Genomic DNA, 71,780 nt, shown 5'->3' on the forward strand with positions numbered 1-71,780 from the left:
TGACCCGTCTCACAGATAAGATTCGCGAGACCGTCTTACAAGAGACATACTCTTTATTATTATTATTTTGAGTTCATACGAGCAAGACTGGAAGAGGCTGAAAAATGCTTGTAGATAAACAAAGAGTGGGTCTCATGTGAGACCGTCTCACGGATCTTAATCTATGAGACGAGTCAACCCTATCCATATTCACTATAAAAAGTAATACTATTAGCATAAAAGTAATACTTTTTCATGGATGACCCAAATAAGAGATCTGTCTCACAAACACGACCAGACCGTCTTACACAAATTTTTGCCACAAATAAATTGGACGGATCATTCAAATTTTAGTAGTTGAATTGAATTTGAGCATTTTTTGTTCAATTTCGGCTTTTACTTCCTAATATTTTAAAATATAAATAAAAATAAAATGTTCTTACGCTCAAATTGTACTTTTTGATTATTTTTAATTTTATGGGAAAATCAATTCCAGCTGCACACAGAATCGAACACTTTGCAAAAGTCATCGCCTCCAACATCACCAGCCTCCGCCGCCCCACCCAATCGGCATTCAACTCCAAAATTCCCCGACCCATATCCTCCTCGAACTCAGGGCCGAAGTCTCGACACAGGCTGAAGCTTAACAATCGAGACATGGAGGTGGCGGAAAACTCGGAACGGCAGCGGCGGGTACCGCTGGTGGAGGTGGTGAACGACTGCGTCAGCCGGTGGTTTCAGGATACGCTTAAAGAGGCCAAAGCTGGTGACACTGCCATGCAGGTGCTCGTTGGCCAGATGTATTATAGCGGATATGGTGTAGCCAGAGATGCCCAGAAGGTTTATTTGGTTCTTTCTTTTCTTTATCATGTTTTTTGTGCTGTTCTAAGAGTTTCTGCTTTGTTTGTGGTTGTTATTTGCTCAAAGTCCTAATCTTTGTGGTATTTTTTTGGATAATTTGTGGGGGAAATGTGTAGATCAAATTGATTAATTATAAGTGTGTGTAGCTTTTGTTTAGTGGATTCCATGATTGGAGATTTTGGTGGAGTTCAGTTCAGTAATTGAAATATGCAGTATTTTTCTTTATGCTTATGCTGTGTCCTAAAATTGTGCACACAGAACCCATTTATAGTAGTGGAAAAGAGCAAGAAGGTATGTCAATAAAACATAAGAAGAATCCAATTCCCTTTATTTTGACAGGGAAAGGCCACTTGTAATGATATCTTAGCAGAATGGAAATCAATTCTCATATATTGTACGACATTTTGAGAAACTGGAAACTGATCCTTTGGCCACAAAACAAAAAAAAGCGGATCGGATGCAAGATTCGTGTAATGAAGTTCTTGAAATTCTGTCGTAAATAATGGAATCATCAAAGACCATGACTTTTCAAGCTGGAGAACTAATTTTACATAGTTGGATTATTAGACATGCTTTTAGCTTGTATTTTATCATGGTTTGTATTGTAGGGAAGAGCTTGGATTGGCAGGGCCGCAAAGAGTCGGTCTTCTGTGTGGAAAGTTGGCGATAAGCATCCAGGTTCTGGATATACATGTTCTTTATTTATCCAAATGTTCATGGTTTCATCTGTTTGTTTCGCCCTTCTTTATTTTCTTGATTCCATATTTTTGCATTTGCTTTAGGTTACAATGCCAGTGATTCAGATTCTGATGATGCAAAGGAAGATGCCAAATAGGCCTGGATGCAGTTTATATTGATAACAGAAACTTTGACAATGTGAGCTGAATTATCTTCTCGTGTTCTGCTTATTTAAGCACGTTCATTGAAAAACTTTGCTCGATATTTACTTAAACTGTATGCGATTTTTGTTTCAGAATATTTCCCACTGTATGGTTATGAATCCTAGCATTCTGGTTTAATTTATATGGGATAACAGATTTATCTAGAGTAATAAAAGCATCAGCTATATTCTTACAGCGTCCCATATAAAAGAAGATTAGATAAGTTCTTATTTTGATCTATGAATTTTATGATCATTGATGCACCAGAAGACGGGTTATAATTATATTTTCAAGAATGTGATATTCAATTGTGTTGCTACTTGCACCGGTGATAAGAAATATAAAAAGGACTGTGATAGACTGATAGTTTAATGTGGTGTAAAGTTGGCGGGCTATCCCAATATAGGAAAGGTTGTATTTAGAAACAAACTAGAAATCACTAATTAATTTAATTTGGCCTCCAACTGGTTCTACGTAATTTTCCTGAGTGGCGGTTCATTGTGAACTGAATGTAACTGAACTTACCATAAATTTAAAGTTGACGTCTATCAAAGCAGCTTGTATAGGTTCTTGAATTACAATTTTTTTTGGTAATACTTGATGTTGTCTCTTTGTCATTGACCTTCGCTACTTGTATGAAGTACAACTAGATGCTTGCCACATATTCTATTTCGGTCAGTATAATAGATGTGGTTTAGATATGTATTAAACGAACCCCCGATTTTGTAATTAGATAGGCTATGATTGCACTACATTATGTGGACTGTGTCCTTGATTGTGCCATATTTTGTTGTGTCCACAAACACGTCATTCGGGTTATGGTGTGACAAAGATGTTCGATATCAACTAGCAAGCTGGTTATCGCTTATCCCTGGTCTTTTTAAGCTCTCATGTATCATGACTCATGAGATAAATGGCTTATTCTTTTGGTATTTCTTTTTTCTTTCTTTGTTTTTCTCTCCTTGGGTTCCTTTTATTTGAGGTTTATAGGTCATCCGACCACGACATTTCCACATTGTCTAGAGACCTAGCCACCCATTTGTACCACATCCACGTGTCACAAGAGTAATTCCGTTTTTACACTCGAAAAATTGCACACCATTTCTTACTTTAGAATAACTAAGGTTTTCTTCTCTCTGCAGTGTATTCATGCGCTGCCTCGATCGTGGCTACCAGGATTCTGCAACAGCCTATGCTTTGCTAGGCATATGGTTTTCACGTAGCAATATTTTTTTCTTGAGTAAATAACATTCTTCCTGATTTTTCGTTAAATCGAAAACGGTGTTGTGTGTACTGGTAATGTTACACCAGTCTTTTTGCATTGTTATTTCTTTGGTCTGATGATGTGTGCTTGATCATATACCAAAATATTCCAAGACTACGTATGAAAATCTTGATATCTTGACTACGTTCCTTTATCTTGGTTCAACCATTAATGCTGAAAGATTGTAAAGTAGTCGTACCATTACTTGCTTTAGTATTGTGTATGTATTTTAAAAAAAAGTTATTCTTGATTCTTATTTCTCTTCATTCTCTTTTTTTCCCTGTCACTTTTGTTTTGAATCATGATTGTAAATCGAAGTTTGTACTAATGAATTATTAGTTTATGAAGTCGATGTGAATGCTATTTCTTAAAAATAGAAACTATACGAATAAAAAGTTTAATTTATATTTTAGATTTGTTACATAATAATGTGTTCGTTTTCTCATATTTTATTATTTATATTTAGATATGATAACATGAATTTTTATCGTTTGATTTTAAATAATTGATTCGTCTGTTCTTTTGTGATGATTTATAATTTATTCATTGAAATTTTTATTATTTTGTGTCATAATTATCTAACACTTTTGATGTAAAGCTTAAACTATCAGTTATTTGATTTAGAGTGATGCATAACCTAAAACTTAAGGTAATATAGATCCAGTTTTGAGTTTGTGGTGTTTGTCATTTGTCTTGTGAAAGAATTAATAATATGAAATAACATATTTTTTGATTGAAATATACACACATGTTGGGGACATGAAATAAATGAGAGTTGTGTTAGAGTAATATTAGATTAATTTTTTTTATGATCGTAAATTGTCTGTATGTGTTCAAAAGAGAAAGTTGAAAATTTATTTAAGCAAGAGTTTAGTTCGTTTACAAGAAAAATATATGTATAAATATAAAGATAATCTTAGATAACCAAACAAGAAATATCACAAGTTTCATTTCAAATTAGATAAGTTAGTTACTAAGAAGAATGATGTGATGAGATTGATGAATTTATTCTAACAAAGAAACATGCAAAAATAAAAAAAATAAGAAAAAGATATTGAATGATTCAAAAATCAAATAAAGAAAAGATTGAAGAAATTAAATCACGATTGTTTGAAATGTTAAATAAATTCTGAAATAATTCATATCAAATTATATGATAAATAAATTTTACACAAAACTTCTGTGAGATCGTCTCACGGGTTAATTTTATTAGATTTGATCTCCGACCGACCCGACCCGACTCAACTGATGAAAAAAACCACTTTATGTAGACCGTTTCACAAGAAACTTACTTCTAAGTTTTATTTTATAACGATTAATAAATTAAAATTTTCAAAAAATAATTAATCAGATTGAAAATTTTGTGTTCGCAAAATGTTACATTCGGGATTACTAGTTGTTCATTGAGATTGGATTTTGAAACACAATTAGTATTTGGAAGGGTTTACAAAATTTCATTTGAACTACTTGAAATCTTTCCCAAATTGGAATATAAAAGGAATTTGTAGATGGGAATAATAAATGAATTTTTTTTGAAAACATTTAACCGACCATACAAAACAGAAATAGATTTTCAGAATCTTGGAATTTTTAAGCCCATATCAAATCCAAATCAAATTTTATTTCATTTCCAAACACAATATTTTCAGTATCTCTCTCCACTCCATTTGATTTTTGGCAAAATTTGTGTGAGGGGAGGGGGTCTCACCAATCGTATTTTGTGAGACGGATATATTATTTGGGTCATCCATGAAAAAATATTATTTTTTATGCTAAAAGTTACTTTTCATTGTGAATATCGGTAGGGTTGACCAGTCTCACAAATTTGTGAGACCGTCTCAGACCTACTCTTGATTTTTCTATCAAGTGGACAACCATACGTACCACCACATGGAACATGTTCAAAATTTGATACCCACAACTAAGGGTGTCAAAATACGACACGACCCGTCAACCCCACACGACCCAACAAGAAAAAAATCAGGTTCGGGTTGGGGTTGGGTTTGGGTTGGATGGATTCGGGTTAGTGCTATGTTAGGTGGGTTTCGGGTTGGGTCGCGGGTTGACCCGCAAACTTTTTTTTTTTTTTTTTTTTTGAAAATATTACCTATATTTTTATATATTGTATGTTTGAACAAAATTTATTGTATATTTATATGATAAATTTTCATCATTTAATATTTATTTTACATATTTTAATTTTTTTAACAATTTTTTATTTGATTTAGTAAATATACTTTTAATTTTCTACGATTAAACTTTCAAATTTAAATCGGAAAATTTGTTATTATGTGTCTAAATTAAAATGTTATTATTATTTTTTATTTTTTTGAATTTTTTTTTAAAAATAAATAAAATTCGGGTTAGGCGGGTTAGACGGGTTGAGTCGGGTTATACGGTTGAGTCGGGTTATACGGGTTTGTGTTCGGGTTGGGGGTTATCGGGTTGCTTCGGGTTCGGGTTGAAAAAAAAAAATCGCAGGTTGATTCGAAATCCGACACAACTCACCCGATTGACACCCCTACCCACGACCATGATGTAGGATTTTTCTTTCAAGTGGACAACCATACGTACTACCACATGGAACATCTTCAAAATATAATACCCAAAACAATGATGTAGGAACCTTTTGACTTATCAAAGCCAACAAAAATGACCACTAATACCAGTCTCCCTCTCCAAGAGCGCACACACACACACACACCCCAAACCATGTCATCCCCTTCAAAAAATACTCTGAAAATAGGCATTGTTGGGTTTGGACCCTTTGCACAATTCTTGGCAAAGACCATGATCAAACAAGGCCATAGCATCACTGCTACTTCAAGATCGGACTACTCAAATCTCTGCACTCAAATGGGAATCTCGTTTTTCAGGTATTTCATACATACATACATACACACACACACACACACACACGCGAGCGCAGAAGACGTGCTAATGGATATGTCAATGTATGAACAGGAATATGAACGATTTTCTTGAATCAGACAATGATGTTATACTGTTCTGCACATCAATACTATCCCTATCACAAGTCATCAGCACAATCCCATTCAATTTCTTGAAAAAACCAGCACTCTTCGCGGATGTGCTCTCAGTGAAAGAGCATCCGAGGGACCTCATGCTACAAGTATGTACCTTTTTCGAGATTATTGGACTCGTGTTTTATGATTATGGATTGCTTTAGTGTGTTATATGTATGGATGGAAACTAACTCTTTTTCCGGGAAGGTATTGCCTCATGAGTCGGATGTGTTGTGCACGCATCCCATGTTTGGTCCTGACAGTGGGAAACATGGATGGAATGGCCTTCCTTTCATGTATGATAAAGTTCGAATCAGGAACGAAGATATATGCTCCAGTTTCCTGCAGATTTTTGCAAGCGAGGTATAACACTATGAAAAAGCAGAGCTCAGATAATTTCCAGAAGATGCACGTTTCGATTTTTTGCACAGATAACTCAGTAGCATGTGAATGTACACAGGGTTGCAAGATGATGGAAATGACTTGTGAAGAACATGATAAATCAGCTGCAAGAACTCAATTTGTCACTCACTTTATTGGCAGGTATGCATTCTAATTTACTCCAGGTTAAAACAACTGAACATATTGATTAAACAAGAAAGTAAATTCTCTATTGACAGACTTTTGGGACAGATGGAAATTGAACGAACGCCCATCGACACACTGGGATTTCAGAAGCTAGTTGAAGTGGTATTTTTAATGATCTGCGATTCATTTTTCAATCTGCATACTGTGAACTAACATTCAAAACATCTCTGTTAACTTCATGCTCAATGTGGTTCAAGGTAGTGTTGCGAAATGCCAAATCAAGAACAAAAGATTGTTAGTAAAACAAACAATGCAAATGCCATTGTGAACACGAAAGTTTATAATTCCACCCCTTCTTTACATTGCAACCAACTCTATGCCACACCAAGATATGGATATTTCCTCACTTTGTGGCAGCAATAACCGATAATTGGCACCAACTCTAAATATCTATTTGGGTATCTACATGCAGAAGGAGAGTTCAATGAGAGATAGTCTTGATCTCTTCGGTGGCCTGTTTATCCACAATAGATTCTCCAAAGAAGAGGTATGAGTCAATATCTTCTTGGAGCACATTTATTCATATGAAGTCACAATTCTGATTTGCACAAACAATGAAACAGCTGAGGAAGTTAGAACTTGCATTTGAGACAACCAAGCAGCTGCTGCGTAAGGGGAAGGATGAGAAGCAGGAACCGAGCATTCAAACCTTGCAGCTGACAGAACAAGAAGTGAACCTCTGATTAATGATCATCACAGATGATTATAAAAAATGGATGCACGAGTCCTGCGAGAAATTCCCACCTTTATGTCCTAAACACATTTGTTGCAAATGACAGCTCCATGGATTATGTGTAAGAGAACATATATTTGTATTATACTATAAATCGTAATCAATCTGATTAGAACTCCATAACTATGGATATTTCATAAGATTCAAAATCATTTGTCAAATGACAAAACCTGTGTATTTTAGGAACTAAAAAGAGTGCATCCATTCTTTCTTCTTTGGTTACATTCCTATTGTCATTACTAAAGTGAATGCCGAGACACAAAGAATCAAAGGGTAGATTCTTCACAAACATGGCATTTTACTACATCAGTCAGTCTTCACCAGAGAAAATACAGAGGTAACATAACATCATGACTTGCCTATAGCATCCAAGTTCCAACAGTATCTTCTACTATACAACGTAATTTTTCAGTTTCACGTATTGCAAGTCATTAAAGCGACTATGAGAGCATAAGAAACTCTTGGATAGATAGAAAAAGAAGGTATCTGTTGACTTCTTGTAAACAAAATCTTCACTTTGTATCCATCCAAAAAATACACCTTTGACATATTGTTGTGTGGTTTTAATTCCCAATCAATCGGGCCTTCTGTTCTTATCAAGCCTTGCCAAAATTTGAGAGAAAATAAAAGAATCATACAGAACAGCAATATCAGTCTATTGATTGTTGGTATTGTCGACGTTGGAATCTTCTACGATTTTGCATTCTATAGTAGCGGAGTCTGAAGAATCTGGTTTCTGAAATGAAACATTTTCATTTTTACGAGCCTGCAGTCCCATGTACCTTGCCAAATCAATCCATTGCTGCAGCAATTGAGAGAGAGAGATGTCAGGTGACACGTAAAATTTGCATAATACCCACTCATTAGAAATCAAGTTTGACAAGGCACAGAGCCAGGTGAATCCCTTGGACTGCCGCTTCAATACATTTTTCATGTTTAGCCTTTATAAAGACTTATCTCATCTTAATATCTTAGGCCATCAGATGAATGAGGGTGGATTAGAAAATAGACAGATGCCAGAGACAAAATAAGAATCTTTTGCAACATGTTTAATTTAAATTCATATTTAAAGAAGAAGTGTCTTTAACCTGGGTTCCCCAATAAGAATTGACTGTTCGAGCCACAAAAGATATCATATTTACAAGTAATGCCTGGTCAGAGAACTGCTCTGAAATTCGATGCTCTATTATTCCCGCAATTACCTGTATGAATAAAGAAATTAATTTTAATACATATTTAGGTCTAATGTTAAAGAGAAAAGGAAGTTTTGAACTGCACAGTTAAACATAAAACATCACTCAACTTAACAAGTTCCATTGACTCAATCTATTCGTTTTTTCCACAATCAATTAGTTCAGCATCAATCCTGACATGTTGCAAAAGAATTATTGTGAAGAGACAACAGCCTTTTCCAATCAGCTATTAAAAACGGTGATGCAATCATTGAGTCATTTCTGCTAATGACTTCTTTAGCTATATAAATTGAAAGCTGAGAAAATAACAAAGAGGTGGCTGAACATCCTTAGAAATGATAGATGATGACCTTGACAAAACCTAACTGCATAGTGCACCTCAATATGGGTAATGTGGGAGATAAACACACCTGGGACCAAATGCAATGGCCTTATGAACTGAGTACCTCAACAAAATATGGAAGGCAGCAATACAATTTGACCAATAATATTACAGGAAAGTAAATCATCCACTTGCTGGTTTCTGAGAAGGGAAAAATGTTCATTTTGGGCAGAAAAAGAATTCTGACCTGGTAACGTAGATTTGCTGATGTTCCAAGGAAGGATCCATAAACAAGTGCTGTTTTAAGTATGGGTGATCGCTTGGTCAGTTGCTTGCTAACAGGTTTTGGATTAAGAACCTTTCGAACAGCATAAAGTATATTTGAGGAAGCCACAGCACCAATGCTAGAAATGAATCCAACACCAGCCAATTTAAAACCACCAAAAAGTACTGATGCAATTCTGTGATTCAAATTCCATTCCTTTCCTGCTACATTTTTTTGAAATGCGTTATCAGGAATAGACCCCAGAAGACCTTTTATAGCTTCCACGCTGTCAGGTTGATTAATGTCATCAGCAACCGGAAGGAATGACAACGTGGGTGCTGGAAGCCACACAGTAAAAAAATCTACAACTGTTCCCCTTAACGTATCTGTAATGACATAATCAAGTTCTTCAATGAATTTCTCTTTCCGTTTTCGTATTGTGCTAGGAGGGTAGTTGTGATTGATATTGCTTCTTCTATAGCTAACCTATGAAGAAATTTTGGATCTGCCAATAATCTCTCCCTGAAACCCTGCATCAACAAACCATTGTCAACCTCTGCTACTCTCTCATGTAATTCATCATTTATTCATGCATCTGAATTGTAGAATTTTAGAGAATGAAAAGATCTAAAAAATAACCAAAAGTCAATGTACCTGGAAACGATGAGTCAATTCTGAGATGACAGGATATTGTTCCAGATCAAAAAAATTCTGTAGCACTTCTGGTGATACCAGCCCAAGATCCAGTCCATTTTGAAGGTCCTGATTTACATTACAAATGTTGCTGAATAAAATAGATTGAGACATATAACAGTAGTAAATAAATCAAAAAATCTTGCAAGATTGTAGCATGATGTGGTAACCAAACTTTTAAGTCTTTTGTTACAAACAAGCATCTTACTACTAAAATAATTGTATGCCTATATTGGGCCCATTATGACACTTCAAATCAGCGATGATGGAAGTTACTTGAGTCAGTTTCTGCCTGTTATTACTAAAACTATGCAAAAGTATATCCCCATAGGGACAACAAACAAACAGTTTTATTTCTGTCAAAATGTTTCAAACAAAAGAGAGTCACACAAGATTGGGGAAAGTGGGTAGGAAAGAAAACAGAGAAGAAAGACGAGCAAGTATCAAAGGTATTGTTACATCTATTCTGTTCTTTCTTTGCGTACTACTAAATTTGGAAGAAAAAAATTTGAATGAGCAGTAATTACTCATGTTTGCAAGAGATGATATAAGGTAGATAACATATTCCCATTGACTTACAACTTTCTATCGATTAGCCTGAGAAGACAAGTTGCAACGAATATATGCAATAAACCTATATCGAACTATCTTTGGACACATATCAAGGCTCCTTCTCAGCAGAAATATCAATACTGAGGTTTATGTGGCTACCTAGCATGCTTCTTATTAAGCAAGATGCAAAATGAAACTTCATTGAATGGTCATCGATACAACTTTAAGGTTTGAAGATATATGGGGAGAAAACAGTAAAAAGAAAACCCAAGAACATTTGAGGAAGAAGGCGAAAGCCTACCTCAAACAGGACAGTCCTAGATTATGATTAACACATCCAAAAGTTTCCAAACATGCCAAATAATGCCACCCCTTTCTAAATGAATCTGTGTGAAGAACTAACCTGAGGCAAGGCTTCTCTACTCCTGCCAGCTGCACTCATCACCCGAGCAATTTCAGCACGATCGAAGCAATTTCTATTGCAAGGTCTGGCAGCAGAATACCACAAGAAATCTGCAACAGGGAGATCACCTTCCCTCCGCATGAGTTGTCGTTCAGGGTCTAGCAATATAACAATTTGATTGTTCTTCTTCATTTTCTTGGAAATCCTTGCTGGTAGCCCAGTTCCTCTTGTTCCATACATGACATGGCTGGTACCTGTCACTACTACAAGCATGCCACTAGATCCATCGTCAGATACAGCTTGTAAGATGATCTGGGACATTGTGAAATCCTCGACAGCTCTGGCTTGTATCGAAAGAAATGACCTTGGCCCATAAGGAGCAGATTGATTGGGAAAATTTATATCAGTAGATGACCTTCTAGACATAGAAGGGAATCCTGAGATAAAGCCTGAACCAGCTGGAGGAGCGTACTTTCTACGATCAGCTTTAGAAAGGCCCTTTACACCTTCAGCTTGAACTGTTCGTACTATCTATCCAATCAAAAACATCAGAACAATATCATGCCCAATCTGATTTCTCTTCATTATCAACAGATGATGCTTAAATAAGTTGATTGATATAAATGATGGCACATACAGAATATCAACAATGATAAGCTGTGTAAACACTGCCCGGTAACTGACAGCATTTTTTAATAGAATGATAAGTAGGGTATGGGTATATCATACCAAGAGAACTAACACATAAATTTTTTTTAGCATAGACCATTCATCAATCTATTGAATTAACTTGGCTCGGGACATGACTATGTCGTTTAAGTCCAGTTATATAAAGTCAATGCTGATAAATTGATAAGCTTTTCAAATGCAATTATGCTTTCCGTGATAAGTAAACCTATATGTTCAAAAGCACTCACCTGAAGAGATGTAGAATTTAGTTATTAATTGTTTTGACTTCATTAATCAGTTAACATCCAACGCCAATCATGTCATCTTCGTTCGTTTTATATGATATTAAAGAAGAAAATCATCACATGGTCTTTATTCATACAAAAAGCCTTAGTACCTCGCGTGGCACACCACAAGCAATCAGCCGAACCCCGTTATCACGGCAGTAAGTTAATAGAAGCTCGTACTCCTGCCAAAGATGAGACGGCCAATCTGTCACGAAAGACTTCAGGGTCTCTTCATCTATCCTGGGCGAGAAATGAATCTTCAAGACAAAGCATAATAATAATTGGAAAGAGAACTGTTACAGAACTAAGTGTGGAGAGTAAGTTCTTGGCACCACTTTTGCAAAGCCACCTTCTTTTTCGAACATTGGCTAAATTGAGAACTATTCTTAGCATACCTTCTCAGTTTTAGTTGTTGTATACTAAGTACCATAAGTTTATTGTAAACAAGAAGGGTAATTTACCAAAAGAAAAAAAATTCAAAGGAAGTCATGAATCTGGAACAAAAAATGACAAATATACAGCTATCTGACCCTTCGTTTTAAATTCACCGTCTGATTTTATGATACCAAAACATTTTAAAAAACAAACTTAACAAAATGGAAACAATCAAAGTCAAATCTTTAACCCACTTTGATAATTCATGCTTTCAGAATTACCATAAAACTTTGCACATATCTCAAAATTATGAATTGAGATTGAAATATTTCAAGTGGTAGTCAAAATCCAATTACAACCACATTGAATATATTCATTTCACCATATACCAATCACTCAAGTACAACAAGTTGGCCGTAAAAATCAAACTTAGAACTATAAATCAGTTTATAAATGTATAGAAAGTAAAACCTCTTGTCCACAAACTGATCAAGCTGTTCCTGTAAGTTCAAAGGGAAAGCTTCCAAAGCCAGAGACAAACGCCGCCCAGCTTCCACACATCTCCGCCTCAGACCCTTTACAATCACAAGCTCCAATTCCTTATCGTCGGGGATCGGGACCTGCTCCGCCTCCCCTAAATACACAATCCGGGCATCCATCATCTTCTCCAACACCTTGCTCTTTTCCTTCCCCATCGCCAACGGCTCCCCAATCACCGTCGCGTCGTAAATCCTCAAACTCGCCACCTCCGCCTCAGCCGCCGCCGCCTCCGCCTCAGCTGCCGCCGCTGCCGCCTCAGCTGCCGCCTCAGCCTCAGACTGAGAACTCACCAACGTCTCATTCAGAACCGGCGGAGCCGGCGCCTCACCCTCCACTGGCAACTTATCATCTGCCCGGGCCACCGCCGAGCGGAGCACATAGGCTCCAGCAGCTAGAAAGGGAGTAATAAGCACATCACGACGTTTCAATCTAAGTTTCTCGCCAGGGTACTCCCCTCGGCAATGCACCGGAATGCTGACTCCCCGGCAGCGCGTGGTAGCATAATTCCTGGTCCCGAAACAACTATTCGGAACTACAGAACAGCCCGGAGGATTCACATTTAAACCTCGGGCTTCCATTCTCTCCCAGAACTTCTTCAACACATCGAATTCGCCATTTTTCACAGCTGCAGAATGCAGTACAAATTGGTCTAGTACAGCTGGAGTACTTTGTACAGAGTTGAATTATTTGTAGCCTTTAAATTAATTTTCGGATATTTTCGGGGCAAAGTGAGAATTTATGACGTGGTGGATATACATTTGGAAAAAGTTGTGTGGTAGTTCACGACTTTGACTTAAAGGCTGGAATTTATAAATCGTCATTCAACACTTCAGCGTTTTTAAGCCAGTGGTGTTATTTGTTTTTATTCAACGTATAGATGTGGATAACTCTTACTGGAATGAGTAGTCTCTTGTGAGATGAGATGAGATGAGATGAGATGAGTCGATTCTGTATGATTATCATAAAAAAAAAAATTTGATATAAATGATAATAATTTTTATGAGTTGGATCGAGTCAATTCGTAAGACGATATCACATGTGTTTTTGAGTACTACAATTTTGGGTTTTATAACATGTATGTGTCTAATAACATTGTATCTGTGTAATAATTTTAAAAAAGAAAGGAATTTATGGAAAACTTTGCTTCCTAAAATAAAAAAAAAAACTTGATTTTATATTAGCATTCTCATCTTTCTCAAATTTTAAATATGTTATATTTCAGACAAAATATTATCTTATAAATCATATTGTGTTATCCAGTACCATTTATCTGATTATATGAATTCAAACCAGGCAGTCTTATCCTCAAAATTCTAGTTGGATTGTCTATTCCTACAGCTAGCCATTCTACGGTCAAGCTGGATATCCTTGCTTAAAGAGTATGCTTCTTCCAAGACTCAAATTCGATTGCTTGAAGAGTTCAAGCTGCAGTTTGGATTCTAGCTGGCTTGTTTTCGCATCAAGTTAATTTGTATACCAGTCAGACAATTCAAAATATCTTTTGACCATTCAATGTACAATAGTCGATGTCTCCAGTTATTCAAGAATGTCTCCTAAAAAGACAAATATGCGCGCATTTTTTTCTGTCTCATAAATCAACATTTCAGAAGTTGTTAATTGTCATATTTAGATAAATGACAAAGTGGATTTTATTACGGCGTACTATGAAGAGAAATAGACAAAAGATAAGTTGTTTTTTATGTCGTATATCATTACAAATAATTGTTGATAAAGATCTGACTGTTAAACGAAGTTCAAGTACATAAAGGCATAGAGACTACAAAAAAACATTTATAATCTAGTTTAATTAAGATCTCGAGCATTCATATTCTTTTAAATATCATGTTGTTCACTCTAGTACACATTTACTTCTATATTTGATCACTAAGGATTAATTTGTGTTGCTCAAACCATCTATTGAACCAGATAATAGACAATTATTGTTTGTGTTTGTGTTGTAGATATATTAAGAGTTTCAGTATAGTCAGTTGGATAAGTCTTAAATAAAGTGAGTTGTTACAAATTGTTGTAAAACCAAAACTCTTTTAGTGAATTTCTTCCATAAGTAAAAGCAGGGGAGACATACAAGAATTTGAAATTCGAACTTCCTTATATCTCATATAATTTATATACATCTGCTTAATTTATGTCTGGTTATCTTGTTAAAAGATTATTTAAGTGAGTATATATTGATTCACTAGTCCAGCAACCAGGGACGGAACCACCCCAAAGGTTGGGGTGGCCTCCAGCCCAGGCTATTTTTTTGTATCAACCTAATAATACGGATTGGATTTTTATATATTAAATCTTAGCCTTATATTTTCAACTTAGTAAATTTTTCAGCCCATTTTTAGTCCATCTCTTTGAGCATATTTTACAGCGTCTCATAAGGGTTCTCTCTACACAAAAAGCTTCGTCTCCAACAAATGGATATTGAGGGGAGTGAGATTCATATGAGAGATTTGTTTATCGATTCATTCAGCACAGGATCAAAATATTTCCTAACTACGTCCCTGCCAGCAACTCTACCACATTTGAAAACTCTTTTTCAGGGGTCAAGTTATATTTAACTGGTCGAGAACATGTACTAATAGTCAACAATTGTTATTGACAACGCAAGTTTTGATTTTTTTTTTTTTTTATAGATTTTATACAAATCATTTTCTAAATGTTTTTACGATCATAACAAAATATTTTTCAATTAATTTTAAGAGCACACAAAAATATTGGGATGTACGAAATTTTGATTTACTAATATTTTTAAAATTTTGGATTAAATACAAAATATAAAAGGATTTTTGTCATTTTATATCAATTTTTTACTAAATATCTACAATTTTTAGAACATAAAAATATTAGTTTGAGCTATACTCATTAACATATACACGCATTAAATTTTAAAATTAACCCATATATATTTTTTCTATATTCTGAAAATATTTATATACAAGTTATACCAATAAATTTGATAGACAATATTTTATTTTAAACTAATAATATAGTAATATTGTTATTTAGTATAAAATATGGTTAAAAATAAAATTATAAGCCGACAATAAAAATAAGATGATATGAAATATAATATTAATATTAAAAACATAAAAGTATTAATTGACAACTTGATTAGAAAATTCGAAATAAAACATACACTAGGGGATGTAAATAAAATTAACGACAAGTGTAATGAAAAATGTTTTTAATATTTATTTTGTGTATTTTCTAAATTTAAGGATTTTGACATATTTAACTATAAACTTTTATAAAATTAACCATAACCTTTTGTAATTAAACTTTTAGATAACTTATTTTAGGAATTTGAGATTACTGTTGAATTTACCCAAAAAAAAAACAATTAATTGAAGGACAACATTGTCAATTTATGTTTTGTAAAAATGAATGATAATTTGTATTTAACAAAATCAGAGTACTATTTAAATGTAGGGTAAAAATTAAACCTGAAAATGTAATTATATGAAGTAAATTATCTAGAAATCGGATTTGTATTATCTGTTGTAGTTGAAAACACAACACTTGATATTGTGCACTTTTTATATAGATGATCAGTGATCATCTGATGGACCTCACACAGTGTTAGATAAAAAATTGTCAGACGAACGAGATTATCGGTTGATGATCTTGTGTAAAAAAAAAGTACATGATGTTGTGTTTCAACCACAGCAGAGGATCCAAATCCTTTAAAATCATGTATATTGTTTTACATTTACTTGATGTTTTTATCTTGTTTCTCTCTAGCTCTTTTTAAAGGGAAAATATTTGAATTTGTATCAATAACCCAATATGAACTTCTAATTAACAAGAGGGCCTGATATGGTAAAAAAAAAAAAAAAAAAAAAAAAAAAAAAAAAAAAAAAAAAACAAAACAAGAAGGCCTGACATAAACAAGAACAAAATGAATGTTACATAGGAAATATCATATGAAGCTGCGTGGACAAGTCGCGGATATTCGCCACACCAGGATCGTCGATAGCACGGACTACCTTAATCGCATCAGATTCCTCAACCTACCGCTGCCCACCAAAACTAACAGCCGCTCTTAGGCCTTGGCGGACTGCACACATCTCCTCAGTGTATAATGAAAATTCACCGTGCAAACAAGAAGCTATAGCAAGCATCAATACCCCATTTACATCCCTGCCAACAAGCTCCAATGAATCATGGCAAAAAGCTAGGCTGATAATAAATGAGAATGTTGTGGAAAGTCTTCGGTAAAAGTGGTAAGAGGGTTTAGGAACTTGAAAATGACTGTAGGTTCAAGTTAGTGCTAGTGTTAAATATCGTTTCTTTAAGAAGATATTTGCTCCACTCTTGGTGGTTACGAAATGTGACAATCAATATAACGACTACAAGCTTATTATAATAGAACTTCAAATCACAAGTTTCTCGATCTAGTAAGTTCTCTATTTTTTTTTTTACGGTAAGAACTTGTGATATTATTAGGATAATGATAAGTCATTCGTTACAAGATTTACTAACCAAGAAGAAAAATTTTCAATCTCTAAAACAAAAGGAGAGGAAGAAAAAATAGCAAAAAAAGGTCGTGCAATCTCATTCGCCATTATTCTCACATGAAAATTCTTTGAGCCTTTAAGACTACTATCAAGTAGTAGTCGAACTTAAGTTGCAATTGCCACTACAAGAATTTTGGCATACAACAACGCACCTACGACAACGATTTTTCACTAAAACCGTTGTCGTATACTTTTTAACAACGGTTTTAGTGAAAACCGTTGTCTTAGGCGTGTTTTTTTAAGCTAAAAACCATTGTCTTTGAGCGTTTTTTAGGATCAAAGACCGTTAGTGTGTTTTTTTGGACAATCGACAACGGTTTTAGAAAACTGTTTTCGATTAGCGTGTTTTTTGGACAAACAATAACGGTTCTTTTAAACTGTGGCTATATTTAGCGACGATATTGTTAAAACCGTCGCTAAAACAAAACCGTCGTTAATTTAAAAATTGCAACGGTTTTAGTAAAATCGTCGCTAAATTTAGCGACAGTTTTTTGCAAAACCGTCACAATTTTTAAATTAGCGACGGTTTTACTAAAATTGTCGCTAAATATTACGACATATTAATAAACAGCCGTCGCTAATAACGACGGTGTTCGTCTAACCGTCATCAATGTTAAATACATGGTTACTAGTGGGCTTGAAGTCTTTTGTGCCCGAAATTCAATTTTCATAACTATATCCCTCAAGTACCTCCGATGTCATCCATATTTTAAGGTGTATTTGAAGTAATTAAGTACTCTTATTAATGTCTTCTGTAACTCGACCGCCGACACACTACATAATATGTTATATAAACTAAATTATGGGCTATATAAAAAATTTCGACAATGTCTCTTTTGTTTATATAACTCCATGAAACACAACAAACATTATATATATAATAATCTATGTACCAACAAAACCAAATCAACATGATTATATTCAAAATTAAGATAAAATAATTGGCATGGAGATATCTGGAGACATCCTCTTCAATTATACCACTAATATCAACCCAATAGAACACATATTACTAATCATATTTACATGCACAATATCATATACAAAATATATAGATATTCGTGAATAAGTTCACCATTTTTTTAAACACCTTTTAATTAACTGTTGAGTGCAATAATTGTCTCTGCTTGGTAGAGCGATCGAACCGTGGTACTTAAGTTGCTGCGCGGTTTAAAAGATTTGAGTTGCACCATTACTACTAGCTATAGTCTTTGGTAAATCGGTTAGCACTCGGTCCTACATTAACAAAGGTAATTGACATCCTCAATAGGATAATGTTAATTGTCCCACATCGGTAGGATAAATAACCTTTGAGTGGCATATATTGGCTTGGACAATCCTCCCCCTTGAGCTAGCTTTTGGGGTTGAGTTAGGTCCAAGTTCCAATCTTAACATGGTATCAGAGCTCGGGTTTCACCATTATGTGTTGGACTGCCTATAATTAGGCCACCCGTTCTGCCCATAATTGGGTCATTTGTAAACTCCACGCTCCAGATGTTCATTCCTGAGCGTGAGAGGGGTGTGTTAATTGTCCCACATCGGTAGGATAAATAACCTTTGAGTGGCATATATTGGCTTGGACAATCCTCCCCCCTTGAGCTAGCTTTTGGGGTTGAGTTAGGTCCAAGTTCCAATCTTAATTGATAACACCATTTATTTGGCTACATAAGTTTGGCACATCTGCGGGCAACCTGACCCCTCTGCTAATGCTCATGTAGCTCCACCTCACTGCGGTGCACAACACACACCAAGAAACAAATCCCAGAGCTACCGAGTGCACACGCTACACAATTACCATCTCCGAGCCCTAATCTACGTCGTGGCCGAGCTCGCTGCCGCTGCCCACTTCGGATCCACCGATTTCAAGACTTCTGAAAATTGTAGTTTTTAACTTAACACACACAAAAGAAAGAAGAATTTTCTGCAAACAAAGAGTAGAGATATGTTTATATTATTTTTTCGGATTCTCTAAATCTTAATAACATTTGCCCAACATCATGTAAATCTGGTTATCTCAAACAATCTACCGTTGACCACCCCAATATCTTGGGACTGCTCCCTTCCGTTAGGACTGAATTTCATATTCAATCAAATTATTAAATTTGAACTCTCGTGGCTAGTTTGGATGATAAAGTATGATTAACCTTTACCAAGAGTTCAGTGGTTCAATCTCTTATCGGCCTGTCACACAAGAGTTGTCCAATGTGTTTTACATGGTTAGCATGATTTCCAGACTACTACATTGACTTTTTAGGTTTACTCAGAGCTCACCAAAAATAGCGGTGACTGGTTTTCAAAATTCTAAAATAATAATAATAATTAAATTTGAGGCTCAAAACTATCAAATAAACCAAGCCCACTAGGCTCAGGCATCCTCTTTTTTAAAATTAACATCACATATATAACATATGATAACATTAGCAAATTTAATTTTGTGAAAATCACAAAATATTCCATTAGTTGCAAAGATAAAATATTTACATATACATGAAAGCAAACATGACATTAAAAAGGGAACATGTGGAATAATATTATTCTTACTTTTAGAATTGGAGGAATGTAATTGGTCAAAAACTTGGAAATTATACAAAGGAACAATATATTAATATTCAACCAAAAAGTTATTTTAGAAAAGATATGCCAACTTATGTGAATTGCCATTGGCCGATGGAGCATTGAAGTAGAATAGGCATATACATATAATAAATGAGTCTATATATTCCAATCTTTTTGAGCTATATTCATATCTTTTATCTGAAGGATTTCTGTAATAATTTTGAACATTTGAATTTGGTTTCATCAGAAAAGAAAAGTCTTTCGTAGTGAATTCGGCATATAAACAATTGTGTTGATTGTTAATTTAGTACGTCTCCATTTTTGTTCTTTTTAATTTTATTGGAATACGCGATGTATCAAATCAAAATCGTTCATATTAATATTTCATTTGTATTGAATCATCTGAAATTCATGATTTCGAATTTATTTTCATAAATAAATAATTTAAACAAAGAAAACTCAAATTCATCTCTTACTTATTTATATTATAATTATATATACTAAACACAAATAGATTTCAAGTGACTCAATATTCAAAGGATTTGAAATCCATTGTGACTAATATAATTTGTAGCACTTTTTTTTTTGAGGAAAACTTGAAAATTTATTAAGAGAGGACAAAGTCTGGGTTTACAAGTTTTACTAACCAATAAGGAAAACTCCCATTTTTCCAAACAAAAGGATCGGGAGAAAAAATAGCAAAAGAAGCTAGAGCCTGTGCAATCGTATTGGCAGATCGCCTAACATGAAAGAGATGTCGAATGCCATTTTGCTCAAGAAGTCGTCTAATATCCTCCGCACAAGATCCAACATAACTCAGATCTTCCTCTGGACACATGACTGCTTGCACCGCCAAAAGAGAATCCGAGTTAATGTGATTAATGAGAATATTATGCTCCTGCACCACCCTTTATCCCAGCAGCAATCGCTCCAAGTTCGGCGAGGGCCACCGACTGAGGCTTAAAAATCGTCATACCAAACGCTAGTACCATCCTGCCTTCGTGATCTCTTACCACCCCGCCAATCGCAAATTGATTAGATGTTTCCTTATACGCTGCGTCCACATCAAGACAAAGCTGATTGAAAGGAGGGGCTATCCAAGAGCAAGGTGAAGGGGGTGCAGTAGGCGGACATGTGGTTTTGTTTTCAAATGTGAGCTTTGAGCATACCGGAAATCATGCAGTAAAGCCTCACTCCAATCAACATTAATTTGTAGCATTAATAAGTATGAAGACGAAATTGAGTTTCCTTTTTTAAGTTATGTAAACAATGAAAATGTATTTCAAAATTATGAATTTCAAATGATTTAATCCAAATGTACTCTGTAGGATCGAGTGCTTGCCGTTTTAACAAAATCTAGAGCTTGTAGTAATTATGTAACTCAATTTTTTTTTAAAAGTATTACAATTCAATCACTATGTTTTGATTGTTCTATCTCGTAAAGACAATTATTGCACTCCAAACAATCTAATTGAATGCAATACATCGAGAATAAATTGATTTGAGTGCTTGTTACGCAAACACTTTTTCCCTTCAAAATAATACCATGGAATTACACAAGGTGCATGAATCATATATAAAAAGTTACATAATTCAGTCTTTGACTGATTGAAAATTACTAATATCCTCCTATCAATTAATCTAAAATTTTGGGTTTTGGTAGTCTGCAACAAGATGATTTTTTTTATATTTTTTCGAGATGATGATATAGTGTCAGATATTGTTGATATGTCTAAAATCATTTTAGCACTCCGACAATTCAGATATAAAAGTGAAAAAAACAAATCATATTATTTAACTATAATTAAATTTTGATTACCTATTGATCAAAAACCAGAATAAACCAACGGGACAATTTGGTAATTTTCCCCAACTAATCATCATTTGGGATGGATGGTAGAGTAACATTTTGCTCATTCTTAAATTTCATTTAATTTCCCGAATAATATTACTCGAAACAAATAATAACAAATAATACATTGGAGTTTCTTTCAAACATTTTTCCCCATTGAACCGATCCTACACCTCCATAGCTAGAATCTTTACTTTTCATGATTATCCAACCCCGAACCAAGATTTATTTCATAAATGTATATGTGTTAAAATTAGAACTTGAACATAACTCAACCCCAAAAGCTAGCTCAAGGGGGGAAGATTGTCCAAGTCCATATATACAACTTCTAGGTATTTTATCTAACCGATGTGGGACAACTAACACACCCCCTCACGCCCAAAAATGAACATCTGGAGCGTGAAGTTTACAAACGACCCAAATATGGGCAGAACATGTGGTCCAACACATAACGGTGGAACCTGAGCTATGATACCATGTTATGATTGGAACTTGAACCTAACTCAATCCCAAAAGCTAGTTCAAGGGGGAGGATTGTTCAAACCCATATATACAACTTCCAGATATTTTATCCAACCGATGTGAGATAACTAACAATAAGCAATGAAATACAATATGTCATTGTATATCATTGAATTTCACAATTTCTAAAGAGGATCCTAGTTTATTTTGAAGTAATTTTTTTCAAATGAAATATTATCTCTTTTTGTCTATTATAAAGAAAATTTTAAGTTTTATTTTTAAATTCTATTTTTTGTAATTTTTTTAAAAATAATAAATATACTAATAGGAAAATATATAATTAGATTACGTGCGTGATAAAATTTCAAAAATCATTCTATAAAGAGTGAGTCTCATGTGAGACCGTCTCACGGATCATAATCTGTGAGACGGGTCAACCCTACCCATATTCACAATAAAAAGTAATACTCTTAGCATAAAAAGTGATACTTTTTCATGGGTGACCCATATAAGAGATCCGTCTCACAAATAATACCCGTGAGACCGTCTCACACAAGTTTTTGCCTTCTATAAATTAACTTGGATAAAATTTTGCTTCTTTAATTAGTTCAAATTTGATCTACGTGTAAATAACTTGGTGTTTCTTGCACGTTTAGTCCGATCATGTTAACTTTCTTTTCCTTTCCCATTTCCATTCTCGCATGGAAAAGGCAAAGAGAAACATAAATTTGCAAAAGATTTTAACATGAAAGTTTATGTGAGACTGTCTCACATTTCAATTTTGTGAGATCGTGAAAAATATTACTTTTGATGTCCAAATTATGATTTCAACTGCAAAAAAATCATTTTGTTCATTATGTTGTGAAGAAATATTATGTAATATATGCTGATTTGAGTGGAAAGTATTCAACCAATGAAAAATATTACTTTTCATGTTAAAAATGTGATTTTTAATTGAAAAAATATATGTTTTTGTTAGTTATGTTTTAAAAAATATTATTTAATATATACTGATTTGAGTTAAAAATATCAATTTTTATGTCAAAAATATTGGTTTTCACTACAGTCATAGACTGAGTCGACCAATTTCACAGATATAGATATATAGACCGTTTCATAGGATATTGACCTAAGATTTATTCTAGATTGCAAATATCGCCATGATAAAAATTCATGTGTTTAATTGGAATTTTAATATTTCTGGTAACCGATGAATTAACATCCAAATTAAAGTTTATTAAGACCATAAATCTAGTAAAAATCACAAAAGTTTATTTCTTCTATGAAATCCGCCTTATATATCTATTTATGTATCTATCTATATATTCTGTATTTAATTTCGATATTACATACCCAAAATTAATTGTGTTTAACAGGCAAAGGAATAGGATGCGTCTCATTCTTTGGTGACCATTGACCAACAGAAAACTATTTCTAATTAATTTTCCATTTGTAGGAAATACATGTTGTGCTGAATTTTCGTTTTCCTTCGTAAATGATATCCGTGCATACCTTTATGTTTATCTTGCTAAAAAGTTCATATTACTTATTACAAATAATAGCTAATTAAGACAATTAAGTACGTGTAAAAGATAATTAATTTGAATTTAAGACACAATTATCAAACCTATACAACTATCGATTATTCAGAAATTAAGTTGAAATGTAAGGACAATGAGTAAACACTATGGAAATATTTACTGGAAAACAATTAATCAACATTCCTAAGGAATTGTATCTTTGGTCCTATAAATTTACCTCTTCGAGATTTTAGTTATTTATATTGTCAAATTTCAATTTTAATTCGTTATTTTTGTTTTTGTTTGTAAATTTAGCCATTGTTTGATGCGACATCGGTGTTGTACTAATGCGTGAATTATCACATCAGCATTCTTGATGGAAAGAACTAAAAGTACAAAAAAATGAAAGATATGTGACTAAAACTGAAATTCGACAACACATATAGATGATTATCGGATTAAAAATACAGTTTTCACAAGACTTATTGCACATCGTAAAGCTCGTAATCCAAAATCCATCTGGTTCTTTCCTTTTTAAATTTTCTTTAATTTGTGCCAATCTTAATAGGTTCATCTTTCTTGTTTATTTTATAGTTAAAAGTATAATATCACCACTATTTCACATTATCAAAATAGATGAGCCAATTAATGATTATTATTGTAGAGGAATTTTCCATTTAAATAAAATTTCGTGGAAGGTCGATTCAATGTATTCCGAACCTTTATTCCTCCTAACCCAAAAGATCATTTCTTGCACAATTTCAATAGTTTTATGCTTTACCCTTTTGACTTTCTTTTCATCAAGAATATTACTTCTAAGTTCCAATATTTTATCTAATCCATCCCAATCTCTTTAAATAAACCATTTCTCATTCTTGAAATCCAACAAAAAAAAAGAAAATTTCCATGGCCTTTTCTTGCTTCCCGGACATATTTTCTTGGATTGAAAGCCTTCCCCCAATCCTTCAATGGCAATCCCAATCCATTTCCTTACATCTTTGTCCTTCAAATTCAATACAACCTTCTCTCAAATTATCACTCAACAACTTCAAAAACTCCTCACTATCCCTCTCCATATTTGCGGATTACAATTTTCCAATCTTGCTTTGGACCTCAAAGAACATAACCCTAAAAGCCGATTTCAAGATTTTGAGAATAACACAAGATGATGACACAATTTACACTCTTTTAACCAACTTCATCGAATCCATCCTCAAATATTCCCCTAACAAATGCCCTTCTTTCCTTAAACTCCCCAAAACACAAAACAACCACCACCTCAAAGAAGTCTTCAACTTCACATTTCTTACACTAACTTTCATCGTATGCATCTACGAAGCCCCTAACGACTTACGTTCATCATGCCTCGAGAGCCTCAAGGATCAACTAGCATGTCCCAAATCCAGAGGGGTGTCTAGGGCTTTGATGAGGATGTTGGGTTCGAACGCCGAGGAGCTATGGATGCGTTCGATGAATCTTGCTATTACGAACTGGATAGCTGAGCTTCGAGCCGCACATGTTGGATTCAAGACTCCTTCACCTTTGTTTTCTTACTCGGTTTCGATGCTAGGGCTTTGGAAAGTTCAGTTGTATTGTCCGGTAATCGCCATGGACGTCGAAAAACGCAGTGATCCCTCGCCCGATGAGCGTTTGTTGTTCTCTTTAAATTATCATCAACTTGAGGGGGTGATTCAGTTGAATTACAAGGTTCGGATTCAAGAGAAGTGGATCGAAGTCATGGTGAATACGGATAACATAAGGTAAATTTTTTTTTCCACCAAATATATCGCGTAATATTTAAAGAAAATATATGTTGGGCAGTGAGTCTCTTCGGGCCAACCCTACCCATATTCACAATAAAAAGTAATATTTTTAGCATAAAAATTTATATTTTTTCATGGATGACCCAAATAAGTGATCCGTCTCACAAATTCGACCCGTGAGACCGTCTCATACAAGTTTTTACCAAAGAGATGTTTTCTGATAACGATGGAATAAAAAATTAAATTAAATGAAATTGCATATTGAAAAAGTAAAATTAAGAATAGTGTGAAAATGGTTTCTCTCATTTGTATGAAAGTGAAGATCATTTTCCAAAAATTAATTTAACAAAATACTCTTCCTAGTATTTCAAAAAAAAAAAAACACTCTTCCTAAAGTTTTTCTAGCCTTTAATAGCTGTCTTTAAATTTATTTTCGATTAAAAAAAATCTCAAAATATTAATTAAAATAATTACTTTGCATGCTTTTGTTTCAACTTATGTTTTCAAGAAATTGTCTAGACAGCAGCAAACGAGTTTGTTTCAACTTGTTTTCTCTTTTAATTTTTCCTCTGATCATCAGGTGCGATGTCATAAAGCTATTAACAGACACTTTAATGGCGGAACGCGGCGCCGGTACGTCGGAGAAGCACTTCCCCTCTCGAATCGCTTTGCAAATCACACCAACCACCCAATCCAACGTGATCAGCATCTCCGTGAGCAAATCCTCGGACAACCCGCAGCGCGAAATCGGCTTGGAGAAAGCCATCGAAGCCTCGTTCGAGCCCCTCAACACGAACATCGGCCTCAACTTCTCCTCCGCGGAGACCACCACGCTCACCTTAAAGCCGTGGAAGTTCGAGCAATCCGTGTGGGGGAACAGTGGGAAGCTGAACTGGTTCCTACACGACAGTGCGGACGGGAGAGAGGTTTTCTCGTCGAAGCCATCGAAGTACGCGATGATCCAGCCGAAGTCGTGGTTCAAGAACCGGTATTCGAGCGTCTACCGGCCGTTCACGAGGGAGGGAGGGGTGGTGTTCGCTGGGGATGAGTATGGGGAGAGTATGAGTTGGAAGGTGGACAAGGGGTGCATGGGGAGGAGCATGGAGTTTGAGATTAAGGGTTGGATTTGGTTGACATATTGGCCAAACAAGCATAGGAGTTTCTACTCGGAGACTAGGAGGTTGGAGTTTAGGGAAATTCTTGAACTCACTCTACTTTAGAAGTTGATGCAATCCACTTTTTTCTCCATATTTCATCTTGTTCTTCTTGATGATGTATTCTATTCATTGTAATTTTATAAATAGAGAAATAAAATAAAATCATTCTCTAAATTAGTCTATATAGATTTGTTTAAGAGTCTTTTGCAATCACCTCACATATATCTTATGCATTCGACATTTCCTTCTCTTATTATTAAATGCGATAATGTCAAAGAAGATAAGTGTTAAATAGGGATGGCAATTTTCCCCACGGGTTTGGGGCCCCGCGGGGAAAACCCGAAATGGAGATGGGGATCTCCGATTTTTTCGGGTTCGCGTTCGGAGATTTAAAAAAATCCCCGATGTAGTTTGGGACGAGTATGAGATTACTATCCCTATCCCCGGAATCTCCGAACCCGCCCCGAAAATATATTATCAATAATAAAATAATAGTATTATTAGTATTAATAATATAATAATAATATTATTTTTTAAAATATTAATAATATTATTATTATTAATATTGATATTGATATTAATATTAAAATTATCTCTAATAATAATAGATAATAATAATTTTCATCCGTCATCGTCTTACAATATTAATATTTTTGAAACGAGGATAGGGGCGGGGATGGGAAGTTAATCCCCGAAGTTTCGGGTTTAGGGATTCCCCGAACCCGAAAAAGCGGGGATTGAGACGGAGATGGGGGTGGGGATGACCTTCGGGGATGGAGATGGGGATGGCAAACCCGCCCCCGCCCCGGACCATTGCCATCCCTAGTGTTAAATACATTAAATATAGGTGAGATGAGTAGTCTAGGGCTGATATATCGTACCGTGTTGAAAATCATATACCGTACGTCGTACCGAAAATCACGGTATAATAAAATTCATACCAATACCGTACCGAATTTTGGTATACCGAAATTTCGGTACATATACCTAGCATACCGATTATACTGAAATTGTAGGGTATACCGAAATTTCAGTACGGTATCGATATATATCGTGTTATACCGAAAAAACCTTACATTTTAAAATCTTTATAAATTTATTGTTTTAAAATATTATATATTTTAAAATTTTTGAATATTTTTTTGGTATTTTGATTTTTTTGTATTCCAGTATATACCGAAATTTTCAAATGCATACCATTACCGTACCGAAAAATTCGATATTATTATTGTATCATACTGAAATCTTCGGTATACCGAAAATTCGGTAAATTCGGTCCATTTTTTTTTTCAAAAAAATTGATCAAAATTTGAAAACTAGTTTATAACCGGTAGAATGTTGACCTAATTTGCGTATAGAGAAAAACGCAATTTTAGTTTATTAAATTGATTTTTTGATTTTTAATCATTTTTTTGGCCAAAAGTTACTGACCCCAGCTATTTTTTTTTTTTTTTACATTGTTGTTTTTTCCTACCGACAATAAACGTTTATTACACGCATTTAAATAAAATTTAAACTAAAAAAGAGAAAATATGAAGCAAAATGACACTCAAGTATTTCAATATGGGAGAAAAAAAGTTCGTCGTTTTCTTTTGGTTTTTATTAGATAGATTTAATTTATATAATATATGTTACATTCTTGCTATATGAGTTATGTATGAGAGTATAAATATTAAAAAATAATATTCGATAGATTTAGTAATTTCGGACAAAAAATGACAACAAAAATGTAAGTTATTAGATAAAAATCAAATATTGATAAATTAGATGATTAAAATCTAAAATAGACCGACTTAAATGTTTAAAATTATAATTTTTCATCGACTGATGCAACAACTAGCCGTGTATTATTAGCTTCTGAAGCACTGCATGCCACAGTATGCTAATGTTATAAAGTAATAGTTATATTTTATTCTGAGGAATTAATTTATTCCAAAATTATAATAAACTATTGTTTAGATATATATTTTTATTTTTTAAAAAAGAAATTTCAACCCCTTAATTTGATCTTTTTTCCCTACAATATTGTTTTAAATATTTTATGATCAATGATATTTTAGGAAAAACATGTTAAACTCAATTACTCAACTCAAAAAAAAATTTGTATATGAACTTCTACTACAAGAAAAACGCTAAACGACAACGGATACAGTACTGTTACAACTGTTGGAATTGACAGTGTTATTGAAAGTGTGTTTTTTAATAATGAATGGTGAAAAAAATAGTATATTTAAGTAAATAATAAATTAAATTTTAGGTCTAAATTTCCAGTGGAATTTAATTTTTTATCTAAGAATTTCTTTGCATCAAGAACCAAAGGATAAAATTGCAAAAAAGTCGCATTGAAGATTATACACGAAGATGAGCAGAAAAGCGTGTTGAAGTCGGCTAAAAATAGCACAATGTGTAATTGTAGAACCGTAGGGGATCGGGTGAAGAAACTGATGAGAGTGGCGAACATTTCGAAGCAGAGACGAAGCCCATAACCAACTCATTTATCGCAGCTATAAGACGAGAGATTTCCTCTCTGTATTTCGTTCGATCTCTTTGATTTCATCTGGGTTCGATCTCCATGGAATCCGCCGCCGTTAATCACCGCTCTTTCTATTGTAAGTCACAATTGTTCTCTCTCATGTCGATTACTGAAACATGGCGTTTTGTGTATGAGCTGAAACTAAGCTTGCATTTTATGATTTGTGTTAAAGATTTGTTATTTCCTCTCCGTCGTTGGTCGTGGCTTTGTTTTCTTTAATATATACAATGTGATTTTATGCTTATTGTTATTTATATGTAAACTCAAGTGTTGGGGAATGCTGTGATTTGTGTTGAGCTACGATGGATGCAAATAAAGGAAATTACATTATGATTGGAATATTAGGAGTTAGTTATGCTAGATTTTGGATTTGCGAGCTCGGGTGAGTAGCGGCGGAGCCAAAATTAAAATTACCTGGGGCTGGCTCCGTCTCACACTATATTTAATAAAATAAATAATTAACTAAAAAATTTAAAATAAAAAATATGTAAACATCGACTTGAAACCATAAAACAAGAGTATTTAATACTTTCAAAAACATGGAGCTAAAACACTATTGAAGTTGTGCTCTTCGATTCTTCTTAGAATAAATTGTGCTCTTCGATTCTTCTTAGAATAAAACCCATTAATTATTAAATCGTGATCAATTTTTTCAATCAAATCTTGTTCGATGTAAATTATCACAGAATCTCCGAAAAACTATGCTTTCATCATGTTACGAAGAGTTGTTTTTACAAGTTTCATTGATGAAAATTCTCGTTCTGGTATTGCTGTAGAAACGGGACGAGTTAAAACAAAACGAATCAAGCTTTCAATTAAATAAACATATCAGATTCGATAAATAAGTAAACGACGTAGATAAAAATGTATAAATCACCTGTCAATCAAATCGGAGATTCTTGACAATTAATCTTCAACATAGTTCAGAAATAGTTGACAAATTCTGAAATCTTTCATGGCCAGCAGCATCAAGTTTATAGTGATCCAATTGCATTTTCAAGTGATGCAAATCTTGTTAATCGAAATCAAGATACTAGAATTTCTCAACAAGTCGATAGATATGATCAACATTAAGAAGCTTAAAGTTTTCTTTAGGTTTCAATGCACAACTAAGTTTAAGAAGTTCAAATGTCTCATCCTTAAATCTATTATTTAGCTCTTCAACTTGAAAATCTATTGTAGCTGTAAATATATTAAATCGATAGTGGTGCTCAAGAACGGCCTGTAACAGATTTTAAAAACTAAAACCAAAATTCCAGTTAAACAAATTGATTTTTTAAATTAATTCAGCTCGATAAGTTATTTGAGTTGAAATCGATATTTTGTTCATGTTAAGATTGAAACTTGGACCTAACTCAACCCCAAAAGCTAGCTCAAAGGGGGAGGATTGTCCAAGCCAATATATGCAACTCTCAGGAATGTCAAAATACCGATGTGGGAGAACTAACACACCCCCCTCACGCCCAGGTATGAACATCTGGAGCGGAAGTTTACAAATGACCTAATTATGGGCAGAACGGGTGGCCCAACTATGGACGGTCCAACACATAACGGTGGAACCCGGGCTCTGATACCATGTTAAGATTAGAACTTGGACCTAACTCAACCCCAAAAGCTAGCTCAAAGGGGGAGGATTGTCCAAGCCAATATATGCAACTCTCAGGAATGTCAACCTACCGACGTGGGACAACTAACAGTTCACCCGTAGACTGAATTGATGTATGGCTTTATCTTAATTCCAAAAAGATTTTTCAAATTTTTTACTTTTAAGAATCATTGCGGTCAAGCCAAGGTCAGTTCACATCATTTTTTAAAACCAACGGTAAAAACAAAAAATGATATTGACAAACATCAAAGAATAATATGGACATTAATAGAAAACAAAAATCTTGATACATCATTTAAGTCATTATGTACGAAATTCAAATCATTGATAAATCATATAAGATCCCATACTATGTTTCACATGAAAATTTTGCGCAATTTCTCATAATCATTACTTTATTTTTCTCAAAATCAATTCTTATAAATATACACTAGTTCATACTAAAAAAAATTAAAACTCTATAAAACTTTTAGTATTAATAGAAATTAAATAAAGATATAATAAAATATGTAGTAACTGCATAATTGTATTATCATATTAGCTAAATTTAATATATTTGCGTGTTATTGTGAATATAGTCTAAAAATATATTTGGAACTTAAAGTTAATTTTCAAAATCAACTTACATTAAGTTCTTCAACCTTTTGAGCAAAATGCGAGCGAATGTCAAATTTGATTATAGGTATTTACAGAAGATCATTTTTAAAAATTACTCATAGTTAACAAATTCTTCAAATAACCAAAAAAAAAAATTTTTTTTGTAAGATTTAGGTGGGGCTGGAGCCCACCCTAGCCCAAGGGTGGCTCCACCCCTGCGGGTGAGTGCTTGCTGTTGTGTAGCGTTTCGAAGAACTGAGTGAAAAAATCAGCAAATGTTTTGTAGACATATGAGCTACATAGATTACTTATGTCTAGCTTTTGGTTCGTAAACTTATATGCGTCTTGAACCTTGAGAACCATTTGGATTGTTAAGTTCTGGAATTATTTTACTCACTTATATATTAGAACGTGCATGAAAGGAAATGCAAGCCCAGAAACATAGAATTGATGGTTGTACTTTGGTCCATCCACTTGTCGTAGACTTAGGCACCTAAGTTCACTTTGGGCCTTTGCCCGTGACTCTGTCCATGCGAGTACTAGCTAGCAATGTACAAGTAATACAGAAACAGGCTTGGAAGAGTTTGTCTTGTAATTTTCTCAATATCTTAGTAAACCAGTGTTAGTTGAGCGTCCGTGATGTTTAACAAAGTAAACTGCCACCTGTAGTTAATGCTAATCTAACCGCTATCGTCTTCATTTGGACTTCATATTCAATTAATTTTGATGTGATCTTTGTAAACTTGTGGATTCATTTATAAAAATTTTATATGCAGCTTCCTAAATTCTCCTTGTATCTTAACATTACTTTATTAGCTTAACGTTCATAAACTTGAGTTTCTCTCAATGGAAAGGGAAGTCGAAAAGGGAAATTATGTTAAGAATGAAAGTAGATGTTATGTCCTGACCTAAGAGCATTCTGCTGATCTATTATTGTTGATCTCAAGGTTATTTTCCGGCCTTAATTTTTTGGCGTTTTTTTTTTAAATTTTTCCTGACTTTTACTTAAATAAGCATAACCTTAATCTTTGGTCGACTTGAATCAATAGCATGTAGAATGTTCTTGGATGTTTGCGGGGGCCTTGTAGTTCATTATGGTTGTTTTATGTTGATTTCTCGTTGTTTTCAGAGGTTTGGGTAAATTAGTACTAACACAGCTATTTATCCTTTTGAAGTCTACAATTCATTTCCTAGTGTCCAGTTACTTTTATCCTCATAGGCACAAATAGGAAAGATGTTTCATGCATGCTGGTACATAAATTTGTGAAAGGACAGCTTGGATCAACCAAGTGTTTTCTGTATTCAACTGTTTTTCTGATGGTATATCTCAGGTCATTTATATATTGGTCCTAGGTAAAAGGATATATGTTCCAATCATGTCTAAAGGTTCAGCTCACCTTATGTTTGAAAGCTCAAAAGTATCTGAAGCTTCATTTTGAATGCTTGTGTGTGTTTCAGATTCTGTCAGCCCGAGTTCACATTCAAAGGCCACATTCGAAAGACCTGGTATCATCACCGTGAATAATGGTGTCTTCTCAAACTTAAGTAGATTGACCGTGTCTGGTGGGAAGATATTTTCATCCACAAACAGCCGTAGACCAATACTCGTGTCTTGTGTGAAGACCTCTGAAATTGCTCTGGCAGCCAAATCTAATGGTGACTTACTGTTTATATAGTGATAATGAAGAACAAACTACATATGTATATATATAGATAGATATATATTTTGTTCTTATCACTATATGGATCCTGCAATTTAGTACTTTAAAAATGTCATGTCGCCAGGTGAACCCAATGGAGCTGTTGTACCAGAAAATCAACAGCCTGGCTTGCTAGAGAAGAAATCACACTCCAGAGCTACTTTTCCCAATGGTTTTGAGGTATAAAGCTTCATTAATGTTCATCTTCTTGTCTGGAAATGCCCCATCTTACAAGCTTTGGGCATAAATTATCTGTTTCTTTCAATTCACTATAGCATTCGTTGGAGTTTAGGATGAAGATAAAAACTGAATTTAAAAAAGTTACTTGACAAGGTCAAAGCAGGAAATATCATTTTGGATACAGACACTTGATTCTACATTTCAATATTTGAAATTTGGAGCGATAATCACGAAAGCACTTTGGGATTCAATTGAACATATTTTTGAAGATTACAGAACAGTTACTGTTGATAGTTTTGTTAGAAAGCAAAGACCATTTCAGGATCAAACTCTTAATGGTCATAACCATTGAGAATGGAGGAAATATTCTGTTCATAATTTATGGTCGTCCTGTCATTGTGTTTTGAGGAAGCACATTTTGGTGATTCTGGGGTTTGGCATACTAGTTTTAAGGAAATTATCTTCTTTTTTCCTGCTTCTTTTGACACATATATGATCTAACATTTATCAGGACCTGCTCAAAGAAGTGTGTGATGAAACACAGATTGCTGAGCTTAAAGTTAAGGTAAATTATGTTAATGTGTAAACTCTGCTGTTTTACTTGCAATAGGATTACAATGTTACTCTGTTCCATCTATAGACCACATAATTACGTAGCATTACATCTCTTTTTTCTGAACTTGAAATTAAATTACCATGTCACCGAGGTAGTAAAATCAGCAATGGAACCCCCAGAAAGTTCATTTCATCTGTGTTACAGTGCATTTTCGAATTTCAGGTTTTTGATGCATTGGGTAAAGATAAAAGTTTAAGAAACTTGTGAGACTATTCCTGGTGTGACATCGATCTATGTAGAAGAACGAGAATGTTATGTTAAGAATTTATCTGGTAGGTTAAGTAATGACTACAGTAACGGTGTATGCAAAATATACGTATGTATCGATTAGTACATATCTTCTCCTGAATGCTCAGCCAGGTGAGATTTTTTTGCAGTAAAACACAAGCAGCATTTGATTCTTGCATTTTTGTCGTGACTGCTGAAATTGAACATTGGTGCATAGCTATCAATAGCTGTAGTGTAGTTGTATTTGCTTGTCTCTAATGTATTTATACACTATTGATATTATTTTTAACCATTAATAAACATTAAGAATTGCCAATTAAAGAAAAACTAAGGAGTTTGTGGTTATAAATTGGTGTTGTGTGCCTTCGATTAATATACATAAAATTGTCATACACTAATGCCAGTACACGTCGCAATTGACGACTTCATGTGTTGGAAATTCATATTTTCATGGATTTTTTTTACCATATGATAGTTTGGGGCCTTTGAAATCCACATGAAGCGTAACATTGGTGTGCCAACAGCCCCTCCCCCTGTTTTTACCCAAGAAACTTTGCCACCTATCCCCAGTAAACCAGTCGATGTGCCAACTAGTGCTCCTCCACCCCCACCTAAATCTTCTGCTGAAAAAGTGAGCCCCTTTACGAATGTCTCTGTCGAGAAGGCAGCCAAATTGGCGGCAATAGAGGCTATTAAATCTGATGGCTATGTTATAGTATCCTCACCCACGGTATGTATAGTACAATCGCTTACATGTGGTTCCATGCACAACAACACATGCTTTCTCACCTTGTTTTAAATATTAGGTTGGTTCATTCAGAAGGGCTAGGACTTTGAAAGGAAAGAAGCAGCCACCTGCTTGTAAAGAGGTACTACCTTCTAACTGATTTTTCATTTTACTTTGAGTTTCAATAACCAGTTTTTTTCCTTACTTTATCTTTTGCTAGTGTTATTATTCATTTTGATTAGGCAGGTATAAATGATCTTGGATTTTTTTCAGTTTGGCAACTACCAACTTTAGTTATGGCAGTCACAGTATTTTTCTTCTTCCCACCCAAACACTCAATTTCTGCAAATCGGAAACAAAATGTGAAGTATTTTGGTTGCAGTTAAACATTCAATTACATATAACTTTTTACCTCTCGGCAGTAGTGATGGTGTGTCTTTTCGCATTATTGCTTGGTTTACTTTTTTCTCAAGTTGTGAGTAGAGAATGAAGCGATATCTTGCAGCTTCTAATATTCAACAAGAAATTCCAAGTTCTAAGAATGAAGTTCAAGGGTCTTGGAAGTAATAAAAAGCCTAACTGACAGCTTGCTGTTATTAACTTTGTTCCATGTAGTGCGATAGAAAGTTCAAATCTTTATGAATCGCATAGTACGTTACGTTGTGGATGGAATTCTGTATTTTGTCGTCTCTAGTGACCCTGTGCTTCAGGACCTCTACTGGTTTATGCCTTGTTGAGTGTGAACTTTAGTTGGAGGGATTACATTGTCTTTTTAATATTGTTTCTTCTTGCTTCCTATGTACATAAGGGCTTTGCCTCAACTTTTTGAAATCTCTCGTGTTATTACTAGGGCATTGCAATAGTGAAGTGCTCCATTGTAATCCTTCTAATGACATTTGCATGTATCGTATGAACTTTAATCGGATTTTGAATATAGGGTGATGTGATCAAGGAGGGACAAGTGATAGGATTTTTGGATCAGTTTGGCACGGAACTTCCTGTCAAAGTGAGCTTTATTTGCTATTTTCTAAAATGTAACCCTACTTTCATGATGATATATTAACGATTTTTCCTGTTTGTTTTTTGGTCCTCCTGGAAATATTCTTTGAGCAGTCGGATGTTGCTGGGGAAGTTTTGAAAGTTCTCTTCAATGATGGAGGTATGATGGCTTGCACAGTTTCCTTTCCCATGATTTTTAAGTTCTACGAAAATTTCATCCATTAATTTTCTCATGATTGGCAAATAAATCTGATGTAAGTTCAACCGATAGTCAAAGATTTCCTGCTTAAAATTCTGGTTCAGATGAAAGCACTCAGCTTCAAATGAGGTTGCGGAAAAATGTCATATTTTTCGGATAGAGGTTTGCATGATCATTGCAATTTGCGGAGTAAAAGAATTTGTGAATTGATGTGGTGGGATATTTTCTTTTCAAGTGGAACTAGGGTAAAATTATTTGCATATATATCATTATCTTACCAATTAATCAGCTGGACAAGTTCAGCTTTCTTATTGGGAAGATAGTGCAATTTGCAACTTGAGTTTGGTGTGCTCATTCTGATAAGCTCTACTCTCATCTCTTCAGACATAATTTACCTAGAAACCTCATTCATTCACATGATATAGCCTTCCAACTTTACAACATGAACAGAGTTTTACTCGAATTACCGTAGGATAGTACGAGTTGTATTGTTGAATGTGTATGTATATAACTTACAAATAAAAATTTTCAAATTTTACGATTATTTCGCATGTGTCATGGTTGAATATTTTGAATGTATAAATATTGTTTCAATGAATACATATTTCATTGACAATATCTTATTTTGAATGTATAAATATTTTCGAAATGAGTTTGCATTTGATTGACAATATTTTTTAACTGATCATGATTAATACATTGAATTTTTTTATCCCGTACCATTTGTAACAAGGAGACATAAGCCAAAACAAGAATTAGTATGACGGCTCATCGACGACTCTTCTTATCGTTTAATCTGTTTATGCATATGCAGAAGCTGTCGGTTATGGAGATCCCCTCATCGCTGTCTTGCCATCATTTCCTGGTATCAAGTAAGTCGCACGATGAAGTAGCTTTCATTTAGTCTTCGACGCTGATCATGATGATTCCTACAAATTTTTCTGTTATTTGTCTCATTTTCGATGAGTATTCGGCGCCAGTTGTTTCCGGTGATGTAAACTGATCCATAATTTGATTTCGAATGGGAAGTGAGGTGCATTAGACGTTTAAATTCTTGTTTAATGAGTTTCTGTAGAATTTTCATTTTTTTATAAATAATCAATCAGTGGAATAAAGATGAGAAAATCTCTTATTTGTGATAATAATTTTCATTTCATCGTGTATGGTTTTGAACAACATTTTCGATGAGTGAAATCTGCAGCCAACTAACCGTCCGCCTAAGCCCTATATACTTAATTTCTGTATTACACAGAAAATATAACAATTTTTTTATAACTCACGCGGGGAGGGTGATCGAATCCGGGGGAACCGACTAATCCGACAGGAGGTGAGATCATTGGACTACAAGCTCTTGAAATTGATATTAAACACACTCGTATATTACGAATTCATTCCGGCTCTAAATACATATTATTTCCAAATCTAGCTTTAATCTATTTTTTTTAAAAAAGATGTTAATTTGTAACCCAAAATTTAAACTTTTATAATAGATACATGTTCTTGGGTGGAAATGCGCCTTGATGCAAAAATTATCTAGTTCTTTATAATGCTTTATGTGGATTTGTCTTATATTTATAATAAAAAATTATATTTTTAAAATAATAATAATATTTTTTTTAGATGATTCAAATATAGAATAAAAATTAATGATTACTATATAAAATTCAATAAACCAAACTTCAACTTAAGTTGATTCAACCGAGTATTGAGATTAAATCAAATTTACAAGTCATGCGAGAGAATTTGAGACGGATTCTAATTATATTAATTAAAAAAATTAGACGAAATTTTTTGTTTATTTTTCATTATATATGACAAGTTATGATTATATCTTAAAATATAATCATTTATAGTATTTAATACAAATAAAAATTAATGGTAACTAATATGTATACGAAGAGAATCTAGATAGTTAATTAGACAAAAATAATAATAATAAGTTGAGTGCGATAACAATTTATAGAATAACAACGTTAGCTCTTCAAATTAAATTCTTCAAATTCTATTTTAAAATTTAATTTGAACGAGGATACTTTTTTACAATAAGATTTTTTCTTTAAAAAATTATTAAAATAATTATTTTAATAAATCATTATTTTATATTTTATCACTACCTTAAAACTCGGGAACAATATGTAGCTAGGAAAGAGAGAAAAAACCAATAGCCATTCCGAACAAAGAGGCCGCAACTTTTTACACATCTCTTCCGTCCAATGGCCTCTCCGCCGACGCTGCCAATCTCCAACCCCCAATCGGAATCTCAGCCGCCGATCGCCACCCCCGCCTTCCGGTCTTTCGTCCACCGTCTATCCTCCAACATACGCCGCGGATTCTCCCAGCGCCGCCCTTGGACGGAACTGCTAGATCGATCCTCCTTCGCCCGCCCGGACTCTCTTACAGATGCAGCATCCCGCATCCGAAAAAACTTCTCCTACTTCCGCATCAACTACATCTCCCTCCTCGCTCTATCCGTAGCATTTTCTCTCCTTTCCCACCCATTTTCCCTCCTCGTTCTGCTCTCACTCCTCGCCGCTTGGCTGTTTTTGTACGCTTTCCGCCCGTCGGATCAGCCGGTGGTGATCGCGGGGCGCACGTTCTCGGACCGCGAGACGATGGGAATTCTGGTGGTGGCTACCATTGTTGTGGTGTTCCTCACAAGCGTCGGATCGCTGCTCATATCCTCCTTGCTCGTTGGTCTCGCCGTGGTTTGCACGCACGGCGCTTTCCGGTTACCAGAGGATCTGTTTTTGGATGAGCAAGAGCCGATGAATTCTGGGTTTCTTTCGTTTCTAGGAGGCGCTGCTTCCTCCGCTGCGGCTGCCGCTGCGCCTACTGTTGCTGCGCACGTGTAGCTTGGATCTGATGAATGGCATTGTAACCCCAAAGGTACCCACATTTGTTAGGATTTTTCGAACGTGATTGAGTTATTCAATAGATTATTATATGGGATTTCGGTTAAATTCAATTGGGTTTTCTTGTATGCTACAGATTCAGTACTTAGAATGTAATATCATCATTTGTTCAAGCTTCGCAAATCCATCTTCCATGTTATGTCTATGGTAGCTCTAGGTCCTCACCTGTGCGATAATGATCTGACTTCACTGTTTTTTATTCCGTATAATGAATGATGTTGGTGCATTTTAGTTTCGATGCTTGAGTTCTTGCTATCCTGATCTGATGTCAACGGTTGACCCAGATTTTTGGTCTCGTCAAGCATAGACCCCCGATGACTCAGTGGATCTACGATAAGAGCATTACCCAACTTTAGTATCTCACTAACTGTATTTCCATATTTTTTGATAATATAAATTTCATATACCGCAAGCTAATACAAGGTAGGTGTATACCGACAGTTCGTCGGCAGATGATTTCAAATTCTGAAATACCTTACGGTTACGATTAGTCGAAAACGTGAGCTTTTTTGAATTTGATGTGTTACTATATGCGTTCTTGAACCATTTCGATTATATACTATCCAAATGAGAACTTTATGTCAAGCGGAACTCGAAAATGGATGGCTATACAGGAAGTTGCTGCTCATACTTATTAACGGGTTTCAAAATTTGTCATGCTGTATTAAATGTTCATGCTTGGTGACTATATCTGGCCTTGGCAAATCGAATTCAATGTAATTTTTGTTTAGTTAATAACATCATTCCTTCGAAAATCGAAAACGATTAGTTTGATTCAGATGTCACAAAATGAGTCTTGATATGTTCTGTTTCATTGCAAATCCAGAATTCTGTTAGTAGGTTCAAGTTCTCATGTTGTTTCTCCATTAGGAGCTTGAAGTACTATGTAGGCTAGTACATGAAAATCCCACCAAACACGGAATATTTCACCCTATCTCATGGGGTAGTCTTTATGAGAAGATCAAAGGCCCAAATTTAACCACATATATGCGGGGTCCACTAATTTTTACGCGGAATCCACCAAATTCTTTAAAGTCAACGGTCCAGATCCTGTGGGGTACTGCCCCCACAGGTATTCATTTTCACACATGGAGTTTATAGAAAAGATTATGGATCTCAAGTGTAAGAATAAATTCTGAACATTGGATATTTACAAGGCGATGCATAAGGGTATGTCGAACTCGACTGCGAACTTACCCTGTTTTCAAATTTTGTGTTCTCTGGCTTCAATGAGAGTAAGATATTCCTGAGACCGGTTGTTTTGAAAGATATGAATGGTGAATTAGATGAAAGGATGAAATTGAGTCAGAGTCCAACGAAGAGTTACAAAAATTTTGAATTTTGTGCTTTTAAGACTTTAAAAATTTTATATGTATATATTTAGTTTTAATTTTATATGTTTATGTATTGGTTTATCAACTCTTTTATATTGATATAAAAAAATATTGTTAAACATCAATAAAAACAATTTGTATGCAAAATTCAGTTTAAGCATTTTAAGCTTATAAATCATAATGCTTAAATTCTATGATTCGCCACGAGTCGTGCTTCTTAAAACTTCGTGCACAGTGGGATATTGGTATTATTATTTTGAATCATGCTAAAGATACAATTAATATATCGTTACAGCGATATTTACAACCATTATATTGCGAGATTTTACTGTTATATCGTGAGATTTTGTATTCAATATATATTGAGATTTTGACAAATTGAATTTTTGTATTGAATTTTTTGTGTTGTACAAATATCGATGTACATGTAGCATCACTTTATTATTTTTCCTTTATTTATTTCATATTGTGATGCATATGATCTAGGTAGTGCATAAAATTAATATTCATAGAAATAATTTCGGTCCATAATGGACCACAGATGAGGAATTTCCTCTTGTCGGTAGGCGTTGGATTAGGTGGCTCTGATTTCTTCCCTTTCATATTTTATCATATACTTGTCAGACACGGTCCGTCTTACAAACACGACTCTACAATAAATTTTTATAGCAATTAGTCTGAATATGTGCTTGTTTTACAAAAATGGTTAAAGCAGATTATTGTAGAAGTTAGATGTATCTCATAATTCAATTTAAATACAATTTTCTAACCAATGAGAGATAGAGTCATCACAATCACCACTCATCCAAAGTAAAATGTTTTCGTCCTGGACTAACCTTTTATCCACCAATGTCGAGAATCTAGAGGTAATTTCTCTACAGATTCAAAATGTGGCACTCGTTATGTAGCATTTTGATCTTATGATTCAATAGTTGACTTCCACACACGTGGTATTTTGTCTTGTATAATGATTATTTCTTTGTGTTTCATCCTCGTATTACTAAAATTATTAACTCAATTTGTTAGAAAAGTTCATTGACATCCTAATTTTCATGTTATCAATCCTTGAAAGGAATACACGTGGGCTACCCGGAAATTCTTTATTTTATGGTAAAAAAATTGATATAATAAATTTAAAAAAACATATTTTATCAACTAGAAAATATCATCTAATACTCACTTGGTCAAGAAATCTTGGTTATTCCTAGGGATGTCAATTTCCTCCGAACCCGTTGGAGGATCCGATACCCGACCCGAATAGTAGAGGGTATGGAGGGATTTTTAGACCCGATTAAATAATTGGGTAATCGGGTATGGGGATTTTTGGGTTTGGGTATGGAGGCGGGTTTGATATAATCCGATCCACACCCGACCCGAATACCCGTTTAAATTATATATATATATATATATATATATATATATATATATATATATATATATATATATACATACATATATAGTAATTATATTTATTTATATTAAAGATTCATCTTCTCAAATTCAAGTAAATCGATACTTTTTCTTTTCTCTTCCCTTTCGCTTTCACTTTTACGTTTCAAGGTTTTACCGCTCTTTTATTTTTCATTCAATTTTTCATCTTCTCCATTGGTAAGTTTATTCCATGTTTGACTTCAAAAATTGAAAAATATTTTATTTTTGTTGAATTGCGTACTTTTATTCAACTAATATAAACTATTTTTAATATTTTGTTATTTTTTCTATAAAGTTTATTTTGCAAATTTTTATCATTAATAATTTTTCATATTGTTCATTTAAATAATTTTTTAAATATTCATAACTTCATTGAAACAATTTAAATTTGAAAATTTTCAATTGTATATGATAATAGGGTATTTGGGTAGGGTGTGGTATCCGATAATCCGATGGGTATGGGGATGGGGATGAAATTCAATATCCGATGGGTATGGGGATGGGGATGGGTATGTGAATGAATTTAATAAATGGATATGGGGATGGATGTATGAAATCCGACCCATACCCTACCCATTGCCATCCCTAGACTTATTCCTATATTGATTTTGCTTGATGTGCAACAATATTCCAAAACCTACATATGTTTAATATATATATATATATATATATATATATATATATGTATATATATATATATATATTTTTAAAAAAAAAATCGGGGACAGATGAATGGATTGAATTCTCATTATTGCTGACGATGTGGGCTATAATTATGCAATTACTATTTTCTGAATAATTAATAAATTGGTTTTATGAACTATATAGTTGAGACTTGTTTGACTTATATTACCGACAGTATTCTTTCAAATGTCCGAGACTGCAGCCACAGGTCAACTGATGACTAGTATTTTTGTTCAATCGTTAAGAACAATATCAAGAAAAATGTGCAATCATAACAATTTATAAAAACAATGTTTATTTTCCTCTAAAATTTGATATTTTTTATATCACAGTTACTATTACTCGAGTCTTTGTTTTTTTTGTTTTTTTATATATATAAACTCTGATGTCCGGATTTCTCCCTACTAATCATATGTTCCTTTACTTGAAGTCTTGATTGCCCATTTTTTCAATATACAGTCAACTAAACACTCTCGGGGCACTTTTATAAAATGAAAAAACCTCGTATAAATACCATGGAATAGTCATTTTACATATTCGGACAAACTTTTTATGTCAATTGCCAATACCAACAGCCGGAATCAACTTTTATAATGATTGTGATTCCTGAAGTTCATGTGGTTGAGGGCTTGGAACCCACAAATGGGTGCCAAAATTTCAACAAAATAAGAATTCCTGAAGATATATGAATTAGATTTAAAATAATATTTTGATTTTACAAGAAAGGTCGCATTTCGACATATTTTTTTTGAAAAAATATATTTAGAAAATAAAGTCAAAGCACTTTTAGGGCTTATGTTTCGTCTTTAAAAAATATATATATAAAAATTACTTTTCATTATTTGGATCCGAATACTAAAAACTGTTTTTCTCCCTAAAAAAATTAAATTTAAAATGGATAAAACAAAACTATCTAAATTAAGTAGTTTTTAAGCTAAATATTTTTATGTACGAACTTGTGCATTATTTTTGCAAAAAACAAATTATCATTGTGTCTTATATACTATTTTTTTGTTCACAAGTACGAAGATATTTATTAATTATTTAAGGAAACAAATCTTATGGTAGTAAAAACTTGTGTGATACGGTATCACGGATCGTATTTTGTGAGACATATATCTTATTTGGGTCATCCATGAAAAATTATTGTTTTTTATTGTGAATATCGATAAGGTTGACCCGTCTCACAGGATAAAGATTCGTGAGACCGTCTCACAATAATTCTTCCTAAAATCTTTATGGTTAATAATGTCATCTAACTTACTAATAGACCTTGATGCTACGTTTGGTTAGAGGATAAAATCATGAAATGATTAAGAAAAAAATGATTGAAGTATAAATATAATATATAATGATAAAATAATATTATGTTTGGTATGATTGTTAAGAATGAGATAATTAAGAATTTTTTGATGAATTGACAAAAGTGTCCTTCTACTTTGGCCGTGGCGGCGGCCGGCCGGTCGGCGACATCGGTGTCGGCCTGCGGCGTTGGCGGTCTGCAGGCATTCAGCGGGCGACGGTTGGCGGTCGACGGGCGGTAAGTGGTGGTGAGTTTAGATATATGAGAAGTGTAAAATTGGAAAAATATGATGTATTAAGAGTTGGATAAATAATCTTAGGAGGTGAGGAGTGATTATTTTATCCCAATTAATATAACATAATCATTTATAGGAGGGATTGACTTGATGAAATAAAAATCGTACCAAACTTGGAATTAAGTGAGTTAAAAAATCATAAACTCACCTAATCTCTCATACCAAACACAACCTAAAGGTAACCTTTGGAACTCAATATTTTAAACACTCTAATTCACTTTAGCGGTTTAGTTCCCATATCTTAAAGATATTATCTTTATGATAAATTCAACTATCCATCGTTGCATTAAAAAAATATTTTTACATAAAATTGGTTAATTAACCTCGTATGCTTGAACTAATGATCATTGTCCTATTATCTTCTTAGTTCTATCACCTAACAAAAAGGACTTTCTTCCCATAAATTTTAAAATAATAAACCTACTACGAAAGGGACAACAAGCCCTAGCAAAAGCTCCATATATGACAAAAACAACCTCAAAAAACACCAAGAAACATCACAAGATCACAGAAAATGTCAAGGACATTCTCGTCATTCCACATGCTGTTTGGGGTCCAAGTATCCAACCCCAAAATCCTATTACAGCATGACCAAAAGTTGACCAGCCCCACATGAAAAAGATAGCCGTTGGAAGCCAGTGGTGACAGGGGAGCCTCATTTACTACCAAAAAAATTTAAGTAATTATTGGACCCAATTTCCCAAAAAGCCAAAAAAAAAAATCCCTAGGCTTGTGTGCAAAATTACATGCAATAAAATCAAGAAACTAGCCGTTGAGCATCAGGACATTGAAGAAAAAGAACCATCGGCTCGTGCATTATGTATTCTGCCATGTCCCCTACCTGGAGTGCTTGTTCTAATAGATTTTTGTTCATGTTTTCACTTTCTGTCTTAAAAATAGTTTTGTGTGTTTTTTTAAACTTAGATATGTATTAGTTTCTGTTTAATTTTAATTAAAATTAAAAAATCGGTAATAATTGTAATCGAACTTCTACAAAATTGATTTTGGTAAAAAGTTAGAATTAGAATAACTTATTTATCAAACACCGTTCATTTCTAATTTTTCTCAACTTCTTTAAATTTAATCATTTCTTTAAAATCAGAAGTTGTTACATTGTAAGTGGAGTAAATTTCACAATGTGTAGAATGATCAAATGAAAATAATGGATTCTGAAAACTACGATATTAATCGATAGTAAAATATGAGATAACTGCTTAATCTTTTAGTTTTTTGAGGAAGAGATCGAATTCACTCGTGAAGAACAGCAAAATATTCTCTCTCGTGTTGTATACGACAGTCAAATATTTTTAGTATAATACAAGTTATTTATCATATCATATGTGCATCAATTTTGCTATATTTTATGTAAGATAAGTTTCTTGTGCATGTGGTTGGACTACAAACTTTTTTTTTATGTCAACCCATATTTTTAAATATTCATTTTTTTTGAAAAATGAATATTTATTCAGCTACTAAATATATGTCATAATGCTATTTACTGCTTTGAAGTCTCATAAAAAATATCACCAATTCACGTGCCTCGTTACACAAAACCCCACAGCCATTGGCACTCTCCCACTTCATATTTTAATTCCAAAATCTTTGTTAACGTACTGTTCCTTTCTCATGTTTCACTTCAAAGTGTAGTATATATTTTTGTTAACAACGAAAGGCTGGGTTTTCTTTCACATATATTCATATACCAGATTTTGGAAGTTTTCTTCTTGATTATGGATGTCAAGAATGTCGTTTCCGGAGGTTTAAACCCGAGTCCATCTCAAGAAAATGAGGTTCGGTCTCATTTTACTGATAGAGAGAAGGAGAAGTGGAAGATTCGATATGAGCCATTTTCAAGAAAGCTACTTCTCTCTTCCCCCAAAATTTCTTGATTTTTCAGCTGTTATTTTGTGTCATTGTGCCAGTTTCAAGCCAATCTTGGGATGGTGTGGTGGTCACACAAGCAGATTACCAAGCCCTTCAAGCCTTAAAACATGATTTAGTTGATCCAAAAGGGTTCTTAAGAAGCTGGAATGACTCTGGTTATGGAGCTTGTTCAGGTGGTTGGGAAGGGATTAAATGCGCACAGGGCCAGGTAATAGTAATCCAGCTTCCATGGAGAGGGTTGGGTGGTAGAATCACTGAAAAAATAAGGCAGTTTCAAGCTTTAAGGAAACTAAGTCTTCACGACAATGTTATTGGAGGCTCAATCCCAATTTCTTTAGGATTTTTGCCTAATCTCAGAGGTGTTCAGTTGTTCAACAACAGACTTTCTGGTTCGATCCCTTCTTCACTTGGTTTGTGTCCCCTTCTTCAAACAATTGACTTTGGTAATAATTCTTTGTCTGGGGAAATACCTTCTACAATTGTTAACTCTACTAGGTTGTTTAGGCTTAATCTTAGTCATAATCAGTTGTCTGGTCAAATCCCAGTTAGTATTACACAATCTTCTTCACTTATGTTCCTTGCTCTTCAAAACAACAATCTTTCCGGCCAAATTCCAGATTCTTGGGGGAATGATGGGAAAAATGTGTCTCAACTTCAATCTTTGGCACTTGATCACAATTCTTTCAGTGGTGGGATTCCTTCTTCTTTTGGCAGGTTGAGTTTGCTTCAAGAAATTTCACTTAGTCATAACCAACTGAGTGGAGTTTTATTTCAGGATATTGGCAACCTCTCTAGCCTTAGAACAATTGATTTTTCTTACAATTTCATCAACGGGAGCTTGCCTGGTAGTCTGTCTGATCTGCAGAAACTCTTGTTTCTTGATTTAAGTAATAACGGATTAGTTGGTGGTATACCGCCTACGCTTGGCGGCATTTCGTCGCTCAAGGAGCTTGAGTTGTCTTATAACAACCTTAGTGGAGAAATTCCTAGTTCTCTTGGTGACTTACCAAATCTTGATTCCTTTAATGTTTCATTCAACAACCTTTCTGGTCCTGTTCCTGTTAAACTTACTCAAAGATTCAACTCAAGCGCCTTTGCTGGCAATCTTGAACTATGTGGATACAGTCCTACAACCCCTTGTCCCGTTTCACCTTCCTCCGAAGTTCCTCCACCACCGAAAAAACGAGCCCGAAAACTCGGTACCAAAGATATTATTATAATTGCAGCAGGGATCCTCCTCATAATTCTCGTAATAACTTGCTGCATTTTGCTCTGCTGCTTGATAAGAAAAAGAAAAATGGTAAAAGAAGCTAAAAAGGGTCAGGCCGCAGGAGCGGCTGCTGCTGCCAAGGGCGAAAAGGGCACTCCTGCCGGTGAAGTCGAAGCAAGTGGAGAAACTGGAGGGAAACTTGTGCATTTTGACGGGCCCATGGTTTTTAGTGCAGATGATCTTTTGTGTGCTACTGCAGAGATAATGGGGAAAAGCACTTATGGAACAGTGTATAAAGCTACGATGGAAGATGGAATTCAAGTTGCAGTGAAGAGATTGAGAGAGAAGATTACTAAAGGGCAAAGGGAATTTGAAACTGAGGTTAATGCACTCGGGAAAATCAGACATCCTAATCTTCTTTCCCTTAGAGCTTACTATTTAGGTCCAAAAGGTGAAAAGTTGTTGGTTTTTGACTACATGCCTAAAGGAAATCTTGCAACTTATTTACATGGTAAGCCAATTCCCATTCAACTTTTTGATCCATAATTGCAAGTTTGGATATAGAGTCACTTAGCTTAAAAAATACACTGGCAAAAGATTTTTTAAGTACTATCTTTGGAAAAGAAGCAGATTTAACTTTGAATTGATTTTGACTTCATAAAAAGGAGTTGGAACAACAGACTCTAATAGCTGCTCATTCTTAATGCAGCTCGTGCCCCGGAAACACCCGTTGGCTGGTCAAATAGAATGAAGATAGCTAAAGGAATGGCGAGAGGGCTGATCTACCTTCACGACAATGTCAACATAATCCATGGAAACCTCACATCAAGCAATGTTCTTCTTGATGAGCACGCAAATGCGAAGATAGCAGATTTCGGGCTCTCCCGGTTGATGTCGTCTACTACAAACTCAAGCGTTATTGCCACTGCAGGGGCGCTGGGATACCGAGCACCGGAGCTTGTCAAACTCAAGAAGGCCACCACCAAGACTGATGTTTACAGTTTAGGAGTGATCATGTTGGAACTTTTAACCGGGAAGTCCCCGGGAGAGGCAATGAACGGTGGTGATTTGCCTCAATGGGTTGCCTCCATTGTGAAAGAGGAGTGGACTAATGAAGTTTTTGATCTTGAACTGATGAGGGATGCCTCAGTAATTGGTGATGAGTTGTTGAATACTCTGAAACTGGCATTACATTGCGTGGATCCTTCGCCCTCGGCTCGACCAGAGGCGAGTCAGATTATGCAGCAACTGGAAGAGATTAGACCAGAAACGGCTACAAGTTCAGGTGATGACGCTGGAGCAGTACCATCACCTAGTGATTGAAGAATTCTAGTAGATTAATAGTAGTATTCCATTATTCTTTCATTGTTCCAAATTTAAGTGTGAAGTCTGTATATATAATTGGTGTGTTTCATTCAAGGATTCAGGCATTGACTAGATGTTAATCCATCTTAATTCCATTCTCCTTTGATGGAAAAGACGAGACGATCGTTTGTTTGGTACAAAAATACGTCTGCTCTTCTATTATTTAACGTTTCATTAAAATTTACGCAAGTTCTTGGTCATTTAATACTCTAATTAACAAATACTTTTCATAAGGTTGTATAAAGATGAAAAATTGAATGATAACAGCAGGGACGGATCTAGGATTTCGACGCGGGGCCCCTTAGTTTATTTTGCGACGGTTTTGATGTGGCGACGGTTATAAGAAACCGTCGCGGATTTTGCGACGGTTTCCGTCACAACCGTCGCTAAGCAAAAAAAAAAAAGAAAGAGGGATCAGGTTTCGAAATCGGGTGGAGCAAACGTTATAATTGGCTTTAGCCACTGTGATACATGGACGTATCATTCATTTTGGGGGCAATGTATATATATATCTGTTTATATATTTAGTTTAAAAAAAATTAATATATACTAAATTTTTTTTTAAATTTTTTGGGGGGGCCGTGGCGCCCGTTCGCCCTACACTAAATCCGCCTCTGGATAACAGGCACCTTACTTTAATATGAAAGACTAAAGTAGAATGTGTTGGTGAATATTGCTTTATTCTTCAGGAATTGGATATATCATACTGGACGACCATCTTCCATTTTTACACAGTATTTTTCATATCCTAGTGTTTAATCGGTTATAATTCAGATATGGATCAGCTTCAACATTTTAGCCATGAGCATCCATTGATTTTCAATGAAGAAAAAATATTGAGGATGAGACTTTAACAGCGATCATTCCTGCGGCATCTGCAATCTTCCAATATTATAGAGTTCTTTTTACAAGTTGTAAAAAGAACTCTATAACTTTTAATCTGAGACAGATACATTTTTATTTGATTCTTAGAAACAAAACTGTTCATAAAAGAAACTTAAAAAAAAAATTGTCTTGATACTTGGACTTATGATAATGAACTTCATAATCTTAATTTCTTACGTTTTCAGTAATAAATATTCAACTGAAAAGATGAAGGGTATGTTTTCTTAATTTTTTTAGAGAAAGATCTAGGAGTTACTTATCTTCCACGGCCGGATCAGAGTTGGATGGTGGGAGATTTACTAGGACTGAACTCTGGTGGGAATTCCGCGTTTGATCGTAAACTTGACTCAAAGCAGTCGTAACAACGAAGTAGCTAGCATGCATGCATTGATCCTCCATTCTATGCCTGCTCTCAATCTTCCAGATGCCATTTTCATCTTCCTTCCAGCTAGTTAAAAGAAGCCTTTGTTCCATTTGCTGTCTTCTTGGCAACGGATTTTCTTACTACAATTTTAAAGATGATGATGAAGGTTGTGTTGAATTTTGTACCATTTATCGAACATGCGCCACACAAGCATGTAGCATTTTCTACACTCTGTCAATAATCAAAGCAATACGATCAAGAAATGTTGTTCTGATCCGAAGACAGGCTATGGTATTTTGTACCGATGATTTGATTGTGATTTCATGATCATCGACAACCTTTGTGCAGGAAAGATCAAGCATAAATACGACATACATCCTCTTTACCTAATCACTTGTACTGGTATCACCAACTTTGATGACAACAATTTATGTGAGTTTTGCGAGGAACAAAGCGACACAAGGTTCGGGTACTATGGCTGTAAAGAAAGCGACAATCTATTTCATTTGAAGTGCACCTCGCCCCGTGACTTTCGTTCGAATGCTCGGGTTCGGAATCCAAAGTTGTGGGTATTGCAAGGAAGTTGTGGAGGACTTCCGCCTGCCTACCCCAACATTTTCTTTGAAACAAGAATTATCTCTCTCTCGTGATATTTAAATCTGGTCAGAATTTCGGTATAGAGCGACTTGAAATTGTCGACACGCGTCTCCCTCCCCTCTGGGAAAATTGCAAAAATTAATCAACAAATTAATTGGCTTTGTTTGGTTTTTCATACTGTACGTTTGGTAATCTTTTTTTCAATTTAGTGTTGATATCGTGTCGTATAATGATGTCACGACATCGAATATTGCTAATGGTAACATATACCAGTGATTTATCTGATGTCATATCATCATATGGATGAAAAAGAATTAAAATACAAAAAATAAACAAACTTATTAAAGTTTAACCAAATTTCGATGACTTGCCCACCAAAAACCAAGATGCCTCGAACCATAGCTGCATGTAAACTTTTCCAAAAAGACGATGTGAATCTCGAGTCTCCGTCAGACACAATAGAAACTGAGATTCTATGCAATCGGACTATCTCTCGGATATAGAGCTCTGCATACTGAGTCATAGAGAAAGTTGTCTTCACCGGTGTTAGTCCTTACTCTAACTTAATGGTATCAAACATGGCCAAGCCTACCTTTGTAAATGAACTCGAGTATCCAATGGTTCGGGTCGGACTCGAGTCATGGTGAGGATTGGGTCAGAATCGGTATGGAATTGGAATGTTTAAGGTAGGGCATGGCTCGACTCTATGTACAACTATTAATGAATATTCTTTCTTTTTAATTACTGAAGAATGCGACCTTTTATTTGCTCGATCTCAACCCAATCTTCAAGTGTACCAGTTAACTACGTACACTCTTTCACTTCGCTTTACTTTGCTTATGATACTATGGCTTTTGATCAATCTTTGAATTATCTATATCATTATATCATAAACGCAATGGAATATATTAAGCCTTGGCCAATCTCGACTCAGTATGAGAAGCCTCGGTTCTGCCTAAATACCAACATCCGTCGCCCAAATCGACAATCCCAGATCAAAAGAACCTTACAATGCTTACATGAGTAAAATCAAGAGATACATAGACAACGTACTACGAAAACTACCACTTTAAAAAAGGTGGTTCTTGATGAGTGTCTCTTAACGAATTACAACAACAAAGAAAAGTGGCAAAACAACCTGGACAATCTAGAGCTATAGCCATGTCATATGTGGGTGTAATTGTGCAGCGTTAGATGCCTCAAATACAAGGGATGCCATCGAAGGAATTGGGGCTCTGAGGGAGAAAGCCTGCATAGAGGCAATGATCAATTTTTCGTGTATCCACGTGTTTGATCAGCAACCGTCTCCCAAACGTCGGCCATCTTCTCCGCATATCCAGCCTATTATCATTTCCATACCAAGAAAACACAATTTGTGACACAGAAGTATAGGAATCAAAGCGTAAAAATAGCCATCAATGCTTATGCATCGACAAACGGTGTCACGGAGTGTACATTGGGAGCATGTGTTACTTCTCTCTGATGCCACAAATGGCAACCACATTCAATCCAGTCCAGTAAGGAAAATAATAAAAAAACTGAAAAAACAATAGAACCTTCTCAAGAATCAAGATTGTTCAAGCTCCTTACAAATTAGAGATCTTAGTTCAAAAGGATGGAGAGTCATATATTACTAGTGCATTGAAGTTCTTACTGAGAAAGCATATTAGATGTGATTTTTGTAATAAAAGCAAAACAAATCATCTTTTTGACATTAAAATAATGCTAACAAAATTGTATTAGGCTAATCACGATTCTAAAATGGACCATTACAATAGAAGCGCGACCAGACAGGAGATGTTTCAATTGTGGTTCCATTTCAATAATGGTTTGAACTGATTTTAACATGATACTTATTTAACTTTTTAACAGTCCATGAAAATTTGAGACACTTCCGAGGAAATCAAACTAAATTTAACTATTAGATTATTATAATACATGTTATTAACTAAAGAAAATTAAAAACAAGGTTTGAACAAATTATATATTTCAAGTAATTTATTTACCTAGGCTAAACTGTCTACTTGTACTAGGGCTTTCAAGAACTTTAGAGAGGTGTATGGTTCCGGTTCCGGTTCCTTATTTTTAAGGATTGATATCTTATCACAAGTCCTTGATTTCGGTTCTGATTTTCGAGCCAAAAGGATCCAATGTCAGGTTACAATTCACAGTTCAAATTGAACCGAGATCAGGTCTATAATAACATTCACTTCCGGAGAAAACAAACTACCTGATTAACAATAAATCCTTTCAGCATGCTCAAGAAATCGTCATGCCTCTCTTGGTCCAGTCTCTCAAACTCATTTTTATTGCTTTCCTGTATGTATGGCCATTCACAAGTTTAATGGATGAATAAAAAATTCATAAATATGAAATTTTATGTAGTTCAACTACAAATTAGCAATGCTCGATTAACAAATTGAAAACGATGAGGGTATACATTTCAATTTATGGAGCACTTAGCTAAATCATAATCACTGCATCATTGATTGTGTTAGTTCGAAGAGTAAAATTACAGTACTCTGTAAAAATCAAAGATCAGACCAGATAATTGCAGTTTTTAATCATATGACAAATTGCAATTGTTCTGAAAATATCTGATCAAATCAAATAACACAGGAATCTTCTAGACAAATGAATTGTTATATCAAGGCAAAGTGGAGAAGGTGAAGCATTTTATAACGCAATTTTGTTGTCTTTGGTAACAATATCAACATATCAAGGATTTCAACCATTTTCAGACCATGCTGCAAGTATTACGCATTGGCTCGAGTTTGTCGAGGAACAATGGAGTCTATATCAACTTTTATGGATTACAAGTAAAATGAGCAACTTGATATACATACATCTAGCAAGAAATTTTTTATTTAGACTACAGAATTTTAACAGGCATAGGGAACATTAACAAAATGACAATCTTTTATTTTCTCATCAAGTCCACCAGAACTAGAGACCATACCTTTATTCCTTCATACTCCCTGACAGCACAATTTTTAGCGGCCTCAGTTACTCTTACGGTTTCTCGCAACTCTTCTATTTTTTGAATCCTTGATCTATCCCCACCAAATATTTTCGATGAAGCAGCTTCAAGCTTTTCAATTCTCGAATTTAATGATGTTAAGTCTGACAAAAGGGTCTGTACAGTGAGCAGAGCACTAGATCTGTCTGAAAATGCATTGTTGACAGCTAGCACCACCCCAAGATATTCGTGAAGTTTATCCTACATTAAAAAAAAAAGATTCAGTAAGACTAACATCTGACGACAAGCCATCGAAAACCTTTACTTTTTCTGTCCAACTCTCTCATACTGAAGCCACGTTGGGCCCAGACTAATTCTGAGACCATATCCTAGGATAACTGAACTTCTTACCACCTAAACCAATAGGTATTGATCAAAGACCTTTACTTAAAGATGAAGTAAACTATAAAATGAAAATTAACTATTACCACATAAATTCGAACAATTATAAAAAAAACTAAATAGAGCACAAATGGAAAGATTGGAATGCACTTAAAGTTACAAGTACGAAACATAGCATTGCATTCATTGAGATTCAAAGTTCAATAATAAAGGGGACTCCGGTTGATTTACCAAATGTTTAACGGTTTGCGAGTTTAATTCCCGGTACAATCTGCTTGCTTTTACAGCTGCAGTCGCCACATTTTTCATGTCTGCAGCACGTGTTCTTTGGTAGTCATAAGTAGCTTCCTCTGTTTCAAACTTCGTTAATTTGACAAAAGCCAACCCTAGTTGACCCATTGTCTCCCCAATCTCTTGCTGAGCATTGACAAGAGATTCAGCCTGTAAATATAATAGAGACCACATGAATATTGACCAAAGATTATCGACCATGAGTTTTGCAAATAAATTTCCGAGTAAAAGAATGCAATAACTGAATAAAATGCATATTTCATAGTTCACATTTCCCAACATGCAAGTCTGCCAATGAACCAAGCACAATTCCAACTTTTGACACTTTCACTATATCAATGAAGGTTATGTTTTCACAAGAAAGGCAATGTTGCACAATGACAGGGTTTAAGAACTTGTTTTAATATTTAAAACTATTTATACAACTAAAAAAATTTCAGATAACCACTCCAAAATTTCAAATACTAAAGCAAATATCATAAACAAATAACAGAACATAGAAAATTCCGAAAAAAATTGATGAATCTTCCATAATGAAATATGTCATATAAATGTTCACATTCATTTTTTTTAAAAGGTAAATGTTCACATTGTTGATATCAACAAAATTTATTTTCTAAGCCAATGTGCCTTATGGGAATGAATATTCTTGTCATTTTAAAATGTAAAGTGTTCATCCATTATGTTAATTTTTATTCAACCAAGAAAACATCTCCACGATCAAGAGTTTTCCCTCCAAAATACAATTTCTGACACATCTGATTTACCATCACATTCAAAGAAATAAACAAGCAAAATGGTAACAGCACAACCAGCTGCAGCTACTACCATATTTGAATTTCACGATGTTTTTGAAAAAAATTGTCATATCCATTTGACAATTAATTATGTCATCAGCATTTTCAGACAAAAGTCATCGACAATTCTCCAATGTCACTCCCACCGCTTTTCAAGATGGGTAGTCTTAAACTTGGCAAGACAAAATGGTGGACATAATTTCACCTAACTCAGCTGTTTCTGAATTCATGTTAAATCCATCTCTAATAACATATATTTTGTTGTTTTACAGACGTAAGAATCATAAGCCACGCTCCAGTATGAACCAACTGGTTGTTCAAAACATCATCAACAATCACATAGATTAAAATTTTCAGAATTTAATTTAAAAACAAAAATATGGCCACGTTTATCAAGTTACAATCTTTAATAGTAGCAATTGCAAAATCAAAGAGGAGAGTAGTGTAACCTGCTGAGACACACTACTGAGCTGATGCTCGAAGTTCTGCAACTTTTCTTTCCTTTCTAAAAAATCCTTGTCCTCCTCAACAACCGCTGGCTTTGCCCCACCCCAATCATTAGCCACTGACTGCCTTAGCTCCTTGAAAATCCTCAGCAAATCCATCCCTCCTTTGGCAGGCTGCGACACCTCACTCACATCCGCTGCCCCAACCCCACTTTCCCCACCAAGCAACTGCTTCGGAAGCTTCACAGCTCCATCCAACATCCTTGATGCCACATCCGTAGTCCTCATCAATGGCATTTTCCCATGAGACTCCAAAAACACCCGTAATTCCTCACTCTTTCTAAGCACTGGATGGGCAGCGAGCTGCCTCAGATACTTCTCCAATGCAGCACGTCTCTGCTCGACGAACTCGGTCTTCTGCATCACCTGACCCTCAACAACACTCTTATCCGGTCTTACTGGTATAAAAAACCCACGGTAACTCTCGGCTAACCTATCCGATAAGGCTACAACATCTCTAAACCTCCTCCTAACATTAAACTCTGTCCCGTTAAACTCAGGCAAATTTGTAAAAGTCGTAATCAAGTACGAAAAATACGAACTTCCTCCGGGCACCAACGACCCAGATACCTCCTGCTCCTTCAACGGATCCGAAACAGAGATTCGAAGGAAATCAGATGAAAAAGAACGTGATTCCAATCCAGCGTGATCGTGCCCGTTGATATCAGAAGCATCCACCTGATCCGAGTCAAAGGATCGAAAAACAGCTTCCGCATAAGAAGGGGGCTCGAGTATGGAGTTGATGGAGTTGTGGCTAGGGATTGGCGTCTGTTTCTGCAGGGGAGATCGCAAATCACCAGCATCATCAGTCGGAATCTCCACAAACTGCGAAGATGAAGAGAGAGGGTCGTCGAAATATGGTTTTGAGCCATTCGAAGGATCATCGTTTAGGGTTAACGACTCCATTTGCTCCATCATTATGCCCTAGGCACTCTGAATTGGGGGTCTTTAGCTCAAAGATAAAGATCGAAGAAGTGGACTAAAGATTGTGAAATTATCGGATACAGTAACAGTAATTACTGTAATAATTTGTGATAGAGAGTAGATAATTGGCGGAGAAGGTGAATATTACTCGCGGCGGCGGAGAGGCGGAGGTCGGATGACTGCCGAGGCGGCGATGCCTTGCGTTTCCAGGATATAGTTAATTACTCGTGGTAGATGACACATTACAGGATTATTTGTTTCAACGCTTTTGTGTATATGTTTTTCAAAAATTTATTAACAAGAGCATATCTATTATGACGATCTCACGAATCTTTACATGTGAGACATGTCAACTCTACTGATATTCACAATAAAAAGTAATACTCTTAGCATAAAAAAATAATATTTTCTCATTGATGACCTAAATAAAAGATCTGTCTCACAAAATATAACCTGTGAGACTATCTCACACAAATTTTTGTCTATTAACAATTGGCGTAATGTTCATAACATGAGGATTGGCCTATCAAAAATTTGAGTTTCACATTGAAAAATAATGGATGAGAACTATAATTATTTTTGTCGAAAAAACGATTGAAACATAACGTTTGGTGTATTATATGATTAATAGTATGTATCTTGTGATACGATATCGTAGATCTTTATTAGTGAGATGCGTTAATCATGCTCTACAATGATATATAATATTTTTTTTTTACATAAAAAGTTATTTTTTCATGGATAATCCAATTATAAGATATGTGTATCACGTAATTGACTCGTGAGACCACATCACATAAATTTTTGTGTATAATTTAAATTACTTGAGTTGTACTTCACTATTTATTAATTTTGGTGAAATGTAATAGCTTGAGTATATGCATATATTATATAAGTTTATAAATTTACAAAAATATACATTAATGAGAAAATATAAATTAATTTGTGCTTATCACTATATTGTCAAATTGTACAAAAAAATTTCAAAAAAATATAACTAAAATGGAGTTTATTTATATATAAAATATATATTTTTTTTTTATCTTGCACACATAGGTTAGTAAAATGTTAGTGATATAATCTTATTATCTAACTATTTAATTAAAGTTGAAGTCTTACACTAACTAATTTTAGGCAAAAACTTGTGTGACACGGTCTCAATGTCGTATTTGTGAGAAGGATATCTAATTTGTGTCATCCATGAAAAAGTATTATTTTTTATGCTAAGAGTATTATTTTTTATTGTGAATATGAGTAGGGTTGACCCGTTTCACAGATTAAGATCCGTAAGACGGTCTCACATGAGACACACTCCTAATTTTAATTGATTTTGTGAGGTCATATTTAAAATTACAAATATATCATCATTTATCTATATTTTTAAATTTATTCATATTTTTTTATATCGGTAAATTTCAAAAATATGCATCTGCCAATGTTTCAATTAGAATTCAGTACCTAGCTAAATTTTTTTAAAAATCAGTACCTGACACATTTATACATTTAGTTTTAACTACCCATAAAGCAAACTTTACATTTTTATCCTTTATTATTTAAATAAATATATTATTTTATCCACAAAAATTATATCATTTTTATCCATTTAAAATATAATTTTAACAAAATATTGTTTCTCAATTATCATGAAATAAAAGTAAATACTTATTTTGGCATACAAAGTACCTATTAAGGGGTTTCAGATACTTGATTTCGCTCTTTGAATACTCCGAATATATAAGAAAATACTATATTTTCGAGCATTCACCATAAATTCAGTCATTGTTGGTCTTTTCATTAAAAATGCATTAAGATGATTTATTCATGTCATTTTATTTTTTTTAAAAAAAACATAGGTCATCATTCATCATGAAATAAGATTAAATATTTATTTTGACCAACAGAATACCTATTTTGGAGTTCCAAATGCTTGATTTTACTCTTTGAATACTCCAATTGTGTAAGAAAATACTGGATCTTCAAGCTATCACAATAAATTCAATAATTGTTGGTATTTTCATTGAAATTACATTAAGATGACTTATTCATGTCATCTAATCTATATATATATAAAAGCAGAGTTTTTGCCAAAAATAGTAATTTCTCGCCAAAATGTCATTTCTAAAAAAGGAAAATATTGATATATGTGTACTGCAATAAATGATCACTTCAATTATTGTTTGCATTGATTGTATCAATTCACTTAATTCAAATTTAATTTAATTAATTTTTATATTAATTCAAATGTAATTTATGTAATATATGTTTTTTTATTTTTTTACTCAAATATATATATATATATATATATATATCTATATCTATATATATATCTATTCTATATCTATATATTATATATATAAAAGCACAGTTTCTGCTAAATATAGAAATATCCCGCCAAAATTGCTAAATAAAAATAGAAACACAAGTTGTAGGTTTTATTTTATCGATTACTGTTCAAAGAACCGAAAATTGAGCCTTTCTGATTCAAAATAAATAACTTGTATGTCTCTTTCATAAATATATTAGGTTATATTAAATCCTAAATAATGACGACATCTGTTTTCAAGAAAAAATAAATAATGCAGAGAAATTTCAGACTTTTGGGCTACCTTATTTGAATTCAAATGAGGCCGCCCAAAGACTGAAATAAATGATTAACGTGGTATAAATATTTCATCCAATATTACACAGATTCATGTTCACGTATTCTGTCAAAATCATTCAGACGATTCCAAAATCTCAAATTCAAAAATGCCTCCATTGTTCAGCTCTATCTCTGAGGTGAACCCTTCGAAAACACAATGGGCCCTTAAAGTCAGATTGGTTCGATGCTATCAAGTTCCTGTATTTCAAAAGAACACATTTAGTTTAGAATGCGTTTTCCATGATGGAGAAGTAAGAAAATTTATTTCCATTGTCACCGTCATTTTAAATTATTATGTATTAGCTATAATCAGAGTTTCGTATGTATTACAGGGTGATCGCATACATGGTAGCATAAAAAAGGAACAGGTGATGCAAAGGTTGAAACCAATTCTCAGAGAAGGACATATTTTTGCCATAAAAAACATGGTAGTGGCAGAAAATGGAATGACATTCAAGACCACAAAGAACAAATACAAGATTATTTTTATTGCAAACACTAATGTCTGTGAAATTTTCGAAGATACATTTCCCAATTTCATGTATGAGTTCAAGTCTTTTCCTGCACTATCCAATGCATCAGATGTAGTAGATGAGACAACCCTTTTTGGTAAGAGAATTTATAGTTTCATTTTCTTCTGCATTTAAAATAAAATTATATTCTTACACATTGAATTTTTTTTGCAAGATGTCATTGGACGATTGGTAGCAATAGATTCCCCACAACACAAAGAAATCGAAGGACATCCACGAAAGCTAATTGACATTGTTTTAGAAGACACCGAGTAAATATTAATAAAATAATTTTGAAATTTATACTTTTTCACTAACGATTTCATATGTCCGTCCATTTTATTCAGGAATAATAGGTTACCATGTACTTTATGGGGAGATTTTGTGGAAAAAATCACAGCCTATGTGGAAAATGTTGGTAAGGAACCTTTTATTGTTATTCTGCAAATGTGTAGAGCAAAACGATTTCGGGGTGAAATCCGAGTATCAAATGTATACCATATCACAAACTTGATAGTCAACGGAGATTTGGATGAGGTTACTGAATTTCGAAAAAGGTATTTTTTACATTTATTTTACATTTTACTTCATATCATTTTTTATTATGTTTAAAATACTAAAAGATAATATAAGTCTTCATGGAAATTTAACTATTTGAATATGTATTAAGGTTGGTCATGGAAATCGATACACCAAAAACAATCAGCAACATTTCATCAGCATCAACAAACACAATTTCAGAGGAGCTTTCAAAAAATAATATTCGAACTATAGAACAGATTTCTGAAGATAACCAGGTACGTTTATGTCTTAATTAATGTATTCATTACAAATAAAAATATTTCTAACAGATTTTAACATTATTATCATTTTCCATGTTATCTTTTAGGTTGGAAGTTTTTGGGTTTTCGCAAAAATCGTAGGGGTTGAATCTTCTCGTGAATGGTCATATTTGTCATGTAAAAAATGTCCCAAAAAAGTGACTCCCGTGGGTGATAAATTTTATTGTGAAAGGTGTGATCGTTTTGATGTGACTGGAAATTTAAGGTTTGATGGATATTTTTCAATTATGTTATGTTTTCCACCTAATATTTTCTTTAAAGATTAACATTCATTTTTTAAACTAATAGGTTTAAGATTCATGTTAGAGTTGTTGACAACACTGGAAACGCTGTTTTCTTACTTTGGGATCGAGAATGTGTGGGACTTATAGGGAAGACAGCACTGGATTTGAGGGTTGATGTCAAGGAAGAGGTTTTTGTATATATATTATTTACTTCGGTTTTAATTTAACATAAGTTGGTCTAAATTTATTTTATTTCAGTTATCAAATTCAGAAAAAATCCCGAAAGAAATCGAGGATTTAGTGGATCGCAAAGATCTGTTTAAAGTACAAGTACGAGTTTTCAGATCTGTAGTGTCCGATAGCTTTAATTAAAGCTCCAAGTTTAGATCTGAAATAAGAAGAATGATAACCTAACCATTCGGTTAAAAATTGAATTCCAATCTGAAAAAACCTCCGGAGAAATATTTCTCCTTCATAGATATGTGGAAAAATACATAAAAATGCTTACTGCATGTGTAAAAACCTTAAAAATTTAGGATGTTAGGTTTGTCTTGGTACTATCCGAACAAGAATCTCGACAAACACAAATTTATCCTTTACTAGAATGAAAAATTAAAGAAATCAAACTAAAACAAAAACAGTAGAACTAAAAGTGAAAAAATATGTTATCTTTCTCGAGGGATGATCTGTATAATCGGTAGAAATAATCAAAATTTTAATAGATAAAACAAAAAGCCAAAAAAGCAAAATAAAACAGATATCCATCCAGCAAAACTAAAGAAATCATTCGATTTTTCAGATCTGTAGTGTCCGATAGCTTTAAATAAAGCTCCAAGTTTAGATCTGAAAAAAATGTGCAATATGTCTCTTGAGAATCTTTGAAATCGATCCAACTACTTTTCGTGTTGTCGAAAAATGTTGATTCACAAGAGCACGGAAACCATAAATAGTTACAAATTTCAAACAAATGTGTGAGTTTGTATTGTGAGATACGAGAAAATGAAAGTTAAGAGGAGTGGACTGTAAAATGAAAGCTTGCGCCGATATGTATTGTTTATATACTCCAAATAGCTAGGTTAAACTCTTTTTGGGCTTAAACCCACAATGTGCTTATGTTATAATATCAAACGTTTTTTTGGCCCATTATTGATATGAAATTGGGGTTAAATTGAACTTGGAAAGGGCTTTAATTTTTATTTTAATTCTATACAATCTTAAGTTATGTTGTAAGTTGCGAAAAACAAACACAATCATAATCCAAAAGATTAATTTGAGTTCAGATCGTGGTATAAAAATTTAAACATGTACTATTTATTATCTAAAAACTTATTATTTTTCCATGAATTAATCATTTAGAATCGATCGGAGTACTAAATATAAATTTTTAAACACATGAAACGTAATTATCTTATTTATCTAAAATTTCATATCTAAGTTTTTTAAACTTAAAAATTTTTATCATGATTATATGATTTCAACATAATTATCAGGTTGGCAAGTTGAAATATTTAGTCGGATAGATTATACTTTGTAAACACACGAAACATAATTATCTTATTTAAAATAAATTTGATTATCATGTTTTCAAAAATAATCATAAATTTATTATGATTGTATGTTTTTAATCTCTGATATTTTAAATAATTAAATAATAATGAGAAAAAATCAAATTGGCTTGTCAAGTTGATTAGTTTAGTCGGTATTTATAAACACAAAATGGATGTATTATTTTATAATATTTTTTTAGTTTTTATTTCTTTGTAAAATAAACTTCACAACAGTTATTCATTACTCTAACAAATTTATTTTGTTGTATTGTAAATAGAAAATTTGGATTTCAGACAAAAATATCTGGAGGATGTAGTTTACATGATTCAGTTCATAAGCGGATTTTCACAACATCCAGATCTCCTTTATGTGATATCACAAATGGTACGATATCTTTGATTCCATCGAGAACGATGTCACACATTACAATTTATTATAGTAATTAATTTTTTCAGCATTTCAAATATTTATAAAATTTAGCATAGTAATTAATTTCATCTTGTGCATTGCAAGAGCAAAATTTTATGCATTTTTTGCAGCTGACATATCTGCTACAGTGCCTATAAACTTAACAAGCATATCGGAGAATCTACAAGATTGCCCTAAGCAATTAGAAAATATATCATTGTCATCAATCGGTAAGATTATATTTTTGTGTTTTTAGCTATTTATGAATAATTTTTTTAAAATATTTTTTTCATTTTAAATTTTCAGATATAAAATTTTTATTTTTTAAATATATATTTGATCACTACACTGCATTCGTAGATTATTGGGATATAGGTGATACAACGTACAAATGTGAGTTTTGTGGTGCGATGTTCTGGTATGAAGAGAAGTTGTGTCCGAATAATAAATCTCGGAGTCTTAAGTATTCTTTATGTTGTATCCAAGGAAAAATACAACTTCCATTTTTGAAGAAACCACCTCAAATATTGCATGAATTATTGTATGGAACGAGCGACAAGAGCAAACACTTTTGTGAAAACATCCGGTCATACAATAACATGTTTTGCTTCACGTCGATGGGAGGAAGGATAGATTCAAGTCTAAATCAAGGCGGTTCTCCTCCAGTTTTTAAACTTCATGGGCAAAATTATCATTTAATCGGAAGCTTACTTACATGTCAAGGTGTATCTCCTAAGTTTGCTCAGCTATACATTTACGACACAGAAAATGAAATTTCAAATCGCATTTTTGCTGTCAGGTATATCTATAATCTGTATTTATATTACTTTATATTGTTTATGAATTAGTTCATACAAACTAAATTAAATTACGCCTCATCAATATATTTTTTCAGAAAAAATAGCGAGACAAATATTCTTCATCTCCAGATAATTTCAGATTTGAAGGTCATGTTAGATGAAAACAATGTTTTGGTCAAGTCTTTTAGGATGACCAAAGAAAGAATGAAGGAAGAAAGACGATCCGATGTTAAATTAAAGCTGATTGGTAGAAGATGTGGTGATGGAAGAAGATATAATCTTCCTTCTGCTTCTGAAGTTGCAGCATTGATTGTGGGAGATTTCGACGAGTCTCTAGGTGATAGAGATATTTTAGTCGAAACACAAACGGGAAAACTTAAACGTATCAATGAACTAAATCCTGCATATCTCGCTCTCCAATATCCACTAATTTTTCCCTATGGCGAGGATGGTTATAGAGAATATATCTCATTTTCAGAATCTAAATCAAGTTCTGTAGGGAGAAAAAAAGTGAGTATAAGAGAATTTTTTGCATATCGACTTCAAGATAGGGATGGCGAATCTTCGACTATTTTATCTTCAATTTATCTTACTAAAATTATTTACTCCAAAAGTGAATTCTGAAATGACTCATCTTTTCAGCACTGTATCTGAGTTGAATCCTTCCAAGATGTAATGTTCATTTAAATTTAGATTTGTTTGTTGTTATGAATTACCTACATATGGAAACAACGAAACATTAAGTTTGAGAACTGACTTTAATGATCGAGAAGTAAAAAATATTATTCTTCTATTTGTACAAAATTTTAATTACTACGTATTTACAAATGTGATAATTTTCTTCTATATTATAAAGTTCACGGATACATGATAGTATAAAATGTCCCGTAATAGAAATGATTAAACCAATTATAAAGAAAGTTCGCATCTTATTAGGAGACACATTATAAAATTTATTGGCATTGTTTTGGGTTACACATAGCAAATGTTAATCAAATAATTTTTCTGGTTTATACATAATTTATTTATAATCGCATATTTCATTTTTCTTTAGAAATAATAGACTATTGTGTATATTATGAAGAGATTTGTAGATAAAATTACAACTCATTTGGATAAAGATATTGATGAAACAATTATTGTTATCATTCAAATGTGTCAGACACGTGTCATGTCACAAAATTGTTTGTGAATGTGGATTTAGATAAAATTATTTAATTTTACAAAAACTATTTCTCATTAATTATATTGAATTTGATTTAAAAATATTTTTTTCACATGTTAGAAAATAATAATATATAGCTTATCAAAAATTAAAAAAGATTTAAATATGTATTAAGGTTGGTGGTCAACATCAATACACTAAACACGATAAGCATCATGTCATTGTCATATGCTAACACAATCTAAAATTTTGATATATGATAGTGATTATTAGCCAAAAAAAATTAATCGACATTTATATTTAATAAAGTTTTTTAAAATTAGCGAAAAATTAGTTTTTATAATTATATTATTTTTTCAATTTAAATTCTATTTATTTTTCATTAATTTTTAGTAGTATCATCCCGTGCATCGCACGGGTTAAATACTAGTTTTTTAAAAAACACAGTTTCTCACTCATTGTTGAATTAGAAAAATTACTTATTTTGATCGATAAAATACATATTTTCGTGTTCCAAATATTTGATTTGGCTATTTGAATAATTCAAATGTGTAAGAAAGTACATAAGTTTCAAGTAATATTACGTGAATTTTGATTGTGTCATTTGTGAAGTTAAAGTGTGATACTTAAATTGGTACACATAGTATCTAATTAGAATATATAAATACACGATTTTAACCCGTAAATACTCATATCCAATTATTTGAGGATATCAAAATATAATTTGAAGTTAATATTAAGTGACACCAATGATGATATTCGTGAAGCAAAAATGTGATACCTAAATTAATACAAATAATACATAATTCGAGTTCATAAACACTTGATTTTACCTTTTAAGTACTCAAATTCGATTGAGTATGTCAAAATATATAATTTGAAGATAATATTGAATATTTTTTGATGATGAGATTTGTGAATAAAAAATGTGCTACCTAAATTGGTACAATTAGTACCTAATTTGATTTCACATATACTTGATTTACCCTTTTAAGACTCAATTTTGATTATTTTGGGATATAAAAAATATAGTTTCAAGTAATATTGAGTGACTTTTGATGTGTCATTTGTGAAGTTAAAATGTGATACCTTAATTAGTGAAAAAAATATCTAATTCGAGTCTGCCAATACTTTATTTTACTCCCTAAATGAGAAGTATTTTAATTTGAGTTTGCAAATACTTGATTTCGTAAATGAGATACTCACAATATGTATTAAAACACTGGATATTCGAGTAAGCAACGTAAGTTCACCAAATGTTGGTATTTTTATGGAAGATACATTTGGATGACATATTCATCTTATTTAATAATTTTTTTGAAAAAAAAACAAATTCTCATCTAAGCATGAAAATTTTAAAGTACTTAGTTTTACTTGAGAATGACCTAATTTGAGTTTACAAATACTTGATTTCGTAAATGAGATGCTCACAATATGTATTAAAATACTAAGTATTCGAATAGGCAACGTAAGTTCACCAAGTATTGATATTTCCATGGAATAAGCATTTGGATGACATATTCATATCATTTAATATTTTTTCTGTAAAAGAAAAAACGGATTCCCAACTAAGAATGAAAATTTTAAAGTATTTGTTTTTATTTGATAAGTACGTAATTTGAGATTGCAAATATTTAATTTGGTACATGAGATACTCATCATATGTAATAGAATACTGGATATTCGAATATGCAACGTAAGCTCAGCAAGTGTTTATCTTTCCTTGAAAGATGAATTTGGATGACATATTCATCTCAATTAATATTTTTTTTGTAAAAAAAAAAACAATTTCTCAACTAAGTATTGAAATTTTAAAATACTTATTTTTACTTAAGAAGTATCCAATGTGATACCTGAATTAATACAAATAATACCTAATACGAGTCCACAGATACTTGATTTTACCATTTAAACTCAAATTCGATTATTTGATGGTGTCAAAATATATAATTTGAAGTCAATATTGAGTTACATTTGATGATGAGATCCGTGAAATAAAAATATGATACATAAATTGTTACAAGTACTATATAATTAGATTCAACTGATAATTGATTTTACCCTTTAAAAACTCAAATTTGAAAATAAGTATAATGAAATAATATTGATGCATATAATGAATGATTACCAATAAATATTATGAAAGAATACTAATAAGAATGATATCAAATGAAGTATTGCATTGTCATTTAATGAATACCAACAAGTATTGTTAATGAATATTAATGATATTATAAATTAATACTCATAAGTATACAGAAAAAATACTAATAAGTATAATGAATAATTACCAATAAGTATTTTGTCAAATAAGTATAATTGTCAAATAAGTCATTCAATGAATATCAAAAAGTATTGTCAATTAATATTTATGAGTATTTTATAAATCATTGATCCAAGAATCGATAGATATGCTTAAAGTGCAAACTTCAAGCTCATTTACGAAATATGTTTATAATTCATCTCTCAATTAGTCCATGATGAATAATGAACTATGTTTATTTATTTAAATAATATGAATAAGTATCATAATGAATTTTCCATGGAAATATTGTATATTCGAATATCCAGTATTTTAATGCATACTGTGAGTATCTCGTTTACGAAATCAAGTATTTGCAAACTCAAATTAGGTACTTCTCAAGTAAAACTAAGCACTTTAAAATTTTCATGCTTATTAAAGAATTTTTTTAGCAAACAATATATTAAATAAGATGAATATGCAATCCATGCTTAGTGATCGAGCAAAACTTTCATCGTAAAATTATTAGTAAAAATTAATAATATTCAAGCTCGAAATAATCGCAAGTGCACGATGTCAAGTAATAATATAGTCACGGACTTTCAATAATCGCAAGGGCACGATGTCAAAATATTCCATGCTTAGTGATTGAGCAAAACTTTCATTGTCTAAGGACTGTATTTCTCAATTATTATTCTCAATTACTCAATTTTTAGCAGCGATACTTCAGATGATTGTTTACTACTACGATTATTAAATAAAAACTCAATGAAATGGTTCAAAGATTAATGATGAAATAAATAAGTTAGAATGATTGATTAATGTTCAATGAGAAATGAATTTGTTGGGAATCTCGGTTCACCTACCCCTCGCTAATCTACTTAATTCGTTACACAATTATCTATGCTTTCGACGAGATTTCGTATCCAATTGAACGCGCTCTCTCAAGCTATGCCAAAATAATTCAACTCAGTGAAGTAATTAAATATTTTTAATTATTTATCAATGCTGAATTGCATGTCGTTTTATTAAATCCCATAGGTTTTGACCTACTGGACTATGACTATCGACGTGTATCCGACTTCATATTTCTCTGTAAATTGTAAATCCACGGATTATGATATTCGTTCCTATCACGGGCTATTATCTCGAAGAACATTGTCCGGAAATCTTCAAATCTTCGCTCTAAGCTATTTTCCTCTTTCAAAGCTTTGTGGCTGCTGAAAAGTCTTTGAACATGTCATCTAATTACATCTTGGATGGAAACGTGAGCACTTTGTGAACTTAAGTTACATATTCGAATATCCAGTATTTTAATATTCATTATGAGTATCTCAGTTACCAAATCAAGTATTTTAAAACTAAAATTAGGAATTTTGCAAGTAAATTAAGTAATTGAAAAAGTTCAATATTTGGTTACGAATTTGTTTTTTTAACAATTAAAAAAACTATTATATGAAATGAACATGCCATCCAAATGTATATTGGATGGAAATGCGAGTACTTGGTGAACTTACGTTGCATATTCGAATATACAATATTTTAATACTCATTCTAAGTATCTCATTTATCAAATCAAGTATTTTAAAATTGAAATTAGGTATTTCGCAAGTAAAACTAAGTACTTGAAAAAGTTCAATACTTAGTTGCGAATTTGTTTTTTTTAACAATTAAAAATAATTTAAATAAAATGAACATGTCATCCAAATGTATCTTGGATGGAAATGCGAGCACTTGGTGAACTTGCGTTGCATATTCGAATATATAGTATTTTAATACTCAATCTGGTTATCTCATTTATCAAATCAAGTATTTTAAAATTGAAATTAAGTATTTCGCAAGTAAAATTAAGTATTTAAAAAAATTCAATGCTTAGTTACGAATTTTTGTTTTTAACAATAAAAAAATAATTAAATGAAATGAATATGTCATCCAAATGCATCTTGGATGAAAATGCGAGCACTTGGTAACTTAGATTGCATATTCGAATATCCAGTATGTTAATACCCATTCTGAGTATCTCATTTACCAAATCAAGTATTTTAAAATTGAAAGTAGGTATTTCGTAAGTAAAACTAAGTATTTGAAAAAATTTAATGATTAGTTACGAATTCATTTTTTTAACAATTAAAAAATAATAAACGAAATGAACATGTCATCCAAATGCATCTCGGATGAAAATGTGAGCATTTGGTGAACTTACGTTACATATTCTAATATCCAGTATTTTTATACTCATTCTGAGTATTCATTTACCAAATCAAGTATTTTAAAATTGAAATTAGATATTTCGCAAGTAAAACTAAATACTTTAAAAAGTTCAATGCTTAGTTGCGAATTTGTTTTCTTTTAAAAAATAAAAAATATTTAAATGAAATGTACATGTCATCTAAATACATCTTGGATAGAAATACGAGCACTTGGTGAACTTACATTGCCTACTAGAATATCTAGTATTTTATTAACTTTTATGAATATCTCAATTATCAAATCAAACATTTAAAATTGAAATTTAAGTACTTCAAAATGTTCAATGCTCAGCTGCAAATTTTTTTTAATAAAAAAATAATTAAATGAAATGAACATGTCATCGAAATGTATCTTGGATAGAATGCGAGCATTTGGTAAACTTACGTTATATATTCGAATATCCAGTATTTTAATACCCATTCTGAGTATCTCATTTACCAAATCAAGTATTTTAAAATTGAAATTAGGCATTTCGAAAATAAAACTAAGTATTTGAAAAAGTTCAATGCTTAGTTGCTAATTTGTTTTTTTAACAATAAAAAAAATTATTAAATGAAATGAACATGTCATCCAAATGGATCTTGGATGGAAATGTGAGAATTTGGTGAACTTGTGTTGCATATTCGAATATTTAATATTTTAATACACATTCTGAGTATTTCATTTACTAAATCAAGTATTTTAAAACTAAAATTAAGTATTTCGCAATTAAAATTAAGTATTTCAAAAAGTTCAATTAGTTGAGAATTTGTTTTTTTAAATAAAAAATATTTAAATTTAATTTATATGTCATCCAAATGCATTGGGAATGATGAGTGGAAAGAGAAGATGACCAACAAAAATAGGTATTTATTTAATTTTTTATTAATTAAAAGGGTAAAAAGGTAAATATGCATGAAACATGTAGTAAAAACTAAGTTGGTCTTTTGTCAGGTACTAAAATACAAAAATAAACTTATGGGTACTGAATCTTAAATAAATGATAGAAAGATGTATTTTTCTACAAATTGCCCTTTTTTTATCCATATTTTTAATTTTTTAGATTAGATAGTCTATTACCTACATAAAAATGTGGAAAAATTATTATTTGAAAATAATAAAAATTATAATGTTCAATTATATAAGCAAGGGTCAATAGGATAGATACAGTAGCTCTCCTATGAAATATTTTCATATATTTATATTTGTGAGACGAGTCGATCCGGTCTATCTAATATTTTTCACTCAAATAAGTATTATACAATATTTTTTCATAATATAGTTACAAAAAATGTTACTTTTACGCTAGAAATAATATTTTGGATATAAAAATTAATAATTTTCGAAGATTGGGTCCTGTAAAATCGGATATTCGTATGGTAAAATTGATTTGCATGACAATCTCACATGACTTTTTGTCATATAAATGACAATCATATATCATTTTTTCTTTTCACGACATATTCCATGTATATATTTATTTTCAATTATGAAGTGTAAAACGTTTATATTTAATTTTCGTATAAAAGTTGAAATAATTTATTCCCACAGAATGCGATGATCGATTTTTTATTTAATTATTATTGCACCCAAATTTGAAATTTAGGACTATGTAGGCCAAGTGAGTAACGAGTCGGGTCCAACATGCAGTGAACTCAAATTCCTTCTATGAATCGTCATTTACTCCTTTCAATAGTTTCTCATGTATTTGGATTGGCTGAAAACACGGCACTTGAGGATTTAGATTTTCTATTGTGACTAAAACACGACATCAAGTATTGTGCATTTTTTAAATGAGATGATCACTTGATCATCTGATGAATCTCACACAGTCAGGGACGGAGCCACCCTAAAGGCTGGGGTGGGCTCCAGCCCAGGCTACAATTTTGGGCTTAATTAGAAATATGGATCGGGTTTTTTTTTTAAAAAAAAATTTAGCCTTGTATTTTTAATTTATTAAAAAATGTTAGCCCAATTTGGTAGCCCATTCTTGAGGGTTTTTTCAGCCGTGGAAACAAGAATATGACTGCTAATCTCGTTGGAAATTTCACGCAAAGTAATCGAAAAAAAATTTCACGCTAGTCTCGTTCAGCCAGGATCAAAAAAATTTCTGGCTACGTCCCTGCACACAGTATCAGATAAATTTAAAAAATTCTAAGACCAATGTTGTGTTTTCAGCCAAAATTTGATCATTTGATCATCTCATTTAAAAAGTGAGTACTGTGTTTTCAGCCAAACCAAAAGATCCAAATCCGTTTCTCATCGCTTACAAAAACTTATTTAAGTTATTATCTTATCTTCTTCTCCAGATCCATCCAAAATATATTGGCTATCACCTTTAGCAAAACATATTATATAAGAATCAAATTTTTTTGTCTAAATCATCTTTCAACTACTGATTGAGATATATAAATAAAATCAAGTATGATTTTCTAATTAATAATTCATTCTTAAATTTATAATTGTAGTATCCTACTATTTTTTCTTAGGCAAGATATACCTTTTTAAAAAATTGTTTATGTTGTTATCTTTTTAATAAAAAAAAATAATAGGTTTAGTATTTATTAATTTTCACCAATATTGTTTAATTTTATGTTTGAAAAATCAAATTTATTTTTTATAAGAGACATACATAAAACTAATTCAATAAGCCCTGAGTTAAAATACGAATGAGCGAGGTTGGAATGTCTCCATCTTTAGGGTTGTGCACTGCACGAACAACTTCAAAAGAATCCGAGAAGATGCAAACATTGGATAAGGCAAGTGTCAAGCAAAAATCCATACAACAACGAATTTCAACGGCCTCAGTTCCTTTAACCTAACTTGGATGTCGAATAAAGCAAGCTTGCGCACCTCGAACAAGGCCTTGTGTATCTCTCACCACTACCCCAATACTAAACCGGTTCTGGAGATTGTCAAATCCTGCATCAACATCCAGCCTTGAATTATTAGTTATCGGTGGCTTCCAACATTGATTCGATGACATTGATTGCACACACCAAACTATGTTGGTCCAATTAAGGTTTTGGTGATTTTTTTTTTTACACAAAATCTATTGATTTAACGAGAATATTTAAAAGACCCTACCTGAATTGAATTCGTAAGAGAAACTGATCAATATTCATGTGTAAATAATTTCCCAAGCCAAACTGATATTAAAGCATAACTGAT

The 71,780-nt window shown here is 33.1% G+C and overlaps 8 protein-coding genes across 11 annotated transcripts; 6 read left to right on the top strand and 2 right to left on the bottom strand.

Annotated features, from left to right (window-relative positions):
- Positions 1 to 441: 441 nt before the first annotated feature.
- On the top strand, positions 442 to 3,174 carry LOC140808042 (uncharacterized). Its single transcript, XM_073165043.1, has 4 exons — positions 442 to 819; positions 1,449 to 1,518; positions 1,623 to 1,716; positions 2,864 to 3,174. The coding sequence occupies exons 1-3, from the start codon at positions 457 to 459 to the stop codon at positions 1,673 to 1,675; spliced, it is 486 nt and encodes a 161-aa protein (XP_073021144.1). The 5' UTR covers positions 442 to 456; the 3' UTR covers positions 1,676 to 1,716; positions 2,864 to 3,174.
- A 2,465-nt stretch (positions 3,175 to 5,639) lies between these two features.
- Positions 5,640 to 7,455, top strand: LOC140807063 (arogenate dehydrogenase 1, chloroplastic-like). Of its 2 annotated transcripts, XM_073163726.1 has the most exons (7): positions 5,643 to 5,861; positions 5,950 to 6,118; positions 6,219 to 6,374; positions 6,472 to 6,554; positions 6,632 to 6,701; positions 7,012 to 7,086; positions 7,163 to 7,455. In XM_073163726.1, exons 1-7 carry the CDS (start codon positions 5,698 to 5,700, stop codon positions 7,280 to 7,282), a joined length of 837 nt encoding a protein of 278 aa, XP_073019827.1. In that variant the 5' UTR covers positions 5,643 to 5,697; the 3' UTR covers positions 7,283 to 7,455. The 2 variants fall into 2 exon arrangements, with proteins under 2 accessions (XP_073019828.1, XP_073019827.1); XM_073163727.1 differs by having other exon boundaries at positions 5,640 to 5,861; positions 6,797 to 7,455.
- Positions 6,839 to 13,360, bottom strand: LOC140807060 (protein RETICULATA-RELATED 6, chloroplastic). The gene is given in 8 exon segments (XM_073163721.1): positions 6,839 to 8,134; positions 8,421 to 8,534; positions 9,095 to 9,546; positions 9,549 to 9,642; positions 9,767 to 9,874; positions 10,761 to 11,291; positions 11,827 to 11,956; positions 12,563 to 13,360. Coding segments are annotated over 8 exon segments (2,223 nt in total). The 5' UTR covers positions 13,210 to 13,360; the 3' UTR covers positions 6,839 to 7,987.
- An 11,066-nt stretch (positions 13,361 to 24,426) lies between these two features.
- LOC140807062 (uncharacterized) lies at positions 24,427 to 26,683 on the top strand. Its single transcript, XM_073163725.1, has 2 exons — positions 24,427 to 25,310; positions 25,894 to 26,683. Exons 1-2 carry the CDS (start codon positions 24,457 to 24,459, stop codon positions 26,531 to 26,533), a joined length of 1,494 nt encoding a protein of 497 aa, XP_073019826.1. The 5' UTR covers positions 24,427 to 24,456; the 3' UTR covers positions 26,534 to 26,683.
- Positions 26,684 to 28,866: 2,183 nt separating this feature from the next.
- Positions 28,867 to 37,010, top strand: LOC140807064 (uncharacterized). Of its 2 annotated transcripts, none has more exons than XM_073163728.1 (9): positions 28,867 to 29,079; positions 32,665 to 32,862; positions 32,992 to 33,086; positions 33,598 to 33,651; positions 34,406 to 34,660; positions 34,737 to 34,799; positions 35,595 to 35,663; positions 35,771 to 35,816; positions 36,670 to 37,010. In XM_073163728.1, exons 1-9 carry the CDS (start codon positions 29,043 to 29,045, stop codon positions 36,729 to 36,731), a joined length of 879 nt encoding a protein of 292 aa, XP_073019829.1. In that variant the 5' UTR covers positions 28,867 to 29,042; the 3' UTR covers positions 36,732 to 37,010. The 2 variants fall into 2 exon arrangements, with proteins under 2 accessions (XP_073019829.1, XP_073019830.1); XM_073163729.1 differs by having other exon boundaries at positions 33,019 to 33,086.
- A 974-nt stretch (positions 37,011 to 37,984) lies between these two features.
- Positions 37,985 to 38,912, top strand: LOC140807065 (PRA1 family protein B3). Its single transcript, XM_073163730.1, has one exon. It carries the CDS (start codon positions 38,069 to 38,071, stop codon positions 38,705 to 38,707), a length of 639 nt encoding a protein of 212 aa, XP_073019831.1. The 5' UTR covers positions 37,985 to 38,068; the 3' UTR covers positions 38,708 to 38,912.
- Positions 38,913 to 45,544: 6,632 nt separating this feature from the next.
- On the top strand, positions 45,545 to 48,421 carry LOC140806854 (probably inactive leucine-rich repeat receptor-like protein kinase IMK2). Its single transcript, XM_073163374.1, has 3 exons — positions 45,545 to 45,572; positions 45,659 to 47,419; positions 47,618 to 48,421. Exons 1-3 carry the CDS (start codon positions 45,545 to 45,547, stop codon positions 48,229 to 48,231), a joined length of 2,403 nt encoding a protein of 800 aa, XP_073019475.1. The 3' UTR covers positions 48,232 to 48,421.
- Positions 48,422 to 51,114: 2,693 nt separating this feature from the next.
- On the bottom strand, positions 51,115 to 56,262 carry LOC140807061 (sorting nexin 2A-like). Of its 2 annotated transcripts, none has more exons than XM_073163723.1 (5): positions 55,018 to 56,260; positions 53,712 to 53,921; positions 53,079 to 53,339; positions 52,350 to 52,436; positions 51,115 to 51,460 (listed from the first exon to the last, which is right to left on the bottom strand). In XM_073163723.1, exons 1-5 carry the CDS (start codon positions 55,990 to 55,992, stop codon positions 51,386 to 51,388), a joined length of 1,608 nt encoding a protein of 535 aa, XP_073019824.1. In that variant the 5' UTR covers positions 55,993 to 56,260; the 3' UTR covers positions 51,115 to 51,385. The 2 variants fall into 2 exon arrangements, with proteins under 2 accessions (XP_073019824.1, XP_073019823.1); XM_073163722.1 differs by having other exon boundaries at positions 51,372 to 52,244; positions 55,018 to 56,262.
- Positions 56,263 to 71,780: the final 15,518 nt, after the last annotated feature.

This window comes from Primulina eburnea, chromosome 12, assembly GCF_022965805.1.
Source record: "Primulina eburnea isolate SZY01 chromosome 12, ASM2296580v1, whole genome shotgun sequence".
Classification (NCBI taxonomy): domain Eukaryota; kingdom Viridiplantae; phylum Streptophyta; class Magnoliopsida; order Lamiales; family Gesneriaceae; genus Primulina; species Primulina eburnea.

Excerpts from the sequence above, each read along its gene's own strand:
- LOC140808042 (XM_073165043.1), top strand. The coding sequence starts at position 457 with ATGGGAAAATCAATTCCAGCTGCACACAGAATCGAACACTTTGCAAAA. Across the intron at positions 820-1,448 it reads TAGCCAGAGATGCCCAGAAG|GGAAGAGCTTGGATTGGCAG; the intron begins GTTTATTTGGTT and ends TTTGTATTGTAG. Across the intron at positions 1,519-1,622 it reads AGTTGGCGATAAGCATCCAG|GTTACAATGCCAGTGATTCA; the intron begins GTTCTGGATATA and ends CATTTGCTTTAG.
- LOC140807063 (XM_073163726.1), top strand. The coding sequence starts at position 5,698 with ATGTCATCCCCTTCAAAAAATACTCTGAAAATAGGCATTGTTGGGTTT. Across the intron at positions 6,555-6,631 it reads GTCACTCACTTTATTGGCAG|ACTTTTGGGACAGATGGAAA; the intron begins GTATGCATTCTA and ends CTCTATTGACAG. Across the intron at positions 6,702-7,011 it reads TTCAGAAGCTAGTTGAAGTG|AAGGAGAGTTCAATGAGAGA; the intron begins GTATTTTTAATG and ends ATCTACATGCAG.
- LOC140807062 (XM_073163725.1), top strand. The coding sequence starts at position 24,457 with ATGGCCTTTTCTTGCTTCCCGGACATATTTTCTTGGATTGAAAGCCTT. Across the intron at positions 25,311-25,893 it reads GTGAATACGGATAACATAAG|GTGCGATGTCATAAAGCTAT; the intron begins GTAAATTTTTTT and ends TCTGATCATCAG.
- LOC140807064 (XM_073163728.1), top strand. The coding sequence starts at position 29,043 with ATGGAATCCGCCGCCGTTAATCACCGCTCTTTCTATT. Across the intron at positions 29,080-32,664 it reads TAATCACCGCTCTTTCTATT|ATTCTGTCAGCCCGAGTTCA; the intron begins GTAAGTCACAAT and ends TGTGTGTTTCAG. Across the intron at positions 34,661-34,736 it reads TTATAGTATCCTCACCCACG|GTTGGTTCATTCAGAAGGGC; the intron begins GTATGTATAGTA and ends TTTAAATATTAG.
- LOC140807065 (XM_073163730.1), top strand. The coding sequence starts at position 38,069 with ATGGCCTCTCCGCCGACGCTGCCAATCTCCAACCCCCAATCGGAATCT.
- LOC140806854 (XM_073163374.1), top strand. The coding sequence starts at position 45,545 with ATGGATGTCAAGAATGTCGTTTCCGGAG. Across the intron at positions 45,573-45,658 it reads CAAGAATGTCGTTTCCGGAG|CCATTTTCAAGAAAGCTACT; the intron begins GTTTAAACCCGA and ends ATTCGATATGAG. Across the intron at positions 47,420-47,617 it reads TCTTGCAACTTATTTACATG|CTCGTGCCCCGGAAACACCC; the intron begins GTAAGCCAATTC and ends TTCTTAATGCAG.
- LOC140807061 (XM_073163722.1), bottom strand. The coding sequence starts at position 55,992 with ATGATGGAGCAAATGGAGTCGTTAACCCTAAACGATGATCCTTCGAAT. Across the intron at positions 53,922-55,017 it reads TCAGTAGTGTGTCTCAGCAG|GCTGAATCTCTTGTCAATGC; the intron begins GTTACACTACTC and ends TTATATTTACAG. Across the intron at positions 52,437-53,078 it reads GGGAGTATGAAGGAATAAAG|GAAAGCAATAAAAATGAGTT; the intron begins GTATGGTCTCTA and ends CCATACATACAG.